At 46.1% G+C, this 71,911-nt stretch overlaps 1 protein-coding gene and 1 long non-coding RNA gene across 3 annotated transcripts; one reads left to right on the plus strand and one right to left on the minus strand.

Annotated features, from left to right (window-relative positions):
* Positions 1-1,640: 1,640 nt before the first annotated feature.
* On the minus strand, positions 1,641-45,466 carry MIDN (midnolin). 2 transcript variants are annotated; one of them, XM_066636129.1, is made up of 8 exons: positions 45,107-45,466; positions 33,944-34,169; positions 31,336-31,423; positions 30,289-30,351; positions 19,490-19,921; positions 18,046-18,178; positions 16,760-17,047; positions 1,641-1,915 (listed from the first exon to the last, which is right to left on the minus strand). In XM_066636129.1, the coding sequence occupies exons 2-8, from the start codon at positions 34,159-34,161 to the stop codon at positions 1,653-1,655; spliced, it is 1,485 nt and encodes a 494-aa protein (XP_066492226.1). In that variant the 5' UTR covers positions 34,162-34,169; positions 45,107-45,466; the 3' UTR covers positions 1,641-1,652. The 2 variants fall into 2 exon arrangements, with proteins under 2 accessions (XP_066492226.1, XP_066492227.1); XM_066636130.1 differs by lacking the exon at positions 45,107-45,466 and adding an exon at positions 34,614-34,688.
* On the plus strand, positions 45,047-60,163 carry LOC136659078 (uncharacterized). The gene is made up of 3 exons (XR_010794821.1): positions 45,047-45,383; positions 59,538-59,604; positions 60,041-60,163. It is a non-coding gene; the product is annotated as an uncharacterized lncRNA (long non-coding RNA).
* The last annotated feature ends 11,748 nt before the right edge of the window (positions 60,164-71,911 follow it).

The raw sequence follows: 71,911 nt of genomic DNA on the forward strand, positions 1-71,911 counted from the left end.
AGTTTACAACAGTGAGTTACGTTTGTATTCCTGTGTGTGCAAGCATAGGGAGATGCACTTAAATCTGTTGGCAGCCAGAGGTGTGAATGTCACATAGTTGGTGGAAGAGATGGGCAACAGGGGACGTTAAGGGTGTTGCTACATTCTGGGTGTCACAAGAAAAAATAGCCTGAGGGGTCAGCAACAATGGTTGTTGTAAGATCTATATTGCCAAACAGGAAGGAATGCATTGACACCAGAGTAAAGGAAAAGAAAAATCACGAGTAACCCATTGATAGTTGTGCCACAACTGGTGAGAACAGAGTGCAAAACTATCTTTACACTAACAGTTGGGAGAAGTGGCAGAGTCAGTACAGAGGATGCACAGAATTCTAGAACCTAGTTTTGGCTAGAAGCTACTCAGGGTTTCCTAAGCAGGCGTTTCTACAGGGACACGGTATGTTACTAACAGGTTACTCAACTCTGCTGCACCGATCTAGCACTCTCACACTATCATAGATAAAAAAAGGTTTTTCTTTAAAAAAAAAATCAACCTCCAATAACCTGTCTGAATTATAATGCACATAATTTAAAAAATATTAAGTCAACATCTCACATTAAAGATGAACAATGCTAGACATGGAGGGGAAGAGAGATAGCACATTCTTCCCCTTGTTCCTCCCCCAATATTTTGGGACATACAAAGCATTTCATGAGCTCCATCATCCCTTCACAAGTCACACCTCTAAAGTGCATGCAGTCGTCATGATGCAAACACATGTGGTAGTGAGTATAGGGTGGGGGGAGGTTTGGATTTGACAGATCAAAAAGTTAGCTGAGAAATGCTACATGTCAAGGGGGAGAAATCAGACACACATACACACATGCGCGCGCACACACACCCCCTCAAATCCATCTTTTCACCCACCCACCCTCCCCAATTCGGGTCCTCCCATTTTAGCCTGAAAAATGCACAGGGCTTCCCGTTACACAGAAGTCACCGGAAAAAAAAAGAGGAAGCTTCTCACGATAACTGCCTCTAATTAAAAAAAACAAAAACGTACACCCTTGCCAATTTCACAGAGAAGCAAGCAGCTTTCGATACACAACAAAGAGGTCCCCTCTTTTTCCCCTCCCATCCCTGAAAAAAAAAATCAAATCAAATCAGGAAGTCAGGGGTTAAAAAGTCCTCATCTCTTCTGGTTCCGTGCATCTCAAGTCCAGTTCCTTTCCATTTTCCAGGTGCGTTTTCTGTCACTGTCATCTGTATAAGGCAGCCGTTTGAAGGGCCCTCTTTCTTAAACCGCAACAAAAAAAGAACACAAAAACCTAAAAATATGGGTTCGCCATCTTCCTTTCGAGCTTTCTCCTTGGGAAGGAACGTCCTTGTTTGCTCTCTTGTCCTGCCCCAACACCACTTCAGTTCTTAAAAAAAACCAGAACCGAGTCCGAAAATACTGCTCCGATAAGACGTCTCGTCCGCCTCAAGAGAACCGGAAGAGGAGGTCTGCCTAATGAAATCCACAGCAACCAAAGTCCTTATGACCAAGCACCCAAAACTTTGCTTCACGGACCAAAAATCTTATTATTACTAAATTGTCTTTTTGCTTTTCAACCCCCCCGCCCCCAATACCTTGATTCCCTCCCCCTACCAACCCGAGGTTTCGTGATTTTTATGCTACAACAAATTCAGATTTCAGGTCCGCCTTGACTTCTGGCTTCCAGACAGAGTCTTCAAAATCTAGATCCAGGCTGCCTTCGCTGGAGACGCTACTGTTGCTGTTAGTGCGACTGGACTTGCGGTTCGGCAGCCAGTGGTAGGGTGCCCTGGCATCACGTCGAGCCTTCCGGCGCAACCGTTTCTGCTGCATTAGAAGTTGCAGGCGTTCCACCTTGCAGCGAGTGGCACGGTTTTCTGTCTGCCGCAAGCGATCGCCTAGAAGCAGGAAGAGGAAAAAAAACAAAATTAAGGGGATGACAAGAAAAGTTACACGTATAAATCTAGTCTTTAAGTAAACTTTAAAATGGTATAATTGTTTGGGAATTGGACTCAGACCTGGAACAGCCAGGTTCAAATCCCCACTTAGCCAGGACGTTTCCTGGGTCACCTTGAGCCAGTCACTATCTCTCAGCTTCACCTACCTCACAGGGTTGTTGTGAGGACAAAATGAGGGGAGGAACTATGTACATCACCCTGAGCTCCTTGAAGGAAGGATAGTATAAAAATGTGAAAACAAACAAGGCTAGATGGAAAAGGTTACAATTGGTAGAATGTCCTTGTGCAGAGGCGATACAAGGCTTCAGTTGTCCAAGTGCACAAAATCAAGAGACACCAGTTCCCATATACACGGGCCACCAGGTGGGTGACTGGAAGAGGGAATGCAGGCTGCTCAAGCTTTTGGAACTGAACACCCAGAATCCTCCTAATTTCTGATTATCAGGTGACCCCTCCCCAAGAGCGAATTCACTGTGTGCAGTTCTGATTACCCCATTCAGAAGCACTGGGTGCAGAAGAGGGCAACCAAAATTACCGGGGGGGGGGGGGCGGAGTAGTTTTTGTATGAGAGGAGAGGAAAGCATTTGGGACTGAAAGGAAAAAAAGATGCTTAAGAAAGCACATCTGAATGGTTTACAGCAGCGTTTCTCAAATTGTGGGTCAGGACTCACCAGGTAGGTCACAAGTCAATTTCAGGTGGGTCCCCATTCATTTGAATATGTATTTTATTTTTAATATATTCGACTTGATGCTACCATGGTATGTGACTACATTTGGGGAAATGTTACAGATCTGTACTTTTAACAGGTTTCTCTGTATATGCTTTAACAATGCTAGTCAATGGAGCTTACTCCTGGGTAAGTGTGGATAGGATTGAATCCTTTAGGATGTTTGGAGAATTTTGGGGGGGGGGGGGAACAGATCAGCAACTGCTTGGGAGGGTTAGAGGGCTTTGAAATGTATTTAAAATAAATAAATTTGTAAACGTTGACTTACTGTAAACTTTTAATCTACTTAATTTGATTTGATTTTGTCATATGGGGTGTTAAATCGTTTTCTGCTTCATGATGTCACTTCTGGCCATGACATTACTTCCAGGTTAATGACATTACTTCTGGTGGGTCCTGACAGATTATCATTCTAAAAAGTGGGTCCCGGTGCTAAAAAGTTTGAGAACGACTCACTGGTTTATAGAATTATGCAAATACTAATTAAGGGGGGAGCAGGGGCACAAATGTGATGCTCTACAAATGGACTTCTGGTCTGATCCAGTAAGGTTCCCTTTCTTTTCTAATGGGCAAAATCTCATGCACACTTACCTGGGAGTAAGTGCCACTGAACTCTGAATAAATATGCCTAGGATAGAATGGAAGGTCAAAGAAAGTTCTGGACTGTATATGCCTTTCTGAAGATTGACCACTAGTAGACAGAGAAGGGCAAGGTGTCCCAATGGTCACGCTTTCCCAAAAAAAGATGGCTTTTCCATTCTGTTTCTGTTCTGACAGGACACAGTGCTTGGATTATGGGGGAACAGGCAGGGGGGGTCCCTGAATGAAGTCCACAACCTCCAGGTCCAAGCTCCCCCGCTTCTGCCATACAGTTCTGCCCCCCGAGCCTTTTAACACAGCAGCTAAAGTGACTGGTTCCTCTGTAATTCAAAGTAATGGAACGTAAGAGTCCAAGTGGAAGGGGAGAACTTGGTGAATCAAAGATGGCCACCCAAAGCCATAAGCACCTTGGTTAACAGAGTTACAGATTTCCATGGGCACAAAATGGTCACCCCCAGTCCTCTCCCCCCCCCCACACTGAAAGGGCTGGCTGTGCAGCTTAGCGCTGGGCGAGAAGATGAGACTGCCCTCAGCATGGGGGAGAAGCAACGTAGAAGTAGGGCCTCTATCTCCATGGCAACAGAGACAGGAAGCAGAAGCAGCAGCAGACCAGGAAAACAAAGGTTCTGGCATGGGTTTTTTTGCCGCCTTCCCCCCCCCCCCAGGTTTCAAGCACTTCCCCTTTCTGAGGAGAACAGAATTTCACTCCTGACTTCTTGCCTCCCACTCCTCGCCGTCAAAGGCGGCAGAGGGTGCTTTTTTTCTCCCGCTTGCTTTAGCAGCCCGTGGGTGGGTGAACAATTGAACATTTATAGAGATGGGGCTGAAGCGGCGGAGAAAAAGGAAAAAAGGAACCCACTCAATAACAAACTTGGCCGTGGAGCGCGAGTGCTCCTTCTCCTTGGTGTCACTGGGGTTGGGGGGGAGGGAGATGCAATTTGCATTGTAGGGTTTCCAAGAGCCCCATAAAGACCTGGTGCACACATTTTCTGGGGAACTCTCCGCCCCCCCCCAATCCTCTGCTGAGTCTATTTCTCGAGTGTAAGCCCACAGGAGCAGGGACATGGCATCTCATTCTCTGTAAAGCACTCTACTCATACAGGAGACTATATAGTACTAACAAAAAAAAATCCCCTAAGAGCAGAAATGCTACACTGGAAAGGGAAAAAAAAAAAAGGATACAGGGGCTGAGATTGCCTGAAAAGAGATGTTCATAACTCAAACCTCGGTTTTGCCCTTATTACATCACAGTTAGTTCTCAGTAGCTTAAGACTGACTCAAAATTAGAGTGGGAAAGAAAGAAAGATCATTACACAGATGTACACCAAAAGACAAAAGGGAAAAGAGCCACACTATTCCCCTTTCTTTCCCCACCCCTCACCCCGACTACGGGGCCAAAACCAGCCAAGTGTGTTAAGAATTAACTAAGTGATCTTGTGTCCTTAAGCATAAAAGGGCAATACTAACCCACGCTGGTGACAGGGAGGACAGGAGCCGGGGGTGGCGTTTATTCTAGAGCAATTCATCCAAGGAGATTGCAATTGTGTGAACGCCCCCAGCGATACTTTGTGGACAGGCTGAGAAAGACAAGAAAACCCACCCCCAAGCCCCTCACAACAGGGAGATCTGTTTGACGTCATGAATTATGGTATCACACTGGCAGACTTGTAACACATAATAGGGAAGCGGCACTGTTGGTGCCGCATCATGTGGGCAGCCTTGCGTTAATCCGACTCTGATGGGCTGGGCAGCACCACTAAACAGTTCTACCCTGGCCAGCAGGGCGCAGTGCAAGATGAGTCTTATGTTGCCCCAAAGCTGGCACAGTTGTGAATGTCAGCAGATCCAACAAATGCTCCAATGCTTCCACTGTGGACCTCCTGCCCATTGGTTTTCCCCAAACATACTCCCCAAAGTATATTTAAGGTATGGACGATTTCAGGATCAAGACAGTCACTGACATAATAAATGCATCATCTCCCTTTGCTTCCCTCTTGCTACCCACTAGAAAAGGACAGCATTTCAAAAGCTCCACACACACACACACACACACACACACCTCCACAATCTTCCTACTGGGTTCCATTTCCTTCTCTCCTTTCTGCCAAAACCCCTTCCAGATGCTTTTAAGGCCTCATCTCCCCTCCTAACCCCCCCATCCCCCAAGTGGGCAGAAAGGAATCCCAGGCATCTGCACAGAGGCGAGAGCAACCTGCCCTCCCCACATAGAGGCCCTGTTTAGAGAATTCTTTCTTCTACCCTACAGTGTGAAGAAACAGAGTTTCAGCAAGAGGAACTAGTTAACGGACAGATCTAAACTTCCCCCTGTGCTGCCACTCTCCCCTCCCATTTCTACCAGGTGTCTTGCTGGTATTCATGTTTCAGGCGATCCACATATGGAATTTAAGGGCAATACAGGGAATCTGGGTTCAAGCTGATGTGGGAGAGAAGAATGTGCGCCAATCTTGGCTGTCCCACTCTTGGTTTTGATCTCTGCCCACCTTATAAAGGTCCCAGCCATCTTTGCTAGCCCCCATGGTTAAAATGATTCACTTCCCTTACAGTGGTCTATGGAACAAGTTACTGTCCACCGCAAATAGACAAAATGCACACATACCACATTGGACAAACATACAATGAACACAGATATCTCTTGGACAGAGAATATCCTGAAAATTTCATGTTTGTGCAATACTTATCCTGGTGTAAATTAACTACACCTTGGAGAAGGGGTTCAACAGTATCTGCCCCACAGCTCACTTGAGCAAATGCTTTCATGAACTCTCTGGGCATTGTGTTAACTGGCCCAATATGCTGGCTATCATCATGGCTATGTGGAACTATGCCTCTGAATACCAGTTGCTGGAAAGAAGCAATTGCAGGGAAGGGCTGTTGTCCTTGTGCCCTGCTTGTGGGATTCTGGGAGGCATCTGGTTGATCACTGGGAAGCAGGATGGTGGACTATATAGCCCCTGGATCTCTGGTCCAGCAGAGGAATCGGAACCATTCTGAAGAGTGTGTGGAAGTCTGCATATACAGAGTGCTTTTTAATGCAGTTAAAATATACAATATTCCCTAGTCTAAGCCGTAAGGTTGATTAAACAATGAGGGAATAGCACTCTGCATATGTTCAGAGGCATATCATTTTTTTACATTTAGGCTTGACAGATGTGGCAGGTAGCTAGGATTATATGGCAGATTATAACTCAGAACACGCAACAGGGGTAGAGTTGGGCTAAGAAGTTACAGGCACGCAACCTATTCTTGCAAGTTAGGCATTAGGCAGGCTGAACACACAGACTCAAGCACAAATAACTGAATCCGGGAAGGGGACTTTGCCCCCTCCCTCATCCCCATGACAAATGTAATCCCCCAAGGGCCAGCCTGCAGGTGTGTGCATGAGGGTGGCAAGGATTTCTGCACAGCTCAGCACTTTCACCCCCCCCAACTTTGTCACTACTGATCTCAATGTCCCCCTCAGTCTCTCTTCAGCTGGAGCCAACTGAACAAACAAGGGATTGGAGGGGGGAAGGAGGAGGAAGACAGAAGAGAGAATGGAATGCAGTTTCCCTGCTCCGATTCCATCCCCCCCTTTCCAACCCGATCTGTCTGACTCCCCAGAGCTTCCCCTTGGAGGTAGTGACTACAGCTTTGGTGGTTGATAAGAATCGGAGGCAGACAGGCATCAGAAAACGGTAGCAAGGGAGACCCTGAATGGGGAAAATGGGGTAAAAGAACAAGAACAATAGTATGAAAGTACTCAGAGATATGAGCTAGGTTGGGGGGGGGAGTAACGGAGTGGAGTGTGCAAAGAATACACAGTAACCTTGGATAGAGGTTGTGGGAGGAAGTGAAGAATATACAGACTCCTAGGATACACACTCATCCTGCACAATGCACCTTTAAATGTTGTGTCATGCTGTTCCCCACCCCCACCCCGCAGGTGGTATTTTTGCATTCCAAAGACAGGCCCAGTTTGCTGGTTGCCCTGTCTCTCTCTCTCTCTCTCTCTCCCCCTCTTGCCTGGAGGAGGCGGTTGCCAGCTTGGTTGCCAGTTTCACAAGCGTTATCTAGGCCAGCGTGCGCAGAGGGAAAGGCATCACAGGAGAGAGGATAGAAACAGAAGAGAGATATAAAAATATATAAAAAGAACACCCAGAAAGAGGAAGGCTGGCTGCTCCTTAGGGTGGCCTTCGGTGCTTGCTGTGAGCTGAAGGCCTCTTATGCATTGTTTGTAGGTTGGTCTGACCTGACCACAAGAACCAAGCTTAGTTGTGGGGGGGGGGGGCAGGAGGAGGAGAAGAAGAAGAGAATCAAGCATTACTTCTGACGCCAACGCTGCCTCTCGGGAGCTGCTTTGCTGTGGCTGGATATGTCACTTTGGAGGATATGTCAAGGCTGCCCCCCCACTGCTTCAAAAAAGCTTTCCCAGAATCCACCAGAGCAGTTAGAAATTCGGTAGCACTTCACAATAGTTAAAGGACTTCACGCACGCATGCGCACACACATGCACACTCCTTACAACAGCTCAATAAGGTAGGCCAGCAATTAATCAACCCCAGTTGCAGTGGCAGAGGATGCAGAGGTGACTGACGTCAAGTCACCTTATGGCTGAGCTGTGATTTGATCCACTGAACGCTGATCATCAGCTTTCGGGCAGATGGGGGCCGAACCCATCACATCTTGCATGCCCAATGCATGTCCTTCATGCCCTATTTGTGGACTTCTAGAGGCATATGGTTGGCCACCGAGAGCAACAGAATGCTTGCAAAGAGCAGTCTTTCTAAAGATGTTTAATGTTCTTCACTTAACCTCCTCCATGTCATGCTAGTTTTCTACATGCAAGGAATGTGGAGTGATTCAATAATGCAATCCCCCACATGCAGCCTGAAGCAGCACAGCCCAGACTGTGATTTAATTCTTCATTGGGCACTAGACTCAGATCTCTTGGCAGTGGGACAAGTTTCACACACTCTGGCAGAGATAATCGCTATGATCACATCTGCATCTCACCTTTGAACGACAGCACCCAGGGTGGCATGCTTTTTATAAGTCAGTCAGTCTGTGGATGAATGACTGGCCCAAGGTCACCCAGCGAGTTTTGTGGCAAAGGGCAGGATCTGAACCCAGGTCTGCTCCAAGTCCAACTCAGGAAGATTCTAATCTCAGAGAAGGGGCACATCTAAGGTGATTCCTTAAAAACATACTGTTTCTAGTACGAGCCTTAGAACCACCAGTTTAAAGCATCCTAGGTACCATGGACTGGGGAGAACTTCCAAAGATTGTGTTAAACTGGAGAAGACTGTGCTGGCCTGTAGGGACCAATGGTCCACCTTATGATAAGGTAACTTCTTGTGTTCAATGTGCTAACCATTACATAACATCCCCCAAACCTTTAGGAAACAGAGGTTTCCATAGAAGACCCAAGCAGAGTGAAGGGGTGCTAATTTATATTCCAACCTTCCTGCAGCATACACAGCAATTCCCCTTTATCCACACAACGACCCTGCGAGATGTGCTGGGCCAGTCACCAACTCCTCAGTCTAATGTCACCCTGGTGAGCTTCATGGCCAAGCAGGAATCTGAACCTGAGTCTCTGCTCCTGGTCCAATGCTCTTAACCACACCACACTGGTTCTCAAGGATTTCTATCAATGTGCAAACCATATTTTGTAACCCCAGTGTCATTTGTACGCACAACAGCCTGGTGAGGTAGACAAATATAGTTTCTGCCTCACAGAAGGAGATTTCCTATGCCACTGAGCAGAAACACACTGAATTTGTGGTTCCATTTCTACCTTGCTGGAAATGAAGCCAGAAACTATGTTAAAGATCTGTTACCCTACTTTTTTCTCAGTAGTGACCCAAAGCAATTTCTATTAAAATATCAATACTACAGTTGGGGGAAATACCCAACCCAATAACAATATTTTATATTAGGGGTAGATTAAAAACTTTGGCCAATCCCCTTCACCATGCGGCAGTAAAAGAATGCAATAGGAACATTACAACCTGGGTCTGATACAGAGCTGGAATTTTGGGCCTGTCACCACCACTGAGCCCAAGCCTACCTCACAGGGTTCTTGTGAGGATAAAATGGAGGTGGGGAAGAAAGCAAGAGAGAATGAACTGGGCACACTGCCTTTACTTTTTTAGAGGAAGGGTGGGATAAAAAACCCAATTAATGAAAACTAAGAAAAAAGAAAAAGCAGCAGGCAGAAGGGGATGCTGAATTCTTTCCCACCCACCACTATTATCTCATCACCCCTCTCCTGCAGCCATGTGTCTCTTGGTTAGGCCAAGAGAATACAAATATGCTGGGTCAGAAGTCAAGAGCAGGGAAAGGAACGGCTGGCAGTGGAGAAGGCAGAGCACCCCTCTCCTGTTGCTGCCACCATTTACTTTAAAAAAAAAATAGCCCAAAAATCCCCTCTGTCCCACTATCATTTTACAGTTGCAAAAGACTATCTGTGTTCTGTGCTTCATCCTGCCCCCCCCCCCGATGCTGCAGTTATCCCCCTTCTTTTTAATCAATCACTTACACAAAGCCCCATAGCAAGCCCGGCAAGGGGAAGTGGCCTGCTGTGGCCGGATGGCACACACACGGCAGGCCTCTCCCAAGACAGCAGGGCTCGAACGCTGTCTGAACGGACTTGGCAGTGAGACAGCCAGCCATCACCCTCTGCCTCAGGATGCCAGGCAGGGGGCACACATTTTCCATTTGTGCCAGGAAAAGAGGAGGGGGAAGGGGAGGGGAGGAAAAGCTGAAGCCATGTTGCTGCACTGCAACCACCTCCCTCCAGCCCTCGCCCCCGCCAATTCCCCGTTCTATTTTGGTATCATGGCCTTCATGGCCTACGGTTTCCTCGCAGCACAGCAAAAAAATGGAGAGAGAGAAAGAAACAGCCAAGTGCAACCCCACTTCCTAGCTAGGCTCTTTCAACTTGTCAGGGGACAGCAGGCTGGGGGAGCAGGAAGCAGAGATGGGGTGGGTTGAGAGGCAATGGGGGGGGGAGAGAAAGAGACGTCGAATCCCATGACATTAAGGAGGAAGAAAAAGCAGACACAGCAACAAATGTTGTTTTTGTTCCAGCCCTTCTTCCAAGGAGCTCAGGTTAGCGTACATGGCTCCTTCTCTCTAAGGAAGCATAAGGTAGGATATGCTGAGAAATTGGCCCAAGATCACCAGGAAGGCTTGAACCCTGGTCTCCCTGGACACTGTGCAGCATGGCCTTTCCCAGTTTGAAGAAACACTTGGCCAACAGTCAGAGGCAAAGAAGGAAGGCCCACAGCCAGGGAGACAGACCAGGGACAGACTGCACTTGCTCCCAGTGTGGAAGGGATTGGCACTCCCGAATCGACCTTTTCAGCCACACTAGATGCTGTGCCAGAACCACCATCCATAGCAGGATACCATAGAAGGCGAGACTGAAGGTTGCTATGATGAACTACAAACTTGGTGCCATTAGAATTAGGCACATTATCATGTCTAAAGTTTTTTTTGTAATAGCCGTTGCCTATTTGGATAGGATTAAGACTCATTATTAACCAAATCTAAACCAATTCTCCCCCATTTCAATTGCCCCAGGACATGTAATGCTCTCTCATTCTCTTGCCAGGGGATGTTTTTTAAAAATCTGGAGGGAGTCACTTCATGTATGGGAATGGCTATATAAAGTTGCCAAGGGAAAAAGCAAAAATCAGGTCAGAGGCGGAACAGGATGGGATAAGATAGGAATGTGAGAAAGTAAAAGATCATTTTAGACCAAAGGAGGAAAATCTATTTGCATGATGCTAGACCTGAGATTTAGGAAGGAGACACAACTCCCTGTTCTACTGTCTCATTGGCCTAGACATAGGTGGTCCTTGGAAGGAGTTAAGGTCATGCACAAGCAAGATAATCATTGTCTGGTCACCTACTTAATTACTTGTTTCTCAAATTTCTAACACCCGCCCCCCCCCCTTAACCAAGGATCTCAGGGTATCTTGAATAGTCCTTTCTGCCTTACCCTCAACAATCAGGTGAAGCTAGGCTGAGAGAGAGGGTGGCTGGTCCAAGCTCACTGAGTGAGCTTCAAAGTGGGTGGGAACATGAACTCTGATATCCCCAGTCCTAATCCAATACACTAATCACTACATTACAGTGACTCTTCCCCTTTTCTCTCCAGTGTCTCCTGACCTAGACCAAATAAAACAAAGCCATCTCTCTCCAGCCTGATATGCTAGCTTTCTATGTGCTGGGAGTTTTTGAGCTGCAAGAAGTGCACTCAAACATAGAATTTCCTCATCCCAACTGCCTTGTGTACAGACCAGGGGACAGGACAACCCAAGACCTCCTCAGAATCATGACACCTGAGGCAGCATGCTGAATGCTTCCTCCCTTAGCAAGTGAGTGCCAGTCCCTGCTCTGCCTACTACCTTGATTGTAAAAGAAGGGGGAATGGAAGAGGAACCTCTACACTCTGACTCTCCCTTCTTTACAAGCAGGATGAGGGGCAATGCATGTGAGTAGGTAAATGGAGGTGGACGCCCCTGACCAATCTAATGCCTGAGGCAACTAATCCAGTTGGTTGCATGAATGAGCCAGCCTTCTCCAGGGAGTTTGCAAGGAGGGTATGAAGGCAAAAGCCTGCTACTGCTCTCCAACAGCTGGTATCCAGAGACAGGCTGCCTTTGAACCTGGAAGTTCCATTCAACTACCATGGCCAATAGCTGTTGCTAAACCCTATCCTCTATGCCAGTGGTTCTCAAACTGTGGGTCAGGACCCACTTGGTGGGCCGTGATCCGATTTCTGGTGGGTCGTGAGAAGTTGGCAGCAGCCATCTTGGAAGATGGCAAAAGACCTAGGTGGCACCATTTTGGAAGTGGGCAAAGCCTGGGCATTGCCATTTTAAGCTTCCCAGCATTGAGATGTAACTAAGAGCAGCTTGCACATGTGCAAAGAAAGCAGTGTGCCGCTTTTCCCGAGAAAGCGTGCTGCTGCCTTCCAGCTGGACCTCCCTCTGCACTTGGAGGCTTCCCTCAGGGGGGCCAATTGCGAAGTGCAGGCTTGGATTGAAGGCAAAGAAGGACCGGGAGAGACATGGACAAGCCAGCCAGGCTTCTCTCCACCAACCTTTGTCAGCTTGGCTGCCTTGATGGGATGGGCTGCCTCGGGGTTGCAAGACAGAGCAGCTCCCCCCCCCCCCAGCTGGACTGGGCTGGAGAGTGTAGGTGGAGACCTGAACACAGGGCTTGGGTGAGTAGAGGTAGACCTGCGTGATCTCCCCTCTCGTGAGCCTGCTTTGGCATCACAACCTCTCTCCCTCTCTGAAATCACCTGGAAGCAATGACCCTTTCCTGCCCTGGCTAGCACATTCTCTCTTTATGTCTTTGCTGGGGTGAGGGGGGATCCCTGGTTGCCTGGCTGCCAAGAGAGCACCTGGGAGGGGGGAGGAGAGAGGGCAAGCCTGACATGTGGGGGGGGGAGAAAGCACCCAGGGAGAGTGCTGCTCCCCCAGCCGCTTATTTGACGTGCACCCTTCCCCTCTTCTTACTTCTCTTAGGCTGCAATTCTGTCTACTCTTACCTGGGAGTAAGTCCCATTGCCAATAATGGGAGTCAATTCTGAGTAGATGTGCTTAGGCTTGGGGGAGATGAGGGGAAGCGTCCCTGCTTATCTTTCTTCTGAGGGGGATACTACTGTTTTTCCATGATTTACAAAAGCTCAAGCTACTTCTTGTATTGAGGTGCCTGAGTAGGGTGCACTTGTTTCTGGCTAGTGCTGGGCACAGTATCAATAACCGCATCAATGTTTGTTAGTTTCAAGCACAATATAAGAAGTAGCTTGAGATTTTGTAAATAAAGACAAAAATAAAAACAGTAGTAAATAAATACACAAATATATTTTGTTCCAGATGTTTTATTTTTTGCTTGATAGCAATGGTAGTGAGGGCAGGGAGAATTGTAAGAAACTTCTTAGCTGGAATACTGTCTCTTGTCATTTACAGTTTGAGTTTCTAGACAAGAACTTCCTGCTTGATGACATCATTTCTGGCTCTGACACAGTGATGTCACTTCCTGCTTGATTATGTCATTTCTGGCTATGACATCACTTCTGGTGGGTCCCAGATTGTCATTCTCAGAAGTGGGTCCCGGGCTAAAAACGGTGAGAACCACTGCTCTATGCATTTGTGTTATACTGATGACCATTTGACAGGTGGCAAGGCAAACCCTTCTAGAACTCTGGTTCTGATAAAATATTGGGGGTGGTGGTGGTGGAATGCAGTGAACATGCAGAGAAATAGCAAGCTTCACTTTATCCTTTAGCACAGGGGCCTCCAAATTCTGTCCAGCTGTAATATTCAATCTGGGCGTAGCATGGCGGTGACAAAGTGTTACCATTCCCAAGCACAGCAACCAGTTTTCACACATTGTGATTACAGAGCCTTGCACTGGGGAGCAGCTTCCCCAGGAAATTGGGGCACAGAGCTGTCTGGGACAATCAGCAGTAGAAGCTACTTCCCAGCAATGCCTCTGCTATCACATGGTGCAAAAACTGGTTGCTGTGCATCACCGTACCCGGAATGAATATGGGAAAGACACAGAGAGAGCCCATAAGAAAACAAGGGGGGATGGTCTCACTTTTGGGAATTCAAGGTAACTGAAGACAGTTTCAGGGTGTGGGAGAGATAGGAAAGCAGACTCTGGCCTACCAACTGCAGCAAATGCTTCTGAGAAAAGCAGAAAATAGAGTGCAGTGAAGCGCAGTGGCAGATATTAAACCAGGAATGGGGAGACCCAAGACCAAATTGTAATAAAAGCTCTGCTGGATTAGGCCAAAGGCCTATCTATTCCAGCTTCCTGTATTACACAGATACCTCAGGAAGGACACAAGACAAAAATACCTGTATTCTGTTATCATTCCTTTGCATCTGGCGTTCCACAGACTACTTACACGCTGGGTAAATAAATATTTTCTTTTGTCTGTTCCAACTCTCCCACCACTCCATTTTAGTGGTTGTCTCCTGGTTACGGTGTTGTGCGAGAGGGAACAGAACATCCCTCTATCCACCTTATGCATGATTTTATATGTCTCAATCACGTCCCTCCTCTGGTGTCTTTTTTCTAGATTTAAGATCCCCAAATGCTATAGCCTTTCCTCATAAGGGAGGTGCTGCAGCCCAGTAATCATTTTGGTCATTCTCTTCTGCACCTTTTTCAGTTCCACTATATCCTTTTTGAGATGTGGAGACCAGAACTGTATGCAATACTCCAGATGTGGCCTTACCATCAATTTGTACAATGGCATAATAATATTGGTCGTTTTATTCTTAAGCCCTACTCCTAAATCCAACACTAACAATTACAACACAATGGCACCACCTGGATACAGGCTGTGTGCTTTCAATATGCGGTCTAATGACAATAAGGGAACATGCAGGGTGTTTGAGGGGGCCAGAAGAGAGTTAACTATCATGGATTACATTCCTGTGTATTTTCTGCTACTGTGAACAGACAGTACCTTTTGGAATTCAAGCTTCAGAATTTTGAAAAACAAAAAAGCACTGAGAAATCTGTAGGTGAAGTTTGACATGCAAATGGCAATTTAACTCTCGGATTCATTAAAAACACAGGCGTACGATACATGAGGGAATTCAAAGAAATCACACATGAGACGGTATCCCTACAATTTTCAGGGTAGGAATATATTAAACTAGAACCTATAGAGCAATTTCTGGGGAACTGCCGAGGTCAGGGGTGTCAAACTCATTTCATACAGAGGGCCGAAGTTAGCAATCATGTAACCTGCTGAGGGCCAGAAGTGACATCAAATCTGATTTGTATTTTCGAGATATGAGAGAGCCCAATTATCACACTGGGAGAGCCAATTTGTAACGGGGATGGATAAATTGCTTGTAGGGGCAGCATTTGGGCCATGGGCCTTATGTTTGACACCCCTGGCCTAGGTAGTACCTGCTGGTTCCTAGGATTCCTGAGCAGGCTGAGGAAGTCCTGAAAGGCTTTCAGCAGGAGTAACCAAGGACAGAATTTGGAATTTTCTGCATGCAGAACAGGTTCTACTACTAAGCTACAGCCCATCCTCAGGGCATTTCTGGAGAGCTGAACTGAACCAGAGTCGTTAACCTGGTTTGGGGTGTGAGTGAGTGGTTCAGTGAACCAGAACCAAAACTGAACCTCAGATCCCTTGGTTGCTTTGAGTTAAACCCCAAAACACAAAAAGTGGTAAATGACTTAGAATGGTGGTTTGAGGATCAGGTACTACACTGCAAATTGATGCAGTTTTCTTTTCCTGGTTTGTCCTAGCTGGATATTTTGCTCATAAAAACCTTTGGACAAATTCAAATACAAGTTTTAAAAAGATATTTTCTCAAGTCAAAATTGGTTTGTTTTTTTTTAACAGATTTCCATTGTAAGCAGTAAGTTTTTTGTGGACAAAGCTGATCTGAGCAAGTTCCCAAACTGTTAGCATCTGAGCTGAAATTGAACTGAAGAGTTAGCAGAGGAACCTAAACCGGAACAGAAGCCAAATTTTTAACAGTTTGGCTCCCTGCACAGCCACATCATAGAATGTGAATATGTGAAAAAGGGATTCTACAAAGTCTCTCAGTTTCACAAACAAAACAAACCCTGCTGGTCTTTATAGGTATTGGACTGATGCAGCAATACATTACCATTACTGAGCAAGACAGCAAACTCAACACTGCTTTATGATGCCTCAGAGATTCTAATTTATAAAGCAGAATCATGTTAACGGACTACAGGAATTAATAATTAATCATGTTATAATTATTAGCACAACAGTAGAAGTGAGGTCAGCCTATCCCCCATCTAAAACACCATAACACCACTTCCTTAGTCTTCCTCCTCTGATGCTTCTGCCTCCTTTCCTTCTTCCCCAGGGTAGAGACCTATTTGTTTATTCTGAAGTGCCACATATATTAGTACTGCAATATATACAAAATATAACTACAAAATAGTCAAGTCCCTAGCGTTCAATGCAGCAAGGAATGTGGAGGGGGGAGAGCTCTTCTCCATCAGAACTGCAGTCACATTAAGAAATGAATTAAAAAAAACAATCTAGGGGGTGTAGCCCCACAATTTACCACCACACCCTCACATCGGCAAGCCAATTTGAAAACAAGGGGTGGGTTGAGTCCTGACACAGCACCACCCTTACCCAGTCATTAGGCAACTTCTAGGTCCAAGATCTAGCCCTTGGCAAGGTAGTTTAATGATCCTGGGAACACAACTTTGCACAACCTCTTTTTAAAAAGCCGAGTTTTTCTTCAAGTCCATGCCAATTCATCTTCTGAACAATTTGCAACTTACCTGGTTCATAAAAAAACTGGCAGAGCCTACCAAACATACAACCAAGTGAGCGCCCTCAGAGAGAGGTCATGATAAAGCTGCTCAAAGACAACCCTGAAAGATAGCCAATCACAAGGCAACTCACCAGAAGGCTTGCAAGTCCCCACTTGGCTCGGACACGGGACCCCGGAGTGCAAGGGTTGGCTAGCAACGGCAGCCAGTTTGTCTGAGGTAGTGTTGTTGACAAGATCTGGGGAGGGTGGTGGCGAAGATGACAAGGAGCACTGTGTCTGACACCGGAGCTGGGTCAAAGACTGTGGCATACCCTGGTAATGCCGGGTGGCACTCAGGAGGTCATTGAGGATCTGGAGGATGGTGCCAATGTCCCGACGCGGTCGCCCACTGCTATCTTGGCAGTTCGGATGCAAAGTGCCTGCAGAGGGGGAGGAGGGGGGACAAAATGAAAAGAGAGAACACATAAAACTGTGGCTATCTACCCCTACCCATTGCTACTGTAATGTACTGGATATATGCTATTTTCTCAGAGGACTTAGTAGCTCTTTCTAAATAAAATAATGAAGTTGCTAGCCCTTGCAGTACCTATTTAATTGCTACAGAACATTTTGCTACATGCAGTTTTATTTTGAAAATAATTTCTCTGTCATTAAGAGGCATCAAGAGCATACTTTTATGTTCCTGTATGAGGTGAAACTAGTTTTTAAAGAGACAAGGCAGATTTCTAGCCATCATAGAACCAGCTTTCTGGGCCAGGCTAATGGCTCCACTAATTCAAGCTTGCCATTTTCCAGGAAGCACAGGGAAAGGCTGGGCATGTACTGTAAGATCCTAGCTTTTAAGCAGATCAGAGGCACATTAACTGAGAATACTGTGGCTGAACTTCTCACTAAAACTATAGCTACAATTCCACATAGGTTTACCCAAAAATAAATCCCACCGAGTTCACCAAGGCTCGCTTTAGAATCTACATGCTTAGGATTATGCTGTGCAAACAGCAATTAACGAACAATGCTCCGTGTCCTTTATCAAAGAAAATATTGTGGTAGTGGTCATCACAGCATCCTGTGGCCATGAGTTTCACTGGTTGTGTGAAGAAAGAGCTCTCTACAGCTCATTTTTTATCATGGTGTTGACTTCATCACTGCTACCATCTTTAGAAAGCTCAAAGTAAAGCACATATAAGACCCAAAGGACAAGATACGCCTACATGAACAGCAGAAACCACATTACAGCCATTAAATGTCCCCAATCATTTGCTGGAGGGGTGGGAAAGTTTCAAACTTCAGAGTTCTTCAATTGTGAAAAGTCACACCTCTCACATTATCTATTCTGTGAAACTCTGAAGCTTGCTATACCAATGCCCATCTATATTGGCCCACCAGAAGAACAACAAGAAGCTCAGCATGGCCGTACCGGAAAATGTGCCCGAGAAAACCCCGGGGGCGTGGTTAACAAAGCTTTCAATCACAGCGCCGGGTTTGCGGGAACGGGAAGGCTGAGCTGGGCTGGTGTTGGGTGAACTGGTACTCCGTGTGGTGCAGTCCACCTGTGGAAAGTGGAAGAGACAAAAATAAGCACATTTGCAAACGTTCCCCAGTAAAGCTTGTTACTATCGGAAGCTTTAAAGCAACCCTCCTGATTTCATTTTTATAGGGTAAAGGAGAGATGACACTAGCAATGGTAGAAGCCAGGAGCCAGGCAAGGGGACAGAGGTTTATGATTTGGGAGTCATGACTGAAAGGTCTCTCTCAGTCCCAAAAGAATGAAATCTGGTTACTGAGGGAGGGGGGAAAGCTCTGCACATGCTTAATATGGCTCACTGACCCCAAGTGCTAGTATCAAAAACTAGATTCTAGAGTTAATCCAATAGTAAACTGTGGAACTAGGAGTGTATGTTTTGTGAGCCAGAAGGACTTCACAGTCATAGAAGACAACTAGATAAGAGGAGCTGAACTGAAGAGGCAAAGATGAACACCTCCCCTCCTCTGATTCAGACTCCCATGTTCTCACCCTCCCTTAAAGCACCACTGGGACTACAAGTTTACTTGTTTTGAAAAACTGAAATTCTCAAGATTCTGAGTCCAAATTACAGAATACATCCTGTCCCAAATATGGAGCCCACCTCCAGCCTCATTCCTAACTGACATGGGAAAAAAAACACGTATATACTCCCAGGTGAGTTTCTGCTCTGCCCTTTTTATCCTACAGATGGTGGTTGTCAGATTTTACCTTTGGTTAGCGCCCTGCCTCAGTTTTGCACACAGCACCTGGTTGCTCATTGGCAACAGAACGGTTATTGCAGAGAAATATAGGGCACTTTTGAGAACAGAACTGCTTCCCCACCAGGGAGCTTGCAACATAGCCTGTTCTCTTCCCATAATCTATTGCTAACAGCTTCAGTATCACTGAGCCTAAATGAGCTCTGAGATCAATCAATGGGACCCTGCTCTCTGGCTCACTATCAACAGAGTTTGCCTGACAGGGCCTTCTTGGTGTTAGCACTGCAGCCATGCGACTTCATCCCTGAAGTGAGAGCAGGCAAGTTCCTTCTCTTCCTAGATTAGAAAGAGAAGTTGGATTGCAGATTGGAATTTTCAATCTGGAGAAACCGGGAATGGAACTCAAGGTTCTCTCGACACAAAGCATGTATTCTACCAGTGAGCTCCGGCTCCCTCCCTTCAACAGTTTTTAATATTCTGCTAAATAATTAGACTGCCGCTACTGGTTTTTAAATTTATAGATATCTTAACCATTTTACTCGTATACATATGTCTTATGTCACTTTTATGTTTCAGCTGAAAAGCAGGGTGTAAATGAATGAATTAACAATATCTTAAGGAACAAGACCAGTACTGACCTCTGAACACGAAGAGACTACACCACCGCCGTTCACTGCTTGTGTGCTGGCCCCATGTGACCGGAACATGCCTGCTGTGACGGGTGTAGGGTGGGCAGCGCTACAGTACATGGGTGTGGCCTGGGCTGGTGATGAAGAAGCAGTAGGGCTGGGGCTTTGCTGGCAAGCAGGTGCCATGGGAACACGGGTGAAACCAGAACTGCCACCATGGAGAGTACGGCAATTTGGGGCAGCCGGGGTGCTGACTGGCACTGGCGTTGCTGCAGCCGTCCCTCCACCTCCGGCTGGTTCTCCACGGCTGGCTAGGACATGACGGTGCTGCAGTTGGCCGCCACTCTGCTGGGCCGCTAGCTGCAGTTGAACGAACATCATGTGATCCCCGACACGCAGGGCAAGGGTCAGAGGAGACCTTCCTGATAGGAAGTCATTTACCTGGGAAAGGGAAGAACAGGAGAAAAATCAGGGAGGGTTAGAAAAAGACCATTCCAGAAGTTTTCTTCCAGAAACAGGTGCAATTCTTTCCAAAAATAGCAGGAATGTAGAATGTAGTGTTGCGTTCAGGATTCAGCCGTTTTAAGCATCTGAATTTTCATTTTTTTAAAAACACAAAACTAAGTTTCTAGACCTTATGGCCAAAAACATACAAACGACAGCATGCAAACTTTTATAAAGCTACCCTGCCTAGTTGCCTGGACACAATTCTCTACTCATCACAGGTGAGCAGCAATAGAGAGGTGGGTCTCAGGCACAGTGGCCATACTTTTTGTTTGACTGAGGCCAACTCTGAGAGTTACAAATGCAGAGAGGTTACTCTCTGAGGTGAAACACACCTCAGCCATTGGGCATGGGCTCCAGACTACAGTCGGCTGAAGTGTTTATTATATGGTGGCTGCTCCTGGATCACTCTGATACAGCAACAAGCCCCCATGTGAGCACTATATGTCCCAGAGTTAAAGAGCTCCATGCTTTGGCAGTCAATGGCTGCAGCTCCACTGAACCGAGCTGCACTTAGGCCATTGTGGATCATGGAGAGTGTCAGCCAGTGCAATAAAACTTGCTGTGTCTCGTCAGCTTCCAGTTCAGTTGCAACCCATAACTCAGAAGGAGGCACAAACCCTGCCCCCCCCTCCGCAAGGATCACTTTGGACAGACCACACCTTCAGGGTCTGCCAGGATTGGGGCAGGGAGGCTTCAGAGCAAAGCTGGCCTCTAGGAAGGGGGTGGGTAGGGAAAGGCAGTGGTAAATATTTGCCTAGCCAGGTGGGGTTCACTGTTCTAGGGTGGAGTCCTCTAAAAAAAAAAAAAAAGAAGACTGAAGCTGAGATGCAAGTAGAAATTCTGTCTCTAGCAACCAAACAGAAAAGGGGTGGGGGAGAGAAGAGAAGCAAAGTTGGGTTATTTTCCTAGCCTCTCCCCCTGCCCTGCCCTACTAACCAACCAAAACAAGACTCTGCAAATGCAACAGGCAGTTCTTAAGCCAGGGTTTTCACCTGGCTGCATTCTCTCTTTTTAAATGGAAGACATCATGCTCCTAGGCTGTATGATGGCAAAGATATGCTCAGAGACACCAGGAGTGAGCCCCTTTGGCATAGGGGAAGTTAATAAAGCCTCTTGAGCACACAGAGAATGCATCAGCTTCCACCAGCAGTCCTCAGTCTGCCCCTCAGTCACCCCAGCAGGGTTTAGAGTGCTCTGGCGCAAATTGAGCCATAATAAAAAAAAACAAAAATGCCACATTTTATTGGGCTAATTCAATCTCAAAAGGTAAGAAGAAGTCTGACCACTGGTACAGAATTGCCTACTCTAATTGGCAGCTCTCCCTGGTCTTGGGCCATCGATTTTCAATCTTTTTCATCTCATGGCACACTGACAAGGCACAAAAATTGTCAAGGCACACCATCAGTTTGACAATTGACAAGGCACACCGCACTGACAGCAGGGGCTCACATCCCCCAGTGGCCCTACTAACAAATGATCCTCCTCCAAACTCCCACGGCACACCTGCAGACCATCTGTGCCACACAAGTGTACCATGGCACAGTGGTTGAAAATGGCTGTCTGGGCAGAGAAAGGCCTTGCAGAACTCTGCAAACCAAGACCTTTTTTAACTGAAGATGACAATTCATCTTGGGACCTCCTGGATGCAAAACCGCTCTCGGCCCCCACAGCTACAGTCCTGTACTTGCAAGTCAACCACTACTTATGAAACTCCCCACTTCCTTGCAATGCACTTTAATGTCCCTCCCCTCCCACCCACTTTTTACCCCAGCTGAAATGTCAGAAGAGAAGAAGAAGAGGTACTACCCATGCCCCAAGGGAGAGTTCTTTACCTCCCCACTTCGCCTCCATAAGGCTTGCAGGAATTCTTCTCCCACCTTACCCCACAGCCCCATTGCAACACACACACACACACACACACACACACACACACACACACACACACACACGGGCCCTCAAGGTTTCTGAGAAACCCGTGGGAACAACAGCTCCAGTAGTGCAACCCAACAGCTCAGTGTGCGTGCCAGATGGAGGCCACAGAAGGAAGAGGTGGGCGGGGAGGAGACGCTGCAGGTTTCGGACACTGCTGGAGGGGAAGGAGGAGGGGACAAACAGCGTCCATGGGCTGCTCTTTGCCAAGAGGAAGAACTGGGGATATGAAACATCACCTTGCACGATTTTAAAATGTGACACTATTAAGAAAAAAAATGCAGGATTGTCTATCTAATGCAATATTTAGAACACCACAAAGAGCAAGTTTGAATTACTACTTTGCCATTGAGCAAGGTGCACTGTTGGAACCCCTTTTTTAAAAATGCCAGTATCTTTAAAGGCATATCAAGAGTGGCTCTGAGCATATGCAGAATTCCCACACACTGTGCCCCCTCAACCAAATCACATGTGAGTATATGAAACTGCCTTTTACTAAGTTAGACATGGATCTATCTAGAGTTATTCAGAGTGTCAGGTAGAGAGAGGCCTGTCCCAGCCCTGCTATTGGATATCCTTTTAAATTCAGACTGAACCCTAAGATCTTCTGCATGTAAGGCACACACCTTACCACTGAGCTATGGATGCTTTGCATACACAGGGTCAAAGGTTCAAGCCTAGTAGCTCCAGTTAAAGATCTCAGATGGCAAGGGCTGAGCCAGGCCCGAGACCTTGAGAAACTGCTGCCAAGTCAGATGACGTGGGGCTCAATGGATCGATAGCCTGGCTCTGAAAAATGCAGCTCCTGCGGAGGCGTCTGGATGGCTGCTGTCAGAAACAGGATGCTAGGCTTCAGTGAAGCTTCACAAAAAAGAGTTCTGCCTGACCAGACCAAAGGCACATCTAAGTTCAGCATTCTGCTTCCATCAGAGGACAATTGTAAGCTTACAAGCTCAAGCATGAAGGCAACAACCTCATCGCCAACTCTCAGTAATATTAGAGAGATTGCCCCTGCACATGGAGGTTCCATTTAGCTGTTGCTGCCATCAGGAGAGCAGCCCTGTTGAAGATGCATCCTTAGCCATAAGCTCTGAAAGCTCAATGGAAACTCTTAATCACAATTTTAACCTCAAGCTTTACACTCCTTTTTGTGAACTATTTTGAATTATAGTCTTATTATTGAATGTTTTTGTATGTTAATGTCCTGACAATTTATACACATTTATGTACTGTATACCATTGTTGGATAGTTCTGCACTTCACTAAAAAAAGGGAAAGCTAGGCACAGAAGCCCTCTGCATTGGACTGTTCAACCCTGAGGATGAAAAACAGGGCAGGACAATTGTCTTGCTGCTGGTTTGTAAGCTTGTGGTTGTCCATTATTGGAAACAGAATGCTGGGCTCAGATGGACCTTTGGTCTATTCTGGCCAGACAACCATTCCATTCTTGCTAAGGGCTCAACCTCAGGAAATCCCATGCAGGTCTGAAGGACCACTAACGATGCCTCTGGACTGTTCCAAGGAGGGTAGAGCAAAAGTGGCATGTCGGATCCCAAATATCATTCCCAATCCCCCATCAGACTACGGCAAGCCAGTCACGAATTCCTCTCAGTCCAGCCACAAAGGACTCTCTGCAGTCAGCTCCTTTCCCTCCCACCCCCATGCCAGTCACGACTCCCAGCCTAGTCTCCCCGTGCACAGTACCCGCCCCCGCTGGCTGAACAAAAGACTGCTTGGGCACCCGCCCAGTGGAGAAACCAGCGCATCCAGCAAGCTATGGAACAAGAGGCAGTTTTTTGGGGGGGAAAGAGGGAAGAAAGAGGCAGCAGCTGCAAAAATCCCTCTCTCATCACGTGCAAACCCATCTTTGGTATGAGGTGTGCCCCCCCACATCCCCCCCTCCAGGAATCCCCTTTTCTTGGGTGTCTGAATGGAAGCCATTCCTTTGTTCTTGGGCGCACCAAGCTGTCACAGATGGCGATTACCATATGCAGAAAAAGCCCTTGGAAGCTCAGAGAATGGGCTGCCCTCCCTCCACCTGAAAATGCACCCCCCACCTCCTTGCTGTGGTTTCAGTAGCGCCTGGAGACTCAGGCTTATGCTGACCCCAAGATATGTACACCATCCTCTTGAAAGGTTAGTAAGGGACTGAGCATATTTTCTCATATATGACTGCTGTCAGAAACAAAGTATGGCATGGCAGATACAGGGTTAAGTCTTGACGTGGAGACCTGAGTTTGTCAGGGCCACAGACCTCTGCCTGGGCCACAGACTCCTCCTATGAGCCTGAACACACCTCTCTCTGCTTCTGCCTCTTAGCTCCTCTGTCCATGGAATTGCAGCAATCTACCTCACCAGGTGGTGAGTGTAACAAAAGCCACTATGTACCACACCAATCAGACCAAAGATCAAAGAAGCCCTTAAGCACCAAGCAGCTACTGCATCTGGAATCAGACCTCTCAAAAATGGTGGCAACCAAGTCACAGGTAGGTTGAGCAAGGCTAGCCAAGAGATCACTCAAGGTCACACAGCTAGGCCCTTTGAAGCCAGGATTAACTGCAATGCTTTATTACAAAATGCAAACCCTGCAAAATCAGCCCCATTAGCCTTAAGTCTGCATATCAGACTGCCCATACCAGACCACAGCCCATGGTAAAAGGTTAGCACAGACTAAATCTACGCAGTAAATAGCTGTGAAGAGATTCTCAATCTCAAGAGTTTCTCAAGGAAAGTACCCAGCAAGAACACCTCTGAGCATGAACAGAGCACACTATTCCTCAGGTCTTCCCCAGCCTTCTTACTAAGCTAGATCTATGCCCATGGACTCTCTGCAATTCTCCTTTAAAGCTTCTCTCCAAATCCTCTACACTAGCCACTAGATGCACTGTCCCTCCCTTGGAAGAGAGGCTGGTGTCTCTCTCTCTCTCTCTCTCCTTGCAATCTACCAGTTCCAGCTCCCATCCCACGTGGCCTCCTCTCTCCTCCACATTCTTTTGACGTCAGAGGCCAGCTCCAACCTGGCAGAGACGTCCCTGGGCAGCCAGCTGACTCACACCTGCCCAGTGCCTCCCTCTCTGACCCTACTTCGTCATTAGCAGAGGCCACTCTGAGGATGAAGGGCCCACGCCAGGCACCTCCACACCACAAGCTCCTGACAGCACTAAAAATAACACTTTCTTCACTGCTTGGGTTTTTAAATAAAAAATTTAAAGGAATAGTTCTCTCATACAGGATTCTCAGCCAGTTCCTGAGAACCTAAGCCAGCTGGCCTTCTCCACAAGGTTGGTGTCAGAGATAGCAGTATAGAGAAGCTACAAAAGGAGTCTGCAGCCCAACACCTGCTTATATTTGGTTTGATTACCCCTTCACCTTTCTTGCCACTTACAGACCAGTTCAACAATCTCTTAACAATCTCTCTCTTGGAAACAGGTTGGTTAGGACTAAGGAACCAATCTGACAAAATAAACCAATGAATATGGGACCAAGCCCCAAATCCTGATTAAAACCTGCCAAGGGTCTCAACAAGTGATTAATTTCACAAGATAGAAGGTGTCTGAGCTCAGCTCCATTTGGAAATTCCATCTTCTGGTCTGAAATTATCAGACCCAGATTTTTTTAATCTATATGTATACCTGGAGTACGCAATGACAAGAAAAAATACACTCTTTACACATTCAGGGGCATCACCACTCACATGCCTGTTCCAGTATGGTAAACCAGCATTGAAAAGCAGCTTTAGGATTGGACAGTGGCTCGATTCTTAACACACTTGCCTTCCCCAACTATCAGCATGCCAGCAAAAATGTAATTGGCAGTCTACAAAGCAATTACTACTGTACAGCAACTTCTGGAGAAAGGATGGTGTCTACTCTAAAGTAAGAGGTTTCAAGATTGCACTCCTCAGAATGGAGTTGCTGGGGGAGAAGGAAAAAGACATTTTCTCCATCTACCTCCAGGTGTTTGGAGAGACTGCAATGATGGGAACCACTCTCTGAAACATTTTCTTTCTCCCTTGAATTTGAGACATTTTTCCTGGGGAACTGGTGGGGCAGAGGAAAAAAAACAGAGGGAAGAACAGAAAAAGAAAAGGATAAATTTAATTGATTGCCTCTGAATCCAACTCAAGCTCCAGCAAATTCTGGTTCCCAGAAATGAAGGATGACTCAGGGTACACTGAATTCCTTCTCCACAAGCGTTCAAAGTGGTTGGCCCGAGGTAACCCTCATTTCCCTTCCCCACCACGGCGGGTGGGTGAGTGGCACCGCCAGCACAGCAGGGGGCACAGAGTCTGCCTGTGTCTCTGCAGCGGCTCTTCAGTAGGTGACAAGCGTCATATCTTGGATACACAAGAGGAAAAAACATGTTCGTGCACCCGCACAAAAACCTCTGAGATCCTCTGCCCCTGTCCAGGGTCAACCAGGGGCACCAGGTTGGAACAATCATGACTGGAGAGCAAGCGAGGATTTCACTCTGCTCTGGAGAAGGGACAAGCCACGGGTGAGGAGAGAGAAGAGGGTGCAAATGGGAGAGCAGACCCCCCTTTCCTCAAAAACAGGATACCTCCTCTCCCACCCTCTGCAAAAGTGGTATGTGTAGAATTTCAATAGGACACAGGGACTGCGTTCCAGAGACAAGAAGCAAAACAAAACAAAACGAAATAATCTATGCTCTGCATTTCTGCCTTTCTTCTGTATCCTTCACACATACATCTTCCCCCACCCACCCAAGAATGCATTCTCCTATCCTAACAAAGATAGACAAGAAAAGAGCAAGTTAAAGAGCAAGGTCATTTTTCATGCAAGGGGGAGGGGAAATTGGGAAGGCAATAGGTCAAGAATGGAGTACATCTTGAATGGTTTCAATTTAAATGCACACCTGGGAGTGTAGTTTTCCTCCCCTCCTCCTAGGAACTCCCATTTCTCTAAAGCAGAAGCATATATTAAATAAGGCAACATTTGTCACCACCGACTTCACGTAACTTCTTTTTCCGGATCTCACAAAAAACCCAACCTACCATATCTTCTGCAATTAGACTACACTAACTGGATATGGTAAGGCAGGGATGTTTGCCCACACACCCCCACCCAGCTGTGATAAGGAGGAAGATTTAAGAGAGACTGTTAACCATCATTGACTCCCTGTCTGCCCCCCCCCTTGCTGCATACCAAACACTGGAGGAAGTGGATTTCACTGCTATTGTCAGAGAAGCTGCCTGACGTAAGCAGGACGCAAACCCACCACTGCATGAATGAGGAGGTGTGGCTTCCTCTCTTTCTTCCCCCCATATACCCCACCTCTAGTAACTGTCAGTTCCTTTCTATTGAAGATTAAAAAACCCAAAGCCTGCCAGCTGATCTACAAATTATTGCGGATGTGGGGTACAGAGGTGGGGGCAGAGAGACAGACATCAGCCATTTTTCTACAACAGCTACTGGCCATCTGGTAACATCCCCCTCACTGTTTGAAATAAAGCTGGGATGCATTTGGGGGGGGGGGTCACCCAGCTAGAGCTTCAAAAGCTATTTCACTATACTTTCTATTTTTAGGAGCTGGTGTCAAAGCAAATTATTTAGCCAATAATCATTTGGCTTGGGTCCCTCTCCCAAGCCAAGAGTTCAGCTGCACCCCACCCTCCCAAAAAACAAGCAAGCTGGAGTGGGGAAGTTGCCTCACATTCTTCCACTCCAAAGGGGTTGCAGGCAGCTGCTGAGAAAAAGCTCTGCAAAGGGAGGAAGGAAGCAGAGGGAAGGCAGGCAGAGATGACAACAGAAGCCATATAATCAGAGCCAGCCGACATCAGAAACAGATGGCTAGCTGGCTGGGGCTCCATCTCAACTCCACCCTTCGGGGCCCCTCCTCATTCCTGCAATACAGGAGTCCCCACCCTTCCTTTTCTGGAGAAACCAGGGAGGAGAGAAAGCCCAGCATAACCCCCTTATCATTAAGGTAATGGTAGGAGAGGTGGGAGAAGAGATCAATCCAACCCCCCCAGCTGTCGGCTCTGTGGCTCCATTCCTTTTAAAGCCATCTTTTCCCCCTAAGGTTGAGGCAATGAGGCAGCAAGACTGCGCCAGGAATCTTAAGCACTGGGGCGACCTTCTCCTCCCCCATTCTCAAGCATTCCTGGCAGCCCATGTGGGATCACCAGACACCCTCAGCCTCCCAGACAACATGCATCCTTAATGGCACATACAGTATATTTTTTTCCTTCTCTCTTTAAGAACAAAATGATGTGTGTACATATATTATGGAGCAGTGGAGAATTAGGGAGGGGAAGAACATGCATGCCAGATGAGAATTACCAGAAGGGGAGGAGGAAGGACCAGAGTAACATGTGGAATATGCAAAGACTGAAGTCACAAAAGGAGGGGCAGAGTTAAGGGGAGGAAGCAATGAAGCTGGAAATTAAGAAGGCTTTCATGCTTGTGGGCAGTGCCAGCATTGGGTCAGGGAAGCTTCCTATACCTTCTCCCTTCTTTCCCAAGCACACTAGGTTTCATTTGAAATTAAGAACCAACACAATTGTGCATTTCAGAAACAAACGGAATCAGGAGAAAAGGAGCAGCAATCAAACTAAGGGCTTTGACAGGATATTAAGGTAATGAGTTCTGGGCACAAGAGCCCTGACCTAGCCCCCCCCCAATCGCTATGATCTCCTTGTGGAGTGGGGTTGAGGCATTCTTCTCTCCCCTCCCGTTTTGAAAAAAATACTTGCTAGAAGATGCACACTACCTCTCTATGGGCTCCAAAACAGACTGAGGAAGGGGCAGGAACTAAAAAACATCCCAACTCATGAAATCCCATCCCAAGGGCATCCCAACTCATGAAATGGCCATGAAGTGACCCCAGGGTCTAACCAAGTTGAAGTTCTCTGTCTCTGTCTCTGTCTCTCTCTCTCTCTCTCACACACACACACACACACACACTCACACGGTGAAAGGTTAACAGAACTTTGCTCTCAAAGGTTCAACTAGCATCTTTGTCCAATAATTGTTGATGTGTCTGCATCCACAACACTTCAAGTTTCTGTTTCTCAATGTTTCCTTTACTCAAAATAATTGCATATTCTTCCCATTTTACCCTTGCCTTTTCCATTTCACTCCCTTTCCCTGTTGTCTCATTTATGCATGTATCAATTTCTAGACTGTAAGCCCCTCAGGGCAGGAGCCTCCTATTTGTTCTTTGTAAAGCACCAGGTACATAGTGCTTACACAGAACTAATGGAGAATAGTAATAAATCAATTAAACCCACCTGGAGTCTTTTTCTTTGTAAAAAAACTCCACACTTGGGGTTTTGGAACAGGGAAGGGGGGAAAAGATGGTGTTGATCAGCCATTTTCTGTTAGTTTCTTAAAAGACACAAACTTATAAGTGACAAGAGTATATCACTTCGGAATTGTATTCTGGAACCAAAAGTGACAAAAATATTTCGTGCATACACTATACAATATGTAAGTCATGATTTGTCCCCTATTCTCAGGTGAGCGCACATATGAGTGCAACCTCAGTCTGTCAGTGAAAATCCACTGGACAGTTTGGCTGAATTGTGTCCACTGCATGCAGGTGTTAGTCAGATTCATAGCATGCAAATATAGAAGTAAAAATGGGGTGGACAACAAGACTATTGGGGGAAAACTAGGATGGAATGTCTCACCTAAATATTTTGTAATAAATAGGGTAACCCCCAAAGTTCCCCTCCAAATGGTAGGTACCAGTTTGGCACCCTCCCCTTGCTTCCTTACTGGTACCTCCCTGTATGCAGCCAGCTACCAAACAACTGCTTCACATGCAGACTAAATGCAACCACTATTCTCCCCCAGGGGTACCAAATCTAAAAGCTGACCATGTTTGAAGGGAGCAAGGTTTTGCATCAGTGGCCAACAAGATAAGAGGGTGTACTTGGAAGCACCAAACATAACTCAATTAGAAGGGGAACAATCAAGTTATAAGTAGAGAACATATCTGTTCCTCCCACTCCCATTCACAAACGCAGCTACATTCTGGACATTAACAGATGACTCGTTAGCGTCCTCTCTTAAGTAAGTGAAGAAAAGGTGATGGATAGGACTCAATAATATTTCCCCTTTTATGCTTCTAGCAAATTCAGGCCATCCTGCAGACTAGAAACTTGGCATTGCAGAGTGTTAATTTTTCTCTTTAAAAAATAAAAAGAAACCAGAAATCAGAAAAAATAACTCTGTCACTGTCCTAGCCTCAAAACTATATCAATTTCACCAAACTTCCCTGATGCTTCATCTTCCATCATCACCACGTAGACAAGACAAAGCTAAATATTCAAAGAAATATTGGTGGTCATTCACATACTTCACTTCCTCCCCTCGCCCCCACTACAGACAGTTTCTCTTTCTTACCTGAGTTTCTGTTAAGCTTTCCAATGCCTGCATCACGGACTGTTCTGGTCTAGATGCTTGCGACTGTAGAAGAAAGGGGAAAAATGATGAGACTCCTCATTTTGCTTCTATATAGTTGCCTACACAGAGTTAAAGCTCTCCTCAAGGTGACCATGGTGAGAGAAGTTGTACAAAAGATTTTTCTAAGATGGTCACAAACAACTATATGAAAGGTTGGCTAATCATTTTGATGGGCTTGTTCGCAAGTTATAAAAATGACAAATATGGGGTGGTGAGAAGGAAGCAGGGATGAAAGGTGAGAGACTCCTGTTGGCATGGTCACAAGATGGGTCGCACATACATGCACATCTTGAGTTGGAGGCAAGTGACAGATCCTATTAGTGGCAAATGCCTGTTCATACATGCAGTCATCTACCAGCAGAATAAGCATGTATGAACAGTTCCACTGTAGCGTCAAGGATATAACACGGCTCTTTTTGTTCCCTCTCTCCCCTAGGAGTAATTTTCTTACTACAGAAGGGGCTCATAGTGCAATCATATGTATGCTAACTTGAAAACAAGTCCCACTGAGTTAAAAAGCATTTACTCTGAAGTACAGGCATGCACCACTTAACAACGGATCGCTTAACAGACTGCAAAGTGCAACAAAGAGGCTCTTAATGAAACAATCAGGTCTCCCATAGCCTGCAGCAGAGTGTCGGTTTACACAAGAGGCTCTTAAAGCAAAGAAGAGGCAATCTGTCTCCAGTAGCCTGAACAGCAGAGTGTCTGGCAGGGAGTGTCTGTTTACACAACAAAGGCACCAGGCTGCGCTGAATGTTCACTTAACAACCTAATCGCATAGCAATGGGAATCGGAGAATATTGTTAAGTGGCGCACACCTGTATTCACTGAAGCAAAACTTTAAGCCATTTCCGTCCAAAGCTGCATACATGCAAAACGGATCCAATTTGTTCATCTATGGGTTGGGCAAAAACAGGTTAAAGATGGAAATGGCTGGATAAGACTGTGTGTTTGAGTTGTAAAAGAGGGAAAAATCACTTTTACCATCAAGCCAGCTTCCACTGTAGGTACCAGAGTCAACTTGCTTCCGTCTCCGACCCCCAGATCTTGCAGCTTGCCCGAACTAAGGCGACTAAATTGAGGGAGGGAAGAGAAACATGTTGTCTCAATCCTTTATGTAATAAGAAATTTATAAATATGTCTTAAGCTTTTCTTAGCACAGTAACTACAACTGTAACCTTACGCAAATTGAATGTACATTTTATTGTGTGGGATGTAACTACTGAAGAAAGAGATGGGGCAGGGGAAGAAGAAGGAAAAAAGTTTTTAAATGCTTCTTTATTGAAATTAGCCCATGTAGTGGGATAAACTGTAGCACCAATCTTTTGTCTTTTTGATATCCTTTTTGCCCTCCCCCTACATGCTTCATCCCGTCTCTGGTCTCTCCCTTTTCCGTTTCTTATGTAAACATCACCATCATAAGTCTCTCTCTCTCTCTCTCTCTCTCTCTCTCTCTGCCGCCCCCAGACAGAGGACTGTTGTACCGCAGTCATCTGTCAAGTAACTATCTCTTTCCAAACCCCCTACAATTCCAGACAATTGGAGTGACAAAACCCGGAGAGCTGAGAGATATTTTAAAACCGTCGAGAGAGAATCAGAAGAGCAACTTACAAATTTTGGCAGTGGGGATGCATATAGGTGGCAGGGATTTTTTTTTTTTTTAATGGTACCATTCAAAGATATGGGGGTGGGAATCCAACACATAAATATAAAATAAAATTACTGCACCTCCTCCGTGAAAAGTGTTCCCATTTTTGGAAAGTGTGTTACAAGTTTGAATTGTTTTCACATATTGCCGCGTGTGCGTGCGTGTGTGTGTGTGTGTGTAGAACAGAAAGATGAAGCAGTTCCTTTTTACTCAGTAATAAAAAGTGATTTTTCTAATTTAAAATGTTTTAAAACAGATCAGAAAGAGAGAAGCAACATGATTAAATATCTCTAAACCAACTCACACACACAGGGTGTGTGTGATTGGAGGTGGGGGGGGTGAGAACAAGGAGAGATTCCAGGCTTGATCCTACAAGGACAGACCTGCTTTGCATTTTAAGAACCAATCAGCCTTCCATTCTTTAACAAAGCTAGGGGGAATTTGTTTGAACAAAGGGAGAAGGCCTACAGAACAAGGAATACCCCCACCCTAGCCCTCATAAGCTCATGGCTGCAATCAAATATTTCCCCTCTTCCCACACCCAAGTCTTGCTTTCTGATTCTGAGACATTCTTTGCAAGACATTCAATTAATACCTATTAAAATAGCAGTTTGCACGGTGATGATGTGTGCGCCTGCATAATGTGTATGTGCGTGTGCAGTTCCTGTGTATGCACTTGTATGCTACCCAAATTCAACCTTCAGAACAAAGGACACCTTCGTAAGAAGACCAGAAGGTGAAGATCAAGGGTTTGGTTAAAAAATTCTCTCTGGATCACCACAAAACCCTTAGGAAAGAAGGGCTAATTTTGTTTCTTTCAAGATGTCTGGGATAATTCCTATTCTGGAGAGAAAAATCTACATCTAGAATGACAGAAACAAATTTTGTTTCCCTCACACAGACACATTTTTGGCATCACAACCCCAGATTGGTATTTCAAAGCACATTACATGGATTATTTAGGTGCTGCTCTTCCACAAGGTTTAAAGAGAATGCTTTTTTAAAAAAAGGACTGGGGGAGGGTGAAGAAATTGGGGGGTAGGAGTTGCTCCCATGTTTTGAGTGACAAGAGATATTTGGGGGCCTTACAGACAACAAGCACCAACCTGCATGCTCCACCCCCTCACATGAACCCCCCTCCAGTCCCTTTGCTACATGCCTGGAAGACAAATGAACTTCAATTACTTTTGCATGTGAGATTTTCACACACACATGAATTCACATATTCCGAAAATGATTTATACATCAAAATTTTCTGCATGCTTACTCAGAAGTAAGCCCCACCAAGTTCACCAGGGTTCATTCCAAGTGGGTGAATTTAAAGTCACAGCCTTACAGCATAGCCCTATGCATGCTTACTCAGAAGTAAACCCCATTGTGTCCAGTAGGGCTTACCCCTAGGAAAGCATGCACAGCATTGGAGCCTAAGCTCTTTCATTCAGAAACAGGTCTCACTGTGAACAATGGGACTTATTCCTAGGTAACCATGCAGAAGATCATGGCCATAAACATAAAGGTTTACATAGATTTCTATAAAGAGATACATATCAAAGACAATATATGGATAAACAAGTGCACGGGAAAGTGTCTTTACAGTTAATATGTGCTTATATCAAAATAATAAAAAAAGACCATAATAAAACTAATGCATGCAATTATAATATATACACTGGCATCTCTCTCTATTCTCATTTTCTCTCTCATTTGACATAAATGAGTATTGATAGAGATATGAACAGGGGCAGAGAGAGATAGAGAAATTCAGATACATGCATGCATGCATACAAAGAACAAATCAAGTTAGTCTATGTGCAATTTATCCCAACACTTTCACAGACTTTTCTATTTCTATACCTTTATTAAAATTTTACTCAAGTTCCAAAAGTGAGGAGTTGCTTTCCAATCCCTTTAGCCCCACCTTTCAAAACAGATGCAATAAATTACCTTTCTTTGTGTAAGAGCGCCAACCGCTCCTTAGGTACCTTCAGCCTCTGGGACAGCCTCCGCTTCAAGCCTTCCACCGTCTCTTCCAGGGGGACAGAGAGCTCATACCGGGCCCCAGTGGTTGTGTGGATGTGAACATTCATGGAAGGGTCACTCTGGACAGCTTCGCAAGCTGGGGGCCCCCGGCTGCAGCTCCTGGGGGTGGGTTGGTGGTCCATTCGATTACCTGGAGGAGGGGGGGGCAGGATGGGGGACAGACAAGAGATCAGGAAGGCAGCCAGCAGACAAAGAAGCTCTTTTCCGCTGCATACACACGAGACCAGAGTGACTCCCCCTCCCGTCTCCTCCTCCTCCTCCTCTTTCTCTCTTCCTGGAGTAATCCAAGGGCAACTGCTTTGCTTATGTCCTTTATATACGATCAAATTTTTAAAAAACAAAATAAAATAAAAATCCTTCACCAGGCCATGCTTGGCCCTTTAACCCTCCACCTGAAATCGTTACCCCCCAAGGCAACTTAGAGGATCTGGTTTTCAACAGGACAATGGGGATCAAAAGAAAAAATCTGTTTTCTGATTCCAAAGCAAGGAGATTAGAAACGTGAGGAGGAGGAGGAGGAGGAAATCTAAGTTAAAAACTAAAATAATATATATGTATTTCTCTTCTTGCCAACCTTGGGCTCGAACCTGGGGCCACACAGCCGCGAAGCAGCCGCCGCTGCCGCTCCCGAGATCTGGTGTGAAAGTAACCAGCGTCGGGAAGAGACAGAAGAGGAGGGGAGGGGAGGGGAAAAAAGTTATAATGTATCAACGTTCTAAAAGGGGGCGTGGCTTCTTTGCCCTCCCCATTCATTCTTTACTCCCTTTTTTTTCCCTCTCCGGGTTCAGCCCCGCCCTGACCAATCAGACGTCTCCGAACGCCGAGACGCCAGCGCTGGGCACCAATGGCAGCTGGCCCGGTGCTTCCCCCACGTGGAAAGAGACCGGATACTTCCACTCTCGCAGTGCCCCCCCACCAGAGCAGCAGCGGGGGGGGGGGCTGGCAGGACGGAGTCGTTCTCCGCCCACACACTTTTACAAAGGTAACCCTCCCCACATTTCCTCCCCCTCCCTCCTTTTTTAAAGGGCCATTCATAATCTCTTTCTCCTACAACAAAGAGCTTCCTATCATGATATGGGCTGTGTGTTAGTGTGAAATCGATATATTTTCCTTATATAGGGCTGATTATTTATTTATGCTGTAGGACAATGCAATATCAATTATTTATACAATGCATAGTGTTAATTATAATCATTTCACTAATATTTTCTTGAACCACTGCAAAACCCTAACACATTAATTTGGTGTTTCCAAGATTTAAATTCTAAGTGGTCAAAGATGATGTTCTTTAGAAGAACATCAGAAGAAACCCCATTGTGTCCAGTAGGGCTTACTCCTAGGAAAGCATCTGGCCTAGAACATTCTTGGTGTCTCATTAATGAACAGCAAATTATAATAATTCAGATGATTTTAAAAAGGGATTAGACCAACTCAAGAAAGAGGAAAGGTCTACCATGATGGTTCATGCAATCTCCATGGTCAAAGGCAGTTTACCTCTGAATACCACTTGCTCAAAAGAAACAGGCTGTTGCCCTCAGGCCTTCATATGAGCTTCTCAGAAATATCTGATTGGCCACTGTGGAAAGCAAATTTCTGGGTGAAACAGGAAGCAAGATATTTGGCTGGCTGGTCCTTTGGTCTGGGTAAGGACTCTCCTTATGTTCCAACAGATCAATTCAGGCACCAAAACTTTCAAATGATAAAATGGCCAAATGGAATGGCAACCAAGGGAGGTGAATCATGTGAAGGGCTCCTGAATCGGTTTGTGTTCAATGGGACTTACTTCCCCATAAGTGTATGCAGCACTGAGGTCCTATAGCTCCATATACTATAGCTACACATGACTACTCTGACATAAGCTCCACTGACCTGAATTGAAACTACTCCTAAGTAAATCGTGTGTAAGATTTGCAGCCTCAGTCTAAAATTATGAGAACAAGGGCAATTGTAAACCCCTTCTTGGAGTGCAAGAGGGGTTAGAAACTTGAAAATGTAACTAAGGCTGGAAATAGTACTAATTACAATTAATAGATACCTAGAGGATTAAAATCAACAGGATTTTTAAAAAGAAACAAAGGGAAAAAATACCACCCACCCCATTATTATGGGGGAAGAGATAGTGTGTGTGTATAGCCATCAATTCATAGGGGATCTAGACGTTCTTCACAAATTTTTATAACTACCCTTGAGGTAATAACTTTGAACAAGGAGAATTTGAAATTAGGTTTTAACATCTGGCTTCTCAAAATTGTCTCAAAAATGGTCTCATCTCTCTTCCCTCTCCTGCAATCTTTCCAGATTAATGGTGCTTCATTTCACAACTCTCCCCCTACATGACCCCCATGTCAAAGGTTCTTAGTCCTAAAATTTGCTCCAAATGTCAGATCTTAGTCTGCATACATGTGTACAGCTAATCAAATGTGCCCTTGAGCATACACAGAGTTCATTTTGCTTCATCTGGAATGAAATGGAGGTGCGACCAAGTTCTCAGCTCATTTTAAAAAGACCCTGGGGTGGGGTGGAGGAGGCTGCAGGTATCACAGAAGGAATCAAGAGACCACTCTGACTCAGGGGCAGATTCAAGGGGGGGCATTGGTGCATGGGTCCCCCCAAACTGTCTACCAGCAGGGAAGGGCACCTGCCAGGCTGGGGAGCAAAATCGGGCACCAGGGGGGTGCCCACTGGGCGGGTGCTGGCAAGATTGGCTGGAATGGGAGCCAGTAGACCTGGGCTTCAAGTCCAGGTGGGAGCCCAGGCCTACCCAGCCAGCAGACCTGGGCTCCAAGGCTAGACAGGAGCCCAGGTCTATCCACCCAGCAAATCTTGGCCACAGAGGCCATAAAGTTCAATCCAGAGCCCAGGTCTATCTGCTTGGTTGACCTGGGCTCTGGAGTTGGTAGTGTTCATGATCTATCCCCCCTGAACACAAACACTGGATCCACCCCTGCTCTGGTTTCATGTCTAGAGGCAGCTACTCTAATTGGTGAGTTCCAAACAAGCCTGACTCCAGTTTGCCTGCACCACAGAGAAAGTTCCTAAGAGCTCCATGTGTCTTGAGAAATGAGATTATCTCCTTTAGAGGAAACTATGAAGTACATTCTGAAAGCAGAAAGTGTGCATCCATCACTGAGCTCAATTTCTAGCTGTTGGAGCTGTGACTTATTGTTGTATCAGTGAAGGAAAAACTTAGAAGGGGTACTGGGTACACAGTCCAATTCATGAAAATTCCAGCTCATTTAAAAAAAGAGAAAGAACAGAAAACCAATCTTCTAGTCCTCTAGAGAGCTTGAAAGCATATGGTCAGTACTTCAGTAAAGCCAGCAAAATGCTGAAGAAGGTTTACAGGCTAAGGAGAATGAAGTTTAGCATCCTCCATCATAAATAATAAGAAAGAAAATAAACAAGCAAATAGAGTTGCAAAACTTATACCAATCCTAGCTGTAAGTTGTCCATGTTCAAAGCTATGATTTGCATCAAGCACCTACAGCAGTGGTTCTCAAACTCTCTGGGACAGTTTGAGAGCCAGTAAGTCTTTGCAGGGGCGGGGGGGATGATCCCCAGGACATTGCTTCTGATCATGTGCAAAGTGTGCATGTATCGCTCTGCATGCACTTTCCCTGCTGCGGGGAGCCCTGCCAGAAAACGCGCCGGGCTCCCCGCTTGGGTAAGTGCACCCAAGCCCCTGCAGCCCCCTGAGCAGCACAATCCTGGGGATCGTGCCACTGCCACCTCCAGGCTGCCCCCACCCCTTAAGGGGGCAGAGACCAGGGACCTCAGACTGGGGCATCGCGACACCCCAGTTTGAATAGCACTGACCTACAGCTATGGTAATAGTCTGTGGGTTAGAAAAGAGATGTACTCTTTGCACATGATCAGAAGCAATGTCCATCACCCTGCATACAGCTGTATTGTTAATGTATTAATCTATCAATAATGCTGTAATAGTTAATTAGTAGCACTGTCTCCATGCATGATGTTTTACAGAGCATTAAAGGATAGGTCCCTTACCCAAAGACAGATTGAAGGAGAGTTATGGGATTCTGGGCAGTCTTCTGGACATTGGACACAATGAGAAAGAATAGATGGAGTCACTTAAGGGAACAGGACATTTATGTACCTCTGGGAAAGCCTTCCATGAATGAGGAGCATCAGGGGAGGAAGGGTAGAACTGTATGGAGAAGAATGAAAAGTCCCAGCCAATTCTAATGTGGCTGATTCAGTCAATAGCAGTTACTGTGTCTCTCTCAAGGTTAGAAGATAAAAATATTTTTTACTAGAACCAACATATATTTGTGTTGGAAAAGGAAAGCTTTTGAGCATCACAGAATTCTTCAGCACATAGGAAGCACTCTCTGTGAAACCCATAAACTTGCATTACTGTCACAGCAACCCAAGGAAGCCCATGAAATCTTTCTTTCTAGTCAGGCACTTTCTAGTTCAGATGTGAATTTTAGTGCTGAAAGCCATTTTTTTCTTATCTGACTAAGCATTGATTGGGGAGGGGGCTAATTGAAAGGAACTTGAAGCAAAGTAGGGAAGGACCTTAGAGGACAAAGGCCTTGCCCAGAAATGGGATTACCCTGGTTCTTAAATCAGATGGAGGCTTTGAGGGTTGTTGACACCCTCTAGGATAACCTGCAAAGGATCTAGGAAAGCTCCTAGTCAATCTTTCCTATAAGCTAGAGTGATCCAAGGACACCTCCGGAGAGCTCACCAGCTGGGATCATTATTTTTATATCTAAAAAACTTAAAATTCACAACTTTGATTCCTTCTGCACCCTGTTTATAAAGAAATACAAAACCAGGTTTTTGGTAGGTAGACACAATGGAAAAAACAGTATTGATTTTTTTTCTTTTTGGCCTTGAATTTGGGGTGCCTTGAGGACACGGTAGGTGCGTGTTTGTGTGGGGTTCACAGCCGGGGTTGGAGCTAGGTTGAGCATTGCATGGCTGGAACGTGTTGCCATTGCACAAAACCATTGAGTTTTCAGCTCTCTATTATATTCAAAACACACTTGCATATATGTATGTACTATACTGTGTCTGGCAAAATAGAACAGGGTATTCTCTAGAATGAGTCAGCAAAGCAAGAGCGCCTTCTGCTGGTACATGCTAAAATAGTGAAGCTAAGACACAATAGGGAGAGAAAGATGTGTATGTAGAGGAGATCATACTGGGACATAAATTTCATTATTATTTATATAGCAACCTCAGCATATATGGGATTTTATTGAGCATGACACAGAAGTTCCTGCCACCAAGGGCTTACAACATAAAAACAACAGTGATCTGTTTTGGGAAGGTGTATGGCAGTGCTATGCTTAAAAAGGAATCCCCACTATTCCTCATTTTAGTATAGTTATGCTCAGAGAAAAAAAATAAGACAGATATAATGATATATCTTTTTCTTGGATAATCATTTGCCATTGTAGTAGGAACTGGCAAGATTTGAAGTCACACAGGAATCTTCTGTAAGCAGGATGGAAAAGGAGTTCACTCTCAAGCACACATGGAACATGCTTGTCTACAAGATGCCCAATGTTACATGAACAACTACGTCAGTAAACAACCATACTCCGCAGGTACAGTGTTGGCTTACTTGCCACCACTAAAGCGTTATGTAGATCTCCAAACCTGGCACCAACAGCAGCCTGTGAAGCTGGGGTAGAGAATACAATGCTGATTTTGGAGAGCAAACATCTGCATTCAGCTGCCATAAGAGCATAGGCAGAAATTCCATTGTGAAGTAGTATAAAGGGTGACAAAGAATTTTTGCTGAACAGCCAGAACATAAATACTGTACAGGTTTTTACTGTACATATTATACACGTACTGTATATACTTAATGTTTGAAGTTAATTGTATGGTTTCTTAGAGAGCAATTGAGCAGAACCTTGCCTGCGCACTTTTCCTTGTATTTCCACAATAACAGGAACTAAAAACTTTTAATGACAGCTGAATGTTCTGGAGGAATAGGAAGAGTGGAATCAAAACTGACAGGATGGTTTGGGGATATCACAATCTTTAAGCCTTAGCTCTCTGAGCATGGTAAGAATTGCAAAACTTTTTGGAATTTGGATGCTACCAGTGGGAGAAGGGGGGAGATAAATCAATACCACTTGACTGTTTTTCATTTGACAAAGTACCTCCCTTTAACAGCTCTCAGTTGCTGGGATCTTGGTTCCTTTATACAAATCCTCCACCATGGAAGAGAAACTGGAATCATATTGCCATTCAAAAGTCACCAAATCACTACACCAACAGCAGTGCCAGCTTGCAGGAAGCACCCAACAAGGTTTGTACTGTTCCTGCAAAGGCCTTCTCATTTCACATCTCTAAAGGAGCAAGTTTTTACAAACAGGGTTGCCATGTTTCCTGCCCCTGTGCCATTAACAGCAGCCTGGCACAGAGATATTTTGCAAGTGAAGCTTGTCCCACCGTCCATCTTCTGGCCAGGAAAAGTTTCACCAGTAAATTCTTCCATGCACCAGACTGCTGCTAAGGGACAGAAATGGGGGGGAGGGGTAGAGCCAAACTAAGCTGTTTTCACAATCAGGGATTCAGCTCTGATTGTCAAATACATTGACAAAGTGTTGTGCATGTGAAAAGTACCTTTTTCAGTTGCTGAGGAATGGCTTATGAAATTAACTCACTGTGACATTTTAAAATTACTCCAGTGAGAGAGGTTCTAATGCAGGGCAGGAGGTGAAAAGATTCATGTTCCACAAAGGGCTCCCAGGAACTGAGCACACACCAGAAAGATCCACTGCAATCCCAGATGTGTGGGGATTGGTCATGAGGAGAGAGACATAGCCCACAGTGGCTTAGTTATACCCCTTTGTCCTGGAATTGCAAAACAGAGTCCAGGGTAATGGTTGTATGAACCTCAGATCATTATAAGCCCCGAGCGACCCACTTCTCCTGATTCTCTTTGCAAGGGAGTGAACAAGTTGCCAGGTTCCTCTGAACTGTTTGCTATCCTTGGTGCTTCAAATGCCTGACAAAGAGCTCTGTGCAATCTGAAAGCTTGCATGCAGTAAAAGAGAACAGTTTTTCTTTCATGGCTGCTTTGCTCACATTTTCTTGACCCAAACGGGTAGCAGCAGTCTGGACAACAATGACAATGAAAGATGCCCCCCAGGATGGCAATTGTAATTCAAATTGTGGCATGTCTCTCCATCTTAACAAAAAGTCATCAACAATCTTATTCCTTCTCTCTCTGGCACCACAAAAACTGTAGCAATTGGGGGGTGGGAGGAATGAAAGCCTGAATGATTTGAAGGGATTGCAGGGGCCTGTGATCCCCAATTTTCACCCTCCGCTAAAATGTATAGGGCATTAGTATATGGCATGATGACACATCTGTTGGATCGCCCACTGTGCCTTCAAAGGCGCATGAGAAGATTCTGTAATGCAAATGTTCCTCCCTCTTCATATTCTTATAAGCACAGGGTTGCCCACATATCCATCCTACAGTCTCTCCCTCTGGAAGATTATTAGGCAAGGAATCCCCAATCTCTTTCTCTGGAACACAAGGGGGTACTTGTTCCATGGGGAAAAAAACAACTAAGAGCAAACAAGGTGGAAAAGGGCCAGTGTACACAAGCTGGATCCTGTTTCACTGAACTCAGAAAAGAGGGGATCACACAATTTGTTTTTAAGCAACCTGTGATTTCTGCAAAGGACACTCAAAATCTTTCCCATCACAAGATACAATCAGAGTCTGCTCTCACCAGAGTTTGACATCCAACTCTCCTGTTGATGCCAGAAGGTTTAAAAAAAACAACTGAAGTGCCTCTGAGTCCATGCAGAGTTCATTTCCCTCCCCATGGAGTAAACAAAGGCGGTTCCCATACATTCATGGCTAGAGGCAGGGATTTTCAGGTCAGAAAGGTAGGTAGGTAGGTAGGGGGATAGAGAGATGCTCTTTACACTCTCGCATAACACCAGAACCAGGGGACATCCACTAAAATTTGAGTATTGGGAGGGTTAGGACAGACAAAAGAAAATATTTCTTTACTCAGCGTGTGGTCGGTCTGTGGAACTCCTTGCTGCAGGATGTGGTGACGGCATCTGGCCTGGATGCCTTTAAAAGAGGATTGGACAAGTTTCTGGAGGAAAAATCCATTATGGCAGTGCTATTCAAACTGGGGCGTCACGATGCCCCAGCCTGAGGGCCCTGGTCTCTGCCCCCTTAAGGGGTGGGGGCAGCCTAGAGGCAGGGGTAAGGCAGCAGCATGATCCTGGGGATCATGCCACTTCCTTCCCCGCCCCCACTGCCTCCTCCGGCCCCCCCCCCCGCCCCTGCAAAGACTTACTCCCAGAGAGTTTGAGAACCATTGCATTATGGGTTACAAGCCATGATGTGTATATGCAACCTCCTGATTTTAGAAATGGGCTATGTCAGAATGCCAGATGCAAGGGAGGGCACCAGGATGCAGGTCTCTTGTTATCTGGTGTGCTCCTTGGGGCATTTGGTGGGCCGCTGTGAGATACAGGAAGCTGGACTAGATGGGCCTATGGCCTGATCCAGTGGGGCTGTTCTTAGGTGTGTGTGTGTTGGGATTTGTGTGAGTTTTTTGAGACCCAAAACCACAACAAAACTGTTAGTCTTTAAAGGTAGCACAAGTCTCTCTTGGTCTCTTTTTTGCCAGAAGGGCCTAACATTTAGATCCCTCTGAAAAGTTATGAGAATGAGGGCTGCTGCCCTGTATTTGCTTCCTTGAGCCTAAGCTCTGTTCAGTTCAGTGCTTCTTACCTCCAAGAAAACATGCACAGGATGTGTGTGTTTTTGGGTTGTTTAGATCAAAGTAGCTCCATATCTGATGATTTGGGGGGGGGGGGGTGGAGAAGAAGATTGAAAACACAGGGGTAGAGGTCAAAGCAGATTGCAGCAGCTGGAGGCTCACTTCCAAGCTACCAGGAAAGCAAATGAATGGAGGAGGCGGGGTGGGAGGGGACATGGACCTTGCCTAAGTGGAAGGAATACCTTGCTCAGTATGAGTGGAAAGGTAGAAATGACCCCCAAAGGGGAATTTGGGTAAAATAAATGGGTACATAAATTAATGGGTCTCTCTCAAAATCTTGTATGTTGCATAAGCAGATTAGAAGTGTTTGGACCTACATGTCTAAAGTACAAGTGTAGGTACAAGTACAAAGCTCCTGTGTGTGCTTAACCTCAATAGGCTTTCAGCCTGAGTTAGAAAACAGACACTGTTGGCCCAACCCTATCCAACTTTCTAGCACTGATGCAGCCATGCCAATGGGGCATGCACTGCAACCTGTGGTAGGGGGCCAGTCATGGAGGCCTCCTCAAGGTAAGGAAATGTTTGTTCCCTTACCCTGGGGGCTCCATTGTGGCTGCACTGGCGCCAGAAAGTTGGATAGGATTGGTCCCACTGTATTCTGTGTACACTGTGTTGCCCCCTCCTCCGCTGCTTGGGATTACCTGAGCTTTGCAACACTGCATAAGGACTCCCAGCGTCCGCATCCTTCAGCCTGCTGAGAAATGACCCCTTCTATTTTAAGGTCTGGTCCTCAAGATATGAGGAAGAGGTTGGCGGATGTATTTAAGAGCAAGCCAGAGAAAGCCTCCTCAACCAAAAGGCACAGAAAGATCAGAGGGCTTTTTCAATTAAGGGCTTTCCTGGCTTCCTTCCTCCAGTCCCCACAGGCTGCGGAGAAGGGCGCTCTGCAGGTGCTTGAGGCACAAAGGGGTGGCGCCCCCCCCACCGGACCCCTCCCTGATTCGGCTTCCACCAATCCTCCAAGCCCCAGAGCAAAAAGATGCCTCTTTGCTGAGCAGCCACAAAGCGTCCCTCGCCAAAATTACCCAAGATCCGGCTCGGGGGGGGGGGGGGAGGAGAAGAGATCCACCCCTGCCCTGGGATCCGTGTAGAAGAAGCGAGTCTTTGTTGAATGGTTCTCCACACAAACGCACGCACACGCACGCACCCCCCCGTCCAGCGCCCCCCCACTGATCCTTCAGGATCTGCCCCCCCCCCCTCAGATTCTCTCCCTTCTCTTTGGCATTTTTCTCCAGGGATGCAATTTCTGACTTTAGGCTACAATCGTCTCCACAGTTCCCTGGGAATAAGCCCCATTGACTCTAATGGGACTACTGAGTAGACAGGCATAGGATTGGGCTCTCAGGCTGCAATCCTATCCACACTTTCCTGGGAGTAAGCCCCCTTGACTCTAATTGGACTTACTTCTGAGTAAACACGCATAGGATTGGGCTCTCAGACAGTAACCCTTCTTTTTGCTGTTGCGGGCCTCCATCCAAAGCACACCTACTCAGAAGTAAGCCCCACTGAACTGAGTGGGACTGGCAGCCGGGACGATACGCCTGGGATCGGGCTGTTCTGTTGCCCAAGCACCCCAGAGCACGGAGCCATCGCTTCCCAGGCAGTGGCAACCAGTCGGGCAGTGTGACGCGCGTCACCCCACTGATCCACCCTGACTCCCCCGCCAACCTCCTCCCGCGACGGACGCACGAAGCCGAGGAAAGCAGCGAAGCTCCCCGAATAGGATCTGAGCACGAGAGCCGAGCGCGTACCGGAGAATGAGCCCAATCCTATGTATGTCTACTCAGAAGCAAGTCCCATTTTTGTCAATGGGGAAAGTGCGGATAGGATTGTAGGCTCAGGGCACAATCCTTCGCCTGTCTACTCAGACGTAAGTCCCTTTAGACTCAATGGAGTTTACCCCCAGGAAAGTATGGATAGGATTGTAGCCTCACAGCCCAATCCGATGCATGCCTACTCAGAAGCAAGTCCCACTATAGTGAATGGGGAAGTGTGGCTAGGATTGCAGCCTGAGAGCCCAGTCCTATGCCTGTCTACTCAAAGGAAGTCCCCTTAGAGTCAATGGAGTTTACTCCCAGGAAGGTAGGCTAGGACTGCAGCCAGCCCGTGGAAACTTTCCAGGCATCTCCTCGGGAGGCTGCAGGCGCGCGGCTTCCAGAGACTCGCCTCCCTTCCCCAGGGACGGCTGTCGCCTCTTAGGCGGAGGAAGCCCCGCGGACTCCGACGGCTCGCGAAGACCCGGGAAGGCGCCGCGACTCACCGACTCCTCCGAAGGCCCTCGGCGGCAAAGGATGCGAACCCCGACGAGCCTTTCCCCGCAGAAAACTGTATCTATCCCTCGCGAGAGAAGCGGAAGCTCCCCGATGCCAGCAAATCCGCGGAGGGCAGAAAGGCCCCGGAGAGAGTGAAGATCAAGCCCCAAGTCCAGGCGGGTCCGCGGGACGGTGCCGGGGAGCGGTGGGCTGGGTGGTCCCTGCTGACCCTGCCCCCAGAGGCGCTGGCGCCTCCTCCTGCCCAGGATCCGCTCGGCAGCGCCGGTAGGTTCCTTCTGCTTTCCTGCTCCCTTCTTTCAGCGCAGGGGAGGCGCTCCAAAGTTTTATCCCGGCCGCGCGCACACCAGCAGGCAGCACATTGCGCGGGGTGGGGCTTGCGGGGAGAGGAGGAGGAGGGCCGCGGACGCGGGAGGCGAGCAGCCCTGCGGAGTCAGCAGTGGGATTTGCCTGGTGATGCAACGTCGCTGCGCGCACTCGCCCTGGGAGAGGAGCAGGCGCGCCCCGCCCGCCCGCCCGCCCGCGGCCAAAGGGGGTGGCTGCTGGGTTCAGAGTGCGCTGCCCCGCCGCCCTCCCCTCCTTGCCAGCGCCGCGCCCTCTCGCCAGCCCTTTCCTGCTCCTTCTCTTCCCCTGCGCGCCTCTCCGGAGACCCACCGCTCTCTCTGCGGGGCCCTGCGCTGGTACTAGTCTGCTCGCCCCCTGCCCCCCTTCCTGCTTCCCCACCCCCACATCTCTCCTCCTCCCCTGGCCCTGTGGGAGGCTTTTCTCCACTCTTCCTGCAACTTTCCTCCCTCTCTAGGGCCTGACAGCCCAGCCCTATGCATGTCTACTTGGAAGTAAGTTGCATTGTGTTCAGTGGGGCTTACTCCCAGGAAAGAGCCTATAGGATTGTAGCCTGAGGCTCTTCTCCTCCCTGTCTGCCAGTAGTATGCTGCTGCTCCTGTTCCTAGGCCCTGTGCAGTGAATGGGGACCCAACTAAAATTGGCTCACAACCCACCTAGTGGGTCCTGACTCACAGTTTGAGAAACACTGGTGTATAGGACTGTGGCCTGAGGCTCTTCTCCAACCCTGCCCACCAGTAGTATGCTGCTGCTCCTGTCCCAAGGCCCTGTGCCAGGCTCCCCACCACCATCTTCCTGCAAAGAACACCGCTTTCTCGCACAGTATCCTGCCACTTCCTAGTGGTTCCCAAACTTCTTTGACTGGTGGCTCCCTTGACTTACTGGGCCATTGGCTGCAACTCCCCATTAGGACTATAATCCTATACACTAAGGTGGTGGGGTTTTCACAAGGATTCTGCGGCTCTCCAGCTGGTTTCCGCTGCTCCCTGGGGAGCCATGGCTCACAGTTTGGGAACCACTGCTCTAGACCCTGCATGAGATTTTTGCTGAAGCCCTTCCTCCTAACAACACAGGGCTCTTCCAGTCCTGAGGCCCTTTGTGAGGCGTTTTGGGGAACTGTGATTTTGGACTTTCAAAGAATGGGAGCAGGTTCACTGGAGAGTCATTAGGGCCCAGGCCTGCCCTTTATTTTAACAGACTGCAGTCACAAAGTTGCAAGGGAAAAGCACTCTGTGCATGCTAAAGAACTCTGTTATGTGTTTCTTTTGAGAAAGGTGCTTGGTTGCTGAGGGGTGGGAATTGATGAGAAATGGGCACAGCCAAAGGAAAAGGGGGCCAGATGCCCTTTTCTTGTCACTGCCACGAAAAGCCATGAGTGTAAAGGAAGCATAACAGATCACTCATATGCCCAGCCATGAGTAACAGCTTCCAGTATGGTCTCTGACCCAGCTGTGATGTGTTCCCGTTCCAAATCATTGTTCAGATCATCCCCCCTAACATGTCCTACCTGTCACTGATGCCACTCACCCTCCCGTGATGCCCCACATGCATCATACGGGAGGGCCCATTTTTCCTGTTACTCCAAGATTAAGATGCTACAGAATTTTGAGAAGCCATATGAATAAGGATCTGTTTCTACAGAGGCAGTGATTCCATATGGCAGTCTCCTTTCCATGCACCCTCCAAAATTGTATATTTTGAAAAGTCTGCAGTGTTGAATTGTTCAGCAGATGAAGCTGAACCAAGGAATTCCATCCCTGATGAAATAGCTGTATATCAAATAGAATCTGGAAAGAGCCTCTGTGCATGCAAAGAGTGCCCTTCTCAGGGAATCCCGTTGGCTTCTATGCTTCTGGGATTCAGGAGGACAAAGCGCTTCAGTCTTGCAAGACTTTCAGACACAATTGATCTCCAACCCTCATTTTGAAAACTGTTTGTAGCATTTATGGCTGCATGGTAGGCAGAAAATAATCCAGTGCAGTTTTCCAACACAGAAAAGCTTCACCTAGTGACTGTTTGCCTCAGCCAGCTGATAAAGGTCTTTGAACCTGGTTTGCAATGCCTGATTGGTGTTTCAATGCCCTATCCACGTAGCTGGATGAACCAAACAGGAACTAAAAAGGAAGCTGTGTTTTGTGGGTTGAATCCCTGAACCACTAGAACTGGGCAGAAGATATTCTGATGGTGAAGGAGAGGAGTGTGGCCTGACTGGTAGGGGTGGAGGTGGGAGAGAGCTGGGAAATCTCTGAGTCTACAGAAGTGCTGTGCAGTTTAGTCCTTGTGGCTCAGCCTGATACCTTCCTGTCTGAAACATATGATGATAATTCAACCATCTATATGCATGGCATTTTACAAAGCAAAGGAGGGCAGGCTCTTTTTTGAAGGAGCTTAAAATTTAAATTTAACCCATGGGGGAGACAATATAGGAAGCAGAAGGAAGAGTAGAATGGAAAGAATATACCTTCATTTCAGCACAAGAGCACAGATCCCTGCTCCAAGGGCCTTATATTCTATAATTTGATACAGGGGAGACAACAGGAAGGAAGGGAAACAGAGTCAGAGGGTAAACAGTGGAAGAATATGCATTCATTTTAGTTACAGGTATCTGGGAATCTGTTGGTATTACTCAGCCTTGGAGCCAAATACACTCTCCACATAGAAGAGAAACTGTTATCTGTGATCAAGCATAGGCAAGCCTTGGTGCCATTTGATTTTCTGAGGCAGCAGTGAAAGGATACTGGGAAGTTAAGGGATCGGGAATATGGAGCCATAAAGCTGTCTGATGGAAAGATATTTGCATGTCAACTGGCCCAAAAAGAGACAGAATTTTTGCAAATTATTTTTGCAAAGGATCTGACATTCCCTCCTCATTCACTCAATAACACACACCCTATAGGTGACAATTTTCTTTCAAGTTGGAGCCCTATGCCTTTAACAGCAGAATTTCAATGGGGCAACACATTTTCCTTCACCAAAGCTTCCTCTGCAGAATGTCTGCCCATCTTGCACAAGAGCCCTGTCAGCAAAAGAGGACAACTAGGGCTGAAACCTTAGCTGATTAATCTGAGAAGGCCAAGGTGAATTGGTGTGACACCCACCTTTATTTTTTGCTAACCCTGTTTTGCTCCCAGTGTGTTACCATAACAAGGAATGAAAGACAAACTCTTGAGGATGGGCCTTTCCCCTGATTTGTCTCACACTTCCTTCAGTGATGCAAAATAACCACAGAGAAGCTTAGGTTGTACTTTTGGGGAGAAAGCCTTTGGAAAATGCAGTCACATGTTCTCCAACATTTGCCAAGTATGTAATACCCCCAATTTTCATAGCAAGGATTGTGCTCCCCCTGCCACACTATCACACATTGCTGAAGGCAGTACTGTGTCTGCTATGTGCATGTTAATATACCTGGCAACAGCTTGTCCTTTCCTGATCTAAAAGCTGAGAAGAGTGTGTAGCTATTGTTTCAAAGAAACACTACAATTAGCTTTCTATCTATATGGTATCAAGAGTTCAGAACAGACCTCTGCAGCTTCAGGATGTGAAGCAACAGGCCACACATTGCATAGCACCTTCGTGTTCATGCACATGCACTGATACACATGTGCAGTAGAGAAAACATGCACTTGTTCTCCACTCAGTGATGTGGTTTCTAGAAACGGTAAATAATACATTGTACTATACCGTCTCAGTGCATTGCTCCTGCTGGCTCACTACTGTACTGAGTGCATTCAGTAGCAGTGACTCTCCGGGGTTTCAGATAAAGAAGGGTCTTTTCCTACTCTCCTTTGAGATGCCAGGGGTTGGACCTGGGACCTTTTGCATGTGAAGCAGATGCTGTATGAGTGGGCTGAACCCTGAAGAATGGCAATGCTGTACTGCCAACGCTGCTCTAAGTGGTCATTTCCAAAAGGCAAACATTTGTTAAAAAACAGGATCAGCAATTTACCAGGAGCAGCGATCAGAAAAAGTGTCCCTGATCCATAAACACAATTGGGATGTATGATAGCTCATGTTCTTTTGGAACATAGGCCTTGTGACCTGGAAGCTTTCCCCTTCTAATACCAGATATAAAAGAATGGTCTGTTGTTACACAGTGAGGGTGGAAAAGCACTCTGCACATGATCAGAAGCATTCTTATGTCATGGCTTTGGGGTGAGAAAGGTAAAGTAAAATGTGAAAGGGTTACAAGCATTACTGCAAGGGAGGATAAATCTGTGCTGGTTGAACATCTGGAACTGGTCTCTACCAATTAAAGGTTTTCACTAGTTCTTTTTGCTGGGGATTGAGCCAGAAATTTAGGTTCTACGGGGAAAAAGTCCTGGAATCAACACTCAAAAGAGCTGCTCCCTACCAGAGCAGGGAATTGCTGGACTCAGCATACAGCAGCTTTGTAGATTTGTGTTGATTTAATATGTTAAATAATTATTTAATTGGCTCAGAGATAATTAGACATGGTAACATTCTTTGGTTGGCTGGTGGCCCTAGGGGCAATCAGCCCCCTCCCGCCCCCGGCTATTACCTGAACAGTCTCTGTTCCTGTGCCTGGCACATGACGTAGATGAAGGCCACAGCAAGGTTTGGTGGATATATTTATCTCTTCCTCTGTGTGTTTGTGGCGTTGCCAGGAAAGAGGCAGCTTACGGGAGGGAATTGCGTGTACGTCACACGGCTAGATTGTGTGTGTATGAGAGAGAGCATTGCAGTAAGACAAGCTGATTTGGCCCTTCTCCTTGCACACCCCCATCACAGCACTGAGTCACCTTCTAAACATTCAAGTCAAGTCAGGCTACGCAGTCAAGCGTGGCTGCCATTTGTTTCCCAGATAGGGATCCTATGCTTTTAGAAACAGGCACAGATTTAACTAGCAAAGCTTTTCCGCACTGTTGCAACCTGAATGCTGGGAAAACAGGTTGAATGTCCCTCCGTGGCCAGAAAGGCCTTAAACTCAGCACTGAAAGGCCATAGTCAGGTGTCTGTGGTCACTCAAGCAATGCAAAACATTGCCTTGAACTGTTAACAGCCACTCCAGTATTTTCCAAGTGAAAATCAGGTGCTCCTCATCAAACACTCCTTCTTCTATAATAAGGATCATTGCCTAAGAGGGGATTTGTGTCCCCCATATTTCAAGACGTGTTCATTTCCTGCTTGAAGGTGTATGCTCTGAAGGTCTGGGGAGGGAGCTGAGCCCTGGATAATTTTACACTACCTTCCTCACCCCAAAGTCATGACATAAGAATGCCTCTGATCATGTGCAGAGTGCTTTTCCACCCTCACTTTTCCACAACAGACCGTTCTCTTATATCTGGCAACACATGCTAACAAAATTGCAATATACATCTTCCAAAAGCAAGAACTCTGCATTTACCAGGGATGGCTTCCAGAAAACTTGGGCTATCCTCAGTAAATAGGGGCAGTTGGAGGGTATTGGACTGCTTGTTCTTCTGATTAAAGGTGTCCTAAAAAGCAGAATTGACCTTTGTATGTTATCAAACGTTTTTTTTAAAGCTGAAAAGCTTGAAAAGCTGCAGCAGTGCATGGTGCCTTAGTGTTCATGCACATAAACTGTAAAGTGCACAGTAGATATCAAGTAGATGTCAGATGCCTCCCCCTGCTTCCTAACTTAACTCCTAGATACCCAGAGGAGAGGGCTGCAGTGTGAAAACCTGTGGTTCTGCAAGGCTTGGCATATTTAAAAACCTTCCCCCAAGCAAAACTGGAGCAGTGATTGACTAGAGATGGGGACCAAAATACCAGGAGACAAGGACCACTGCTGGAGTGGATGCTTTCCATCTCATTGCTCGCCTCTTGGTCTCCCACACAGGACCTGCTAATACCCCAGTCTCAATCTTGACCTGTGGTATCCCTAGCTATTCCTGGCCTAGGCTCTCCCACACACCTCTTAATTCTCTCAATCCCAGGTAGAAGCACCTCCAGCATGGAACTTCTAACTCACGCTGCTTTGTCAGAACACCCTTCAGCACCCTGACCTCCAGCATGCCTCCAGCTCTTCCTGGGCTGGGCTGGGCTTCTCCCACATGCAGCTTAGAGCAACAGGCTTAGCACTGTAGAGGTCCACAGGTGAGATGGAAACCATCAGGACCCTGACAAAGCACCAGGGCCTCATAAGAACATAAGAACAGCCCCACTGGATCAGGCCATAGGCCCATCAAGTCCAGCTTCCTGTATCTCACAGCGGCCCACCAAATGCCCCAGGGAGCACACCAGATAACAAGAGACCTCATCCTGGTGCCCTCCCCTACATCTGGCATTCTGACTTAACCCATTTCTAAAATCAGGAGGTTGCGCATACACATCATGGCTTGTACCCCATAATGGATTTTTCCTCCAGAAACTCGTCCAATCCCCTTTTAAAGGCGTCTAGGCTAGACGCCAGCACCACATCCTGTGGCAAGGAGTTCCACAGACAGACCACACGCTGAGTAAAGAAATATTTTCTTTTGTCTGTCCTAACCCGCCCAACACTCAATTTTAGTGGATGTCCCCTGGTTCTGGTATTATGTGAGAGTGTAAAGAGCATCTCCCTATCCACTCTGTCCATTCCCTGCATAATTTTGTATGTCTCAATCACGTCCTCCCTCAGGCGTCTCTTTTCTAGGCTGAAGAGGCCCAAACGCCGTAGCCTTTCCTCATAAGGAAGGTGCCGCAGCCCCATAATCATCTTAGTCGCTCTCTTTTGCACCTTTTCCATTTCCACTATGTCTTTTTTGAGATGCGGCGACCAGAACTGGACGCAATACTCCAGGTGCCTCATGTGCCTCATGTAGTTGTGCCTTATGTAGTTGTGGAGAGTTGCATTTGTCGTACAGGAGTGAGAAACTACAAGAGTTAAAATTCCTTCTTCCACCTAGTTCTGCCTCTAGTTTGCATCTCACCTTTGACACCACTGGGGTGTCATAAAATTGCTCATAAAAACCAAGGACTAATTGGGAGTTGGTATCACCATGTCCACACTAGGTCTATTTCTTTTCCTTCCCAAGACAGGATTCAAACCTTCAAGTGAACCACAGCATCCTTGAGTTGGGAGGAATTTGCCTTTCTGAGTTGCAAATCTTAATTTCAACTCTCACTTTCTAGGGCTGATGCAGCCATGCCAACAGGGCATGTGCTGCATTTTGGGGTGGGAGTGCAGTCACAGTCCTCCTGAAGGTAACAGAATTGCAGCTGCATTGCAACGGCATCAGCACTGGAAAGTTGGATAAGATTTGGCTCTCAGGCTCCTAAGTTGGGTGGGGGTGGTGGCATCCTTATCCTGGGTCACATCAGGGATACTTATACAGTACTATCTTTTGGAGAAAGGAGAAAGTTGATGACCCAAATTGAATCTCACACACACATACAGCCCAGGGAAATTTCAGGGTGAAATTTGGGCCTAAGCTATGCCTTGGTGTTGAGCTAAATATAGACTTCCATCTCTCCCCAGTAGTGCAATGGGGCCCCCATCTTTGCCAAAACCAACCCACACATTACATTTGATGCACATGCAACATATGTGGAGTGTACTCATGTTCATCAGTCTCTACACAAGTACAGTTATTCACATGTTCAACCATGTGCATTGGTGTCTGTACCCATGTACGTGTCATGTTGAATGACTGGACAGGACAATGTGGGAACTGGGCCACTGGAAAATACAGAATTTGGATCATGTATCCAAATCACTCCTTTATGTGAGTTAACACATGAATGTGAGTTAACACATGAATAACTATAACTATACAAGAACAAATTAACAATTATGATTAGTTACATTTTTAGCTGAGGTTATGGTGGTGTACAAGAGCCACATTTACACACATGCATTGGAGACATCAAATATTTCTCTTATTTATAAGATTTATTTCTCTATGATGTCTCTTGTGTCTTAATATACATGTATGCATAACATGAAGACACTATTCACTGGTCAAGCATGTGAATTGATGTGCATTGGAGACATTGCAGTTTCATCTCTAATGGATTTTGGGCACAATCCTAATCAACTTTTCAGCACTGACATAGCTGTGCCGATGTGGCATGCACTGCATCCTGCAGTTAGGGGGCAGTCATGGAAGCCTCTAGGGCATGTTTGCTTCCTTACCTTGGGGCTGCATTGCGGCTAGGTCAGTGCTGGAATATTGGTTAGGATTGCACCCTTAGGGTACAGTCCTAACCCCTTATATCAGCACTGGTATAAGGGCAATGCAGCTCCAAGGTAAGGGAACAAACATTCCATTACTTTGAGGAGGCCTCCATGAGTGACACCCAACTGCAGGATGCAGCACATGGCCCATTGGAAAGCAATGACATAAGAGGTTAGGATTGTGCCCTTGGTTGCTTAATGTCCATGCACATCAATGCACATGCATGAACACGAACATGCATAAGCACAGCATGCCAAGCCGTGCTCATGTGTGCGCATTGACATCAGAGATTTGTAAGCTTAATCTTATACCTCTCTAGTGCATCTTGTCTCTTAATGCATATGCATTCAGTGCAAGCATGTGAACATTAAGGCCCCATTGCAATGGATAACTGGCCATTTTGCACCCTGCAGCTGCTCTTGCCTATTTTGAAATATAGACATTGCAGGATAATGCTGTGCTAGTACAGTACATTTTTAATGCAAAGGAAAATGCTCACATAGCTTTTAAGGAGAGGCTGGAGCAGGGTAAATGAATGCACAATGCAACTGGAGGAGAAAAGTCTTCAGCAGTGTAAAATAAAAGGGAGGTTTTCTTAGGCAATGAGCTGTAGTGTGACCATTGAAATGATACAAGCTTGGCCCTATTTTCATCTGTGAGACAAGTGGATACTGGAACTGAAGCTAGAAGTGATGGACCAAAGTGTTTCGATAACATAACTTGAGAATGCTGGATTCCTGTTTCATCTCACCCAACGTCCAACATGCTTCAAAACCCACAGCCAGCAGTGCTGCTTGCCAGGCTTTCTAGACTCCCAGCAGATGGGTCTGTCTGCTTAGCTTTGCCTGTTTGGCCTAGGATTGCCAGGAATGGCAGATGCTCCTGGCGGCAGCATCACTCTCTTTCCTGGCACAGCTTCTCTTCTCCTGCACTTCCAAAGTGGCATGGAATCCTCAGGACAAAGACTTGAGTGTTGTTAGTCCCCCACTCATCCAACCCCCATCCATAATCTCAGCACACCCAACCAACTACACAAATAACTATCTCAATAGGGTAAACCAGGGGTGCCGAAACCCCGGCTTGGGGACCACTTGTGGCCCTCAAGGATTCCAAATCTGGCCTACAGGGAGCCCCCAGTCTCCAATGAGCCTCTGGCCCTCTGGAGACTTGCTGGAGCCCATGCTGGCCTGACGCAACTGCTCTCAGCATGAGGGTGACTGTTCAACCTTTCACACGAGTTGTGGGAAGGTGGCTCCATCCACTGCTCGCTGTTTCACGTCTGTGATGCAGCAGTGGCAGCAAAGGAAAGGCCAGCCTTGCTTTGTGCAAGGCCTTTTATAAGTCTTAAGCTATTACAAGACCTTCATTCATTCATGTAAGTTCCACCTCTAGTATATTAATGTCTGTAAATTTATGTAAATTTATTCAAATTTGAAATGTAAATAGATCCTTTTCTTTTCCTGGCCCCCTGACACAGTGCCAGAGAGATAAAGTGGCCCTCCTGCCAAAACGTTTGGACACCCCTGGGGTAAACAGAAGCTTTACTTCTGAGTGCCATGATGGTTCGTACTGATTGTGATTTTGCAAGATACAAGAGCTGCCTATGAGGGCTTGGAAAGCGCAAGAAGCTGGTGGCCAGGATGAGGGCTGCACTATGAAGGGAAACAGCTGGAGAAATGGAGTGCTCTTTGAGGTTCTCTCATGAAAAAATGCTTGTAAAATCACATTGAAAAATTGGGTTTATTTTCAATCTGCTGATGTAAACTGCCTTTATGGGAAAGGCAATCAATCAATCAATCAATCAATCAATCAATCAATCAATCAATCAATCAATCAATCAATCAATCAATCAATCAATCAATCAATCAATCAATAAATAAATAAATAAATAAATAAATAAATAAATAAATAAATAAATAAATAAATAAGAGTTGGTGAAGCAAGCCAGATGTCACTGAGACAGCTTGGCTCATTTGCATATTCAGCAAATAAAATATGTACAGATCCTGTACTGCTAGCTAGATCAAGACCCAGCGTCAATGCGAAGAACATGTCCCATCTGAAAGCTAAGATAAGCATTGCAACAAATGAATTTCTACAAGAAACCAGATGTCATTCAGATATTTGTGAGTTAATCAAGGTAAACAAGGCAGGAACCTTGTGTGAGCTGGTTTGTAAGATCCAGCCAATGTTCTTTCCATAGAAAGTTAAGATAAGCTTTGAATGAGCTGAGCTGCTACATTTCATTTGAAAATGAAAATGGGACAAGATAAGCAAAGTACAGTTTTCCAGAGCTAAGATACTAGATAAAACTAGAAAACCTCAGCATATTGAATACCTCTGTAAATGATAAATCTATCATTTACTTGATACTGTAACCTGTCATCCCAAATATATGTTTAGATAACCAAAATAAGGAATGTGTGAGCTGAGTTGTTAGATCAAACTATATCCCCTCATTCAATACCTTACAAAGCAACCATAAAACATGAACATAAATATTCAGTGACTTTTTTTTAAAACATCAGCTTTGCATAAACCAAGCTTGTATTTGAGCCCTGGTTGGTTGCCTTTGCAAGAGATGAGCCATGAAGCCATTTGGATTCCCAACTCCCAAGAATGTGGAGGGTGGGGGAAAGAACAAGGTTGGCCTCTCAGCCTCACAACGTCTCAGTCTCACAAAGCTTCATCATCCTTTTTGCTTTTCGACCTACGCACTTTGGAAGTCATGCCAATATCTAAATGCCGCCCTGTCCTAGTTTGTTTGCTTTTCAGCAGAGTTCGGGGGTGGCAAGAAGTGGCCAGGGCAGGGACTCTTAGGTGTTTAGATCCTCCTCTGCTGGCTCTTGGCGGGGATGGTGTGGCAGCAGACAAGGGTGTATATGAGACAGACACACACACACACAGAAAGAGAGTTGCACACGCACACATACTCCAGCCTCCCTGAAGGCTGTTCTGTCCCTGAAGCAACTGGATGGAAAGATTCCTGGATCCAAGATGAGCACCCAGTGAATAACCTCATGTGATGGCTTTGAGTCAGAAGTCCTGGTGGGCGTTGCTCTGCCCCCGATAGGTGTGGCCCGCAGTGACACGCCATGACTGTCCCACAGAACACATGGCCATGCTCATACTGAATGTATCCCGTGCCAGGGCTTGCCCACTGTCCCAGTTGGACTAGGACCAAGAATGCAAAGTTATCCGCGTCCGCCCAGCCCTGAGGAGGTGGGAAATCTCTCTCTCACACACACAAACACACAGCACGCCTGGAGCTGGTGTTTTTCTGGTTTTTCTTTCTATTTTCCCCCCTCTTAATGCAGGGCAGGATTGGAGAAGAACAGTCTATATTTGAGATCAAAGGAAAGAAGTACAACTCCTAGATGAACTCAATGAAGAAGTGAACCGAGAAATCAGATCTTGATAAATGCACATCTAAAAACAGAACCCCAGCTTATGACACATCATTTCAGAGACATGGGTTACTTACGGTGTAGGGCTTGGAAGGTTAAGGTTGTAGTTTCCAGCATAACAGTTGTTTAGCCATAGTGTTTGTGAAAGAAAGGAGAAAGGAGTATTTCTGAGCATACACAGAATGCCTTTGCCTTACTGCCAAGGAACCACAGCCAGCCACAATGTATCTGGGTTTAGAGGGAGAGGGATTTCCAAATTGGAGGCCATGATTTTCATAAATGCTAAAGCATTTTAGAAAAAGCAAATTACCCACCCTCCCCTACAACAAGCCACACAGTCAGACAAACTCTGTCTGTCTTATTTTCCATAAAGCAAATTTTATGAGAGAATTAGTCTGCTCTAAAGCAAAGAAAAAGGAAGTGGCAGGGAGGGGAGGGGGTACAAGGAGAGATTGATACAATGGATAGAGAATGAGAAAGGCAAGGTTGGGCCAAGATTTCCTGCCACCCCAGGGGACATGCCAGATGTGCCCTCCCTTACCCACTGATGTGCCAGCCTCTGCCATTTTCACTTTACAATTTGGAAAAGGAAGAAGGGAAATGGAGAGGAGAAGGAAGTACAGAGAAGGGGAAAGTGGTGGGCTAGCGCAGGGGTGCCCAACCCCTGGCCCGGGGGCCATTTGTGGCCCTCGGGGACACCCAATCCAACCCACGGGGAGCCCCAGTCTCCATTGAGTCTCTGGCCTTGCTGGAGCCTGTGCTGGCCCGATGCAACTGCTCTCAGTGCAAGGACTTAGACTGTTCAACCTCTTATGCGAGCTGCGGGTCAAGGGCTTTCTCCACTGCATGCTGTTTCACATCTGTGAAGCAGCAGATGTAGTGAAGGAAAGCCCGGCCTTGCTTTGCGCAAGGTCTTTTATAGGCCTTGTGGTATCTCGAGACCTGAAGGTCTTTTTTTACCCCCCCCCCCCCCACCTTTTCTGGCTTGGTCTTAATGTTTGGTGAAAGCACATCCCTGATTGTTCCATGTGCCTCATTACCTCTGAACAGTTTATGTCTCCATGTGTTTTGTATTTTTTCCTGGGCAGGAGGTGTATGGTCAGGAGTCGTCATGTCCCCCCCTCCCTGCGCGAGATCGAGACAACAGCTCCACCATTCACTTTGAATTACAAAGTCCATAGTTCTCATGTGTTTTTTATCAAAGCATGCCTGTATTACAGTTCTCATGTGCATTATAAATAAGCTCAGTAAAAGTAATTCATTCGTATAAGTTCCGTCTCTAAAGAATTCATTTATGTAAATTTAAATTTTAAATGGAAATTAATGATTTTTTCCCCCTGCACCCAACACAGTGTCAGAGAGATGATGTAGCCCTCCTGCCAAAAAGTTTGATACAAAGAGATACTGTAGCCCACCAGTCTCCTCTTCTCCATACTTCCTCTTCTGCTTTACCCCCCCCCCCCATTCTAATCCAGAGAGGAGGAGGAGGAACAGTAGGGGTGAGTGGATGGATGGAAGAGGGCAGATGTCTCCCTCTTGCTGCCTGAGGCAACTGGCTCAATTGGCCTCATGGATGGGCAGCCCTGGAGGAAGGAAGTAGCTGTACAATTTTTTTAAAAAATCATGTCACCAACAGGTGGTCTGCTGCTGATGTCCCATAGGCCAAATCTGTAGCTAGCTAAACAAGGCTTTCACCTTCCTGCCTGCTTCCTGTTTCTGTCTTCCACTTCTCCCTGTGACAGGACTAGACCAAAAGGACAAAACCATGAGGAATATACAGGCTGTTCCTTTGTTGCTTCTGGAGTTAACGGAAGTGAAAGTGGAGTACCAGGTGGATTTTGAAAGTCTGTTCTTCCTCTCTTATTGTGGGGAAAGGGAGTGTTCCTCAGGAACATGTTGCAGGGTACATGGAGAGAGCGAGAGGATGCATTGTGTTCTGTGGCAGAGAGCAACTGACGTTAGACAAATTTTTTTAATGGAACTGCCATGTGGATCAATAGTCATACTACCGATCCATGTAGCTCACTGCTGACTGCACTGACTGGCAGCAGGTCTCTGGGGTTTAATACAAGGGTCTTCCCCAGCTCTACCTGGAGATGCTGCCAGGGCTTGAACTTGGGCCCTTTTGCATACAGCGTTTGGGCTCTGTCATTGAACTGCAGCCCCATCCTACAGAAAAAAGGGAAGCGGTAAGACCTCCCAGTGCCTAAGTCAACATGCCAAATGCTGCCCCTCACCTTGCATGCTACCAGTCAGTGTCATGGACAAGCTGACCTTACAGAAGGTGTTGGTCCTCTGGCCAGTGGCTGGGATCCACCTTCTCTTTCCACACTCTGCTGGCTGTCATGACCAGAAAAGTAGAACCTTCCTATCATCAAATGCAGGGGACAGGCAAGGGGCCGCTCCTTCTTCCTGTGAGTTTCCCTGCTGGGGATGGGGACCACAAGACTGGCCAATACTGGAAACAGGAATGTTGGGTTAGAATAATAGCCCAATAATAGACACAATAAAGTTGTCTTATATTTTTACAGATTTTCCCTTGGCACATATCCAGAAATGTTGTGATGAGGAAGCCTATGGATACCCACCTATAACTGTGTAAGTGTGTATTAAAGACCGATAAAATACATTTAATTTCATAAACATTAACTAAAAGAGTTGATCATCCCCAAGTGCATTGGGACAGACCGAGGCAGGTGGCAGCCGATTGCCTTGCATGGAGCAACTGCTTAAAATACTGCTTTCACATCTTTCCTGATGAAGGACTAGAAACTTACTTGTTGCTTCCGAATGAAAGCTGAAAATTCAGGGAAGCAGTCTAGATAATATTCCATGGGGGGAATTCATGACTCCAGCCCTGAATTTACTCCCAACCCTTCTGCTCAATCCTCTGGGTCACTGACTCCTCCCCTAAAGCACCTTTATATGCTGCCCATCCCTCTTTCTTTGCCATGCTTTGTTTTTAAGCCTTCAGATGACTGGAGAGGTCATGATCACCGTCCTTATAATGATTATCATTATCTCAATTTCACAGGATTAGAAAACACAGTCTGGAAGAAGGAAGTTATTCCTGAAAGCATCAGTCAGCAGTGGGGCCAAAAATAGAACTGGATACCCAGGATTCCTTTAACCACTAGACTACACTTCCGGAGTGCCTGACTGACTACTAGAAGGCGGGGCGGGGCAGGGGTATTATTCTGATTGTACAAATGTGGGATGGGGGAGAGCAAGGGATAGAATGGGGTGGGGGATGACTCAAGATGGATGTCCTTAGATTTCAAAATCTAAATCTTTGATTTTAACAGTTTCCAAATCTCTGGTTGCTGTGCTCCACAGACAACCCCTCCTACAATCAGAGGGAGGTTGTGACTGTAGCCCTGTGGCAGTTTTCAAACTCAGGTCCTGAATATGCAGGTTTCAAACTCAGTCCTGAGTATCTCCAGCAAGGCTTGGAAAGACCTGATCAGGTAAGACTGCCAATCCTGGCAGACAATACTGAACTAGTCAGAACAGTTATCTGAATCAGTAGATGACAGCCTGATATATTGAGGAGGGGGGCTTTTAGCAGTGGGGTCCAGTTTAAAGATCAGACAGTTATACCATTCTAAATCCTAAGCTTAATTCTTCTTGGTCATTTAATGGGTTGTTTAGGTGCTGTCCTGTCATCAATAAGGAAAATGGGGTTGGTTCATATTTTATCTTATGGATTGATAAGTGTTCTGCCTGCCTTTCTGCCCTGCTGTTGTTCCGTCAACAAGTTAAACTGTAAGTTCTTTGGGGCACAGCTTTACCTCTGATCTGTGGATGTGGATGGCATGAATCTGCCATCTCCCAAGTCCGCCCATTGGTCCATCTGGCCCAGAACTACCTGCTCCATTTGGCAGTAGTTCTTCAGAGTTTCAGGTAAGGGTTGGTTTGTTACTAAAGCCCAAAGCAATGACAGATAAATTATGAAGAAGATAACGGTCAATATGCCCGAATATCACTCCTGTATTTGTCATTTCCATAAATACAGTTAAAATAAAACTGTTTTAACATAAAACAGTTAAAATTCATTGTTTCCTGCACTGCCACTGGCAGACTTCCTTCCTTTGGTTGTTGTGCAATGTGTGAATTCAATTATCACATCTTTAAGTATTATTGATTCATCATTAATTATTATTAAGTATTTTTGTTAATTATTATTTGTCTGCAGCAAGGACACTTTGGAGAGGGGGAGCTGTTGCTCTGTGGTAGTACACATGTCTGAGACCTTGAAGCATTGCTACCCATCAGTGAAGACAATACTGGGCTATATGGGTCAAAGACCTGACTTGGCAGAGGTCAGTTTCATTCATTCAGTTTATCAGGAATGCCATAGATCAGGGGTACCCTGGGGCCACTTGCAGCCCTCGAGGACTCCCAATCCTGGGAGCCCCCAGTCTCCAACGAGCCTCTGGCCCTCCGGCGTTTTGCTGGAGCCCGCACTGGCCCCACGCAACTGGTCTCAGCCTGACAGTGAACTCTTAGACCTCTCCTGTGAGCTGTGGGACAAAGGCTCCCTCCACTGCTTGTTGTTTCACATCTGTGATGCAGCAGGGGCAGTAAAGGAAAGGCTGGCCATGCTTTGTGCAAGGCCTTTTATAAGCCTTGAGTTATTGCAAGACCTTCATTCTTTCATATAAGTTCCAGCTCTAATATATTAATTTATGTAAGAACATAAGAACATAAGAACAGCCCCACTGGATCAGGCCATAGGCCCATCTAGTCCAGCTTCCTGTATCTCACAGCGGCCCACCAAATGCCCTAGGGAGCACACCAGATAACAAGAGACCTCATCCTGGTGCCCTCCCTTGCATCTGGCATTCTGACATAACCCATTTCTAAAATGAGGAGGTTGCACATACACATCATGGCTTGTACCCCATAATGGATTTTTCCTCCAGAAACTTGTCCAATCCCCTTTTAAAGGCGTCTAGGTTAGAAGCCAGCACCACATCCTGTGGCAAGGAGTTCCACAGACCGACCACATGCTGAGTAAAGAAATATTTTCTTTTGTCTGTCCTAACCCACCCAACACTCAATTTTAGTGGATGTCCCCTGGTTCTGGTATTATGTGAGAGTGTAAAGAGCATCTCCCTATCCACTCTGTCCATCCCCTGCATAATTTTGTATGTCTCAATCATGTCCCCCCTCAGGCGTCTCTTTTCTAGGCTGAAGAGGCCCAAACGCCGTAGCCTTTCCTCATAAGGAAGGTGCCCCAGCCCCGTAATCATCTTAGTCGCTCTCTTTTGCACCTTTTCCATTTCCACTATGTCTTTTTTGAGATGTGGCGACCAGAACTGGACACAATACTCCAGGTGTGGCCTTACCATCGATTTGTACAACAGCATTATAATACTAGCCGTTTTGTTCTCAATACCCTTCCTAATGATCCCAAGCATAGAATTGGCCTTCTTCACTGCCGCCGCACATTGGGTCGACACTTTCATCGACCTGTCCACCACCACCCCAAGATGTCTCTCCTGATCTGTCACAGACAGCTCAGAACCCATCAGCCTATATCTAAAGTTTTGATTTTTTGCCCCAATGTGCATGACTTTACACTTACTGACATTGCAGCGCATCTGCCATTTTGCTGCCCATTCTGCCAGTCTGGAGAGATCCTTCTGGAGCTCCTCACAATCACTTCTGGTCTTTACCACTCGGAAAAGTTTGGTGTCGTCTGCAAACTTAGCCACTTCACTGCTCACCCCTGTCTCCTGGTCATTTATGAAGAGGTTGAAAAGCACCAGTCCCAGGACAGATCCTTGGGGCACACTGCTTTTCACCTCTCTCCATTGTGAAAATTGCCCATTGACACCCACTCTCTGCTTCCTGGCCTCCAACCAGTTCTCAATCCATGAGAGGACCTGTCCTCTAATTCCCTGACTGTGGAGTTTTTTCATGTAAATTTTTTTTACATGTTTTTGAATGTAAATTTACATTTACATGTTTTTTACATGTTTTTTAAATATGTTTTTTACATTTACATTTACATGTTTACATTCAGATTTACATTTACACGTTTTTTAAATTTTTTACATGTTTTTGAATGTAAATTTATTTAAATTTGAAATGTAAATTAATTCTTTTTTCCTGGCCCCCAACACAGTGTCAGAGAGATGATGTGGCCCTCCTGCCAAAGAGTTTGCACACCTCTGCCATAGATCATTGGCAGGACACAAGCTGTGCAAGCAGGAGGCCCAGGTTCTAATTTCCACTGGAATGATTTCAAAACTGTGGGTCCCAACTCACAGTTTGGGAATAATTGATGTACATTACCTGTTGTATTTCCTGGTGCTAACTGTTTTTTGCAGATGTTATATTTTTAATGTACGAGAGAAGCTTCCAAAAATGGAATAACAGAAAACATTGTTTTACCATCTGTACTCTGGTAGACTTTTTTCTGATTAGCTTTCTCGTGATAAGCAATCTGTATGCTGTTGTTTAATTTTCTAATAAAAATCATTATGTAAAAATTAACTGAGAGAGAAAGAGAGAGAGAGAGAGAATACACAGAACCAATGGAAAAGTTTTTAAAGGCATCAGAAGAATTAAGCTCCCAAAGATTTACTTTGGGATGTTAAAGATGAGGAGGAGGAAGATTCAGAGGTGGAGATGTGAAGGGAGGTAGTCTGTTATGCCATAGGGCCTGTACTAACAAAGCCCTGCTCACCTGTGGGTTTAAGAGATGCTGGTAGGATCAGCCAGGTGAGGAACATGACTGAGATTCCACACCTTTAGGAGGGCCAAAGCAAGCAGTTTCCCCAACTCTTGGCAGAGTTTACAATTACAATTCATGATCAGTTATTCATTTGAATATTTTCTGCCATTTGTCATTCATTGTCTCATGTCTCAGGATTTCAGCTCTGGGTGGCCTGCTGCTGACATCTGATTCACCCAGGGCAGCTGTGATGAGTCTGGCCCTGTGGGTTGTTAACGCTATGATTGCCAGCTGCTGAAGACTCACCTGTTCCCACAGCCGCGCTGAGTGAAGCCAGGCTCATCTCCCTCCCCAGATGCATCTGAGACTCATCAAAATGTTTTGCAGAAGTGGGTCAGTTTGTCTGTTAGTTTGACACGGTAACATCCATTCTGAGGACTGAGCCTGTAAGGGGGTTGCCAGGCACAATTGCTGCCCGGGCTGAGTTCCTGGAGCTCTTTGCAATACTGCTGCAGTTTGAAATGCAATCAGCTTTGCAAAACATGTGCTCAAGACTGTGCAGGTCCATAGATGGGCCACTTCTGTAGGCTGGCATCTTTGCCATCAGCCATTTGACCTGACTCCACCTGCAATTTTTTATGCCTTCCCCCTATGAAGGGAAGGAGAGCCTAGAACCTGGAGTTGGCTCTCACTGTCATATTCACCATCAGCCACCTTCTTAGTCCACCCACAGCTCTTTCTGTTCCCTTCCTTTGGAGGGAGGAGGCTGGAAGCTGGACTATGTCACCAACTGCAGAAGACTCTGCCTCACATCTCCCTATTTTATTTGTGCCTTTGTGTGCATTTTAAAGGTAAGCTAATTTGGGAGGCAATGTAGGCTGAAAGGTTGTGACATAAATAAGACACAAACCTTGTAAAACATGAGCTGCTGTCTCAAACTAAGACATAAACTTTGCAAAACATTAACTGTGAGTCCCTGGCAAGAGCTGTGTCACTGCAATGTCAGCATCAACTACTTTGTTTTCGTGTCTGCTGGGTCCCATCAGGGAAGAAGAGCATGATGCATCAGGAAACGGATTGTGTTTCTCTCATTAAGAACGTTTACCAAAATGGGGGACACGTGTAGTGGTGAGTCATATAAGGTGGTTCCAACCAGGGCTGGAGAAGGAAAAAACAAACAGTCTAATGAAGAAAAAAAAAAACCAACCCAAAAAACCACCACTGAACAATTAACCTCTGGAACTTACTTCCTCAGGGTATTTACTGAAGCAAGATTCCAACATTCTCCCCCCTTCTAGGATTAGATAATTGGATAAGGTTGGCGTCTCCTGGGATGCAGATTGTGATCAAGCTGGGTGTGCTGGAGCTCACGCGTAACACCAGGCAAGGGGCAGGAAGTAGCAAGCTCCAGGGAGGGGAAAAAGGAATTATTAGGTGCTTTATGGGTTGTGCCTGGAAGAGGGTTGAATTACAGCCAGCTCCAGGAGTTGTTTTTAATGGTGTGGCTCATCCATAGAAAATGCAGAAACTGAAGGCCACATTAGCCAACTGGATGCCTCTGGGAAGCCCACAAGCAGGCCATGAAGGTGTCTGTCCTATTGCCTATCCGCATTAGCAGATATTTCAGGAGTAGACTGCCCCATAACAGGGAAGCTCCATTTAGCTGTCATTCGAACAGCTCTTCTGGATGACACTGAAAGGTCCATCTAGTCCAGCATTCTCCTTCCCACAGTGGCCCAAACAGTTGCAGAGATAGTTTGCACAGGGCAGAAGTTGTGACTTCCAGTCAGGCATGAGAATTCTGAAACAGGCAGCGAGGGGGGAGGGGTTTCTTAGATTTTGGGAGGCTAAGCTTGCTATGCCCAGTTTAAGATGAACTTTGTGATTGTCACTGCCCCTCCCGCCCACACACACACATTGAAATTGTCACTGCAATTCACTGATTAACTCCTCTCCCTGCCTTGGCTTGGAATTTGCTGCCCACACAATGTGGTGATTGATGGTCATTAGCTTAGAAAGATTAGACATGTTCCTGGAGGATGTCTATCAGCAGCTCTTAGCTCTGGGAGCTAAATGGAACCCTGCATGTACAGAGGCAGTCTACCTCCAAAGAGGACCAGAGGCTGGGGAGAAAAGCCAGAAGGGGGTGGTTACTGCCACCATAGAGGTTCAGTTTCATCAGTAATTTTGAAACTTCTGGATTAGCTCCAGTTCAGCCATGAATTTTTACAGAGTGTGTTCATACTAATTCTAAGCAGGTTGTGATTATATCTAAATCTTGTTAGAGATTGTCTCTCTGCATTCACTGAACATGGGGAGCCGGAAAGCACTGGCTAATGATGTGCTCTCTGGCCATATCCCTGGGACGCTCTTCTCTATAATGTAGGACGCTGAACAGCCAATCCTTTCAGAACCTTTTTGTCTCCAGCATCTTGTCCTCAGAGACAGATTGCCTCTGTATATGCAAGTTCCTTTTAGTGTTCACCAGGTGCTACTCCCCATGTTCATTAAGTCATTGCAGGGAGATAACTTATGAAGAGAGCTACATTTCACATTATATAAGACCACACTCTTTTGCTTGTGTAACTCTATCAAATGAATGCAATGGTGACTATTCAACTTGAGAAAAAAATGTCCCTAATTACTTATCTTTGAATTTTAGAAATAGGTTTTTACAAACTAATTACATACTATAGGATGAAACTCAGGAAAACCAAACATTGCAATTGTATAATTGCAAACTCAGTGCCTGATTACGGAACTGTTTATTCTGAACTGGTTACCACCAATGGTTCCTCTACTTGAACAATTGGGGGGGGGGCACAGGGACTCCAGCATTCAATAGGAACATTGCATTTCATTTCAGTGTGGACAATCTAATCGTTGTGCCATAAACTTGGGCATCTTTAGCTGGATGAATGTCCTGCTGGTTTTAATTATAGTTACTCCCAAATAAATGAGTCTTTCTTTCTGTGTAAAATATTTGTATCTCACCTTTTGGGACGCTGTCCTTACAATGCAGCCAACAAATCTTGTAAAACCAAAACATATATTTGTTTCTTTAGCGCCCCCCCCCCATATGCATGGCACTTTAGACAGAACAAAAGGGCAAGGACAACCCAGAGAAGAGGGTGTGTGGTGAGAACTGTAAGATACAAAAGCCACACCAAGAACAAGGGGATGGGAGAGGACTTGTCAATCTCCCCGGGGAAGGAGCTCCAATACTACAGAACTCCTCCCCATAAAAATAAAAAGGGGCCCATTCAGATGACACATTTACTGCCCGATTGGCCCTGTGCAATTATGGGTATGTGCACTTATGCTGTGCACATGTCCTAGCACTTCCCCTCCCTTTTAGGTTACTTACTCTAATTGTGTAGGGGGGTGGTTCATTCAGAAATGAACAAGGAAGTGAGGGGAGCGCTCAGGATGTGTTTGCACACCTGTAATTGTTGTCAGGCGGGAAAAGTATTGTCCAAACTGGCCCAGGGACATTTTATTTACATCTGAGTGTTGTGAGTGGCCTTGGGAGTATTTATTTGTGTGGGTGTATGTATGAGAGTGTATGTATGAGTGTACACTCCCAAATTGGCCTTTTCAGCCACACTAGATGCTGTCCCTGAACCACCTTTCAGAGCGCGATACCAGAGTCTTTCAAGACTGAAGGTTGCCAACAACATGTATGAGAGAGACTGATGGTGTGTGTGTGTGTGTGTGTGTGTGTGTGTGTGATATTGTTATTATTAGCTGTATTACATATGGTCCTGAGGAAACCTCCATTCTTTTCCTTCCCTTCCACCTTTTAGCCCCACAACAACCCTGTGAGGTAGATTAGTGGAGAAACCTAATGTGACCAGCTCAAGATCATCCAGTGAGCTATGTGGCCATGTTCAGATTCAAACTTCTCTCTCTCTCTCTCTCTCTGGTTGTTGCCAGGTTCTTCAGACATTCTAGCTATTAAACCACACTGTACTCTGCATAGGCCTGCAGCCTAATTCTGACATGCCTTTATTTGGGAGTTAAGACTGTTACTACAAAAAAATAGTGGGGAAGGATTTGAACCCAGCTCTTTAGCTAGTACATCACTCTCGCTCTCTTAGCTCTTCTAGAGAGGATTGCTCTCCAAAACTGCAATCCTGCCCATGCTTAGCTGAGAGTAAGCCCCACTAACTACAAAGGGATTTACTGCGGAATAATTATGTAAAGGATTGTTCTGTAATTCTGCACTTACTTGGGAGGAAGTGTTTTGCAGCAATCAAGTTCCTCCCATCCCATTACTGTTATACTGTTACAGTAATTTTATGGTCCAGGTAGATTTGATGTATGTATAATCCAATTCCCCCCTACCCTGCTGTTGCCCTCAGACTGCAGACAAGCAGTGCTAAACAAACAATACATGTCTTATTTGTTTTATAACACGTGTCAGCCTCCTAACCACTTTGTGAGCCAGTTCAGATTAAGGACATGAATGCACTGTGAGAGTGCATTTCCTGTTCCTGCCCCTTGCTCTGGGACACTGTTTGACTGAACCACTCCACTACACATGGTTCAGATTTGAACTGCATATAGAGGGCACTTCAGATGACTCCCCCCCACCCCATTAAGTAGTACGAAGGAAAGGGGGCAGGACATGCATGCTCTCAGTGTTCATGCCCTTTTCTTGTGTAGGGATGGACTGGGTGGTTGAAGGATCATCCAAACCAGCCTTCTGGGTTGTGAGACTTGGTTCTGATTCCAGGTCACCAAAAGATTTGGGATATAAATTCATCTCTAGTTCATGGAGAGGGGAAGTATCTGAACTGGTTTTCGGTTCATATTCAGGTGTGGTATGGCTTCTTGAGGTCTAATCCAGATAGTCAGTTCTGATGTACTTAGAAGAGGCTTCCTCATGAGTCTACTGCTGTTTGAGGAACTGAGTGCTCAGCGTCTCTAGCAGGACTATGTCTTACTCAAGGCATCTCTTGCCCTCCCTGCCACCTCTTGTTCCTGTGACAGGATCAGTTACTGTAGTCCCAGGTGCACCCACAAGTTAGGTTTCATCTGGGTCGTGGCCTTTCCCTTGCTGAATAATTCAGCCATAACAGGTCCACTGTCAAGTTGCTGTCCTCACCGACTCCAGACTGCAGCAGGCCCAAGTCCTGGATATATTGTTCATGTCTCCATCAGCTAGAGCAGTGTTTCTCAATGCATTGGACACCTGGACACCCACCAGTGAGATCAGTGATGTGACTTGACAAACGGTGGTAGGAGACTCAGCTTGGCCGACAGAGCTCCAGCACATGCTTTTCACATGCTTGAAAAAGCCCTCCTGTCTGCCCTGAACCTCTTACTGGTGTTTGTTGGATCGTGCCTGGCCTCCCAACCCAGAAGTAACTGGTGATGACAGTTACTTTCTGTGGTACTACCAATATGTGGGCCATGGGAAGTGGCACAGTGGAGGTCAAATGTTGAGAAATACTGAGCTGAGGATCACATAATACTCACATTCACATACATCACATAAATGAATATATTAGAGATGGAACTTATACAGATGAATGAAGGTCTTGCAGTAGCTCAAGGTCTATAAAAGGCCTTGCACAAAGCAAGGCCAGCCTTTCCTTCGCTGCCACTGCTGCATCACAGATGTGAAACAGCAAGCAGTGGAGGGAGCCCTTGTCCCACAGCTCAGGTGAGAGGTCGAACAGTCATCCTCATGCTGAGAGTAGTTGCATCGGGCCAGCATGGGCTCCAGCAAGTCTCCAGAGGGCCATAGGCTCATTGGAGACTGGGGGCTCCCTGCGGGCTGGATTGTGAGCCCCTGAGGGTCGCAAGTGGCCCCCGGGCTGGGGTTTGGGCACCCCTGCTCTAATATAATGAAGCCTAAGTATGTATCAATGAAATAAATGCATATTCTTCCCAGTTTTCTTCCCAGTCTCCTCTTCCTTCCCCTTCCCCTTTGTGCCAGTTTCAAAGTGTGAGCTCCTCTCTCACACTTTTGGAGGTCCCAGTTTCAATCCCTGGTAGCATATCATTGGTGTAGCTGGTCCCTCTGGCATCCGTGGCCATGACTCTTGACATTACCCTGGAGTGCCTAACCTGGAAGTAATTGCAGTGATGTGACACTGTGACTTCTGCACTGCTTTGAGTGGCTGACAGCTTTTTCTGCAATTTTTTCTGCAATAAAGCAGTCGGCTACTCAGAGTGGCTCAAAACCACTCAGAGTGCGAGTACCTTCTTCTGCACCCCTCTTAGCAACTCTTCATCCCTTCTTTGGCCCACAACCAGCTTCAGCCGCCTCCTCCTCCTTGTTGCCACTGTGACTGGTATGGAGGAGTCTTTTGACATTCCTCCAGGCGTGGTACCCCTCCAGCTCCCTCTTAGCTACACCACTGCAGTATCTCCAGGAAGGGCTAAGAAAGACCCCTAGAGAGTCAAACATGGACCAGTGGTCTGATCCCAAGAGAAGGTTACTTCATATGTTTGAGGTGTTTTCTACCCTACGCTTCTGCCTTCACAATCTTGGTAAGGGGTGAAATCATGGAGCCAGAAGCATAACTGTAGCTCAGAAGACAGGGCCAATTACCTATGCACCTCATGAGCCAAACATTGGAATGCAGAAGTACAGTTCTACACCTGAGTTACTACAGGGATTCAAACATAAAACACTAAAACTGGTCTGCAGCATTACACAAAGACCTGTAAAAAGGCATGAATGAATATACCCATTTTAAAGGCAAGGAACACTGGGGCATAGGCCTTAGCAGAAGGCCAGCCCTGGCAAAGAGACAGAGAGAGATTTAATGTGCAATTTTAAAGAAGACCAATTTGTGTGTGTGTTATCATCATTGTGTGAAACTAAGAGCGCAATCCTACCCTGCTCTGGAAAAGGCAAACCAAGAGGCTTGTGCTGTACCCAGCGCAGGACAGGAGCCCAAAGTGGCTCAGCCAGAGGCAAGGGGAAACTTTTCCCCTTACCTCTGGGTAAGGCACCCTTGCCCCTATGGGTCTCCTTAGACTTGTGCCACCTCCAGAGGTGGCACAAGTCTGAGGAGAGCGGAGTGGCTTGAAGCCGGGAATAGGGGTTGGGATCCAGCATAACTGCTGAACCACTGATTTAGTTCATTCTGACTGTGTGTGTGTGTGTGCGTGTTTGTATATATATACACCCACACACCCCATCTACACACACACACACACACACACACAAATACACCATATATTATATACACACACATACACCATGTATATTTTTGAGGGATTTTAATAGAATATCTAGATATTCTATAGAATGTTTAGCATTGAGGAGGGGTCTAACAGCATTAATGAAACGAAACCTGTGAAACCCGAACTAATTAAAAATATAATAGACAACAGAGATAAGAAAATTTTATTAACAAACTGGTATGTGAAACCTAAACCAAATAAAAAATATTCTGACTAACTTTGCATCATGTTAGTCTTCTATTTATTGCAGCAGTCTGAAACTTGAATGACATTTTGAATTGCATAGTACATTTTTCTTAACACAACATTTCTTAGTTTGACACTTTGTCTTACACATACACTTAATAAATCCTTGCTCAGTTCCCAAGGATTATTGTGTTGCAGCTGACCTGAGTGAGATTTGTTTATCCATTGGGATGTCTTCCAATGCCAATAAAAGCTTCTTGCACACAGAAAACTGTGATCTGCCATAAAGCTGTTTTAACACCCCTTGTGTTGTGCCTAATTGATAGACATTGTCCTGGACATCCATGATGGTGGCTAAAATATTGTGAGCATCTTCACATCCTTTGTCAAACTTGGGAATGGAAATCCCAACTGTAGCACTGCACTTAGCTGGCGGGAATTTATTGTCAGATATTTTCTTCATTTCAATTGTTTCTAGTTCAAGATTACATTTGGCATCTTGCCTGTTAATGAGAATATTTTTTTTGTTTTGTTTAAACACACGGAACACAAAACATTAGCACCACATTAGATGGTTCTTCTTTAGAACCACAGCCACGGATGACATGGGTGTGACACAGTTTTGACACTGAAGAGCTCTACTTGTAGCTTTGGAGCATACACAACATATAAAATCTTTTGATGTAGATCAGCGTCCACCAAACCATGGCCCACAGGTTGGATCCGACATGATGCTGAATCCCTCCCCACTGTGAGCATCACTTACTACTCTGCCAGTCTGCTCACATGAAACTCCTCCATCTTCATTGGGCAACCATCTGGGCAGTC

This window comes from Tiliqua scincoides, chromosome 8 (assembly GCF_035046505.1).
Source record: "Tiliqua scincoides isolate rTilSci1 chromosome 8, rTilSci1.hap2, whole genome shotgun sequence".
In the NCBI taxonomy this organism is placed as follows: Eukaryota; Metazoa; Chordata; class Lepidosauria; order Squamata; family Scincidae; genus Tiliqua; species Tiliqua scincoides.

Excerpts from the sequence above, each read along its gene's own strand:
- MIDN (XM_066636129.1), bottom strand. The coding sequence starts at position 34,161 with ATGGACCACCAACCCACCCCCAGGAGCTGCAGCCGGGGGCCCCCAGCT. Across the intron at positions 30,352-31,335 it reads CAGTGGAAGCTGGCTTGATG|TCGCAAGCATCTAGACCAGA; the intron begins GTAAAAGTGATT and ends TTTCTTCTACAG. Across the intron at positions 1,916-16,759 it reads GGGGACTTGCAAGCCTTCTG|GCGATCGCTTGCGGCAGACA; the intron begins GTGAGTTGCCTT and ends TCCTGCTTCTAG.